General features: G+C 47.5%; 5 protein-coding genes across 13 annotated transcripts in view; 4 read left to right on the forward strand and 1 right to left on the reverse strand.

Annotated features, from left to right (window-relative positions):
* The first annotated feature begins 5,315 nt into the window (after positions 1-5,315).
* On the forward strand, positions 5,316-8,705 carry LOC310682937 (UPF0688 protein C1orf174 homolog). 2 transcript variants are annotated; one of them, XM_083452287.1, is made up of 3 exons: positions 5,316-5,505; positions 6,321-6,824; positions 7,989-8,705. In XM_083452287.1, exons 1-3 carry the CDS (start codon positions 5,491-5,493, stop codon positions 8,097-8,099), a joined length of 630 nt encoding a protein of 209 aa, XP_083308413.1. In that variant the 5' UTR covers positions 5,316-5,490; the 3' UTR covers positions 8,100-8,705. The 2 variants fall into 2 exon arrangements, with proteins under 2 accessions (XP_083308413.1, XP_083308412.1); XM_083452286.1 differs by lacking the exon at positions 5,316-5,505 and adding an exon at positions 5,588-5,629.
* Positions 8,706-8,821: 116 nt separating this feature from the next.
* Positions 8,822-16,371, reverse strand: DFFB (DNA fragmentation factor subunit beta). The gene is made up of 7 exons (XM_083452251.1): positions 16,236-16,371; positions 15,502-15,628; positions 14,774-14,962; positions 14,152-14,231; positions 13,429-13,599; positions 11,248-11,348; positions 8,822-10,884 (listed from the first exon to the last, which is right to left on the reverse strand). The coding sequence occupies exons 1-7, from the start codon at positions 16,341-16,343 to the stop codon at positions 10,665-10,667; spliced, it is 996 nt and encodes a 331-aa protein (XP_083308377.1). The 5' UTR covers positions 16,344-16,371; the 3' UTR covers positions 8,822-10,664.
* A 71-nt stretch (positions 16,372-16,442) lies between these two features.
* On the forward strand, positions 16,443-40,984 carry CEP104 (centrosomal protein 104). 2 transcript variants are annotated; one of them, XM_083452114.1, is made up of 23 exons: positions 16,443-16,522; positions 17,879-18,165; positions 19,953-20,083; positions 20,344-20,517; positions 21,064-21,202; positions 22,779-22,841; positions 23,317-23,393; positions 23,917-24,085; positions 25,035-25,193; positions 25,508-25,741; positions 26,621-26,824; positions 28,496-28,663; positions 28,883-29,056; positions 29,446-29,622; positions 29,974-30,180; positions 30,887-31,003; positions 32,278-32,314; positions 33,166-33,247; positions 34,068-34,176; positions 35,236-35,374; positions 35,536-35,603; positions 36,442-36,538; positions 36,877-40,984. In XM_083452114.1, the coding sequence occupies exons 3-23, from the start codon at positions 19,971-19,973 to the stop codon at positions 37,011-37,013; spliced, it is 2,844 nt and encodes a 947-aa protein (XP_083308240.1). In that variant the 5' UTR covers positions 16,443-16,522; positions 17,879-18,165; positions 19,953-19,970; the 3' UTR covers positions 37,014-40,984. The 2 variants fall into 2 exon arrangements, with proteins under 2 accessions (XP_083308240.1, XP_083308241.1); XM_083452115.1 differs by lacking the exon at positions 16,443-16,522 and having other exon boundaries at positions 17,959-18,161.
* Positions 40,985-43,028: 2,044 nt separating this feature from the next.
* Positions 43,029-50,329, forward strand: LRRC47 (leucine rich repeat containing 47). The gene is made up of 7 exons (XM_083452147.1): positions 43,029-43,788; positions 44,412-44,867; positions 45,451-45,567; positions 46,587-46,702; positions 47,629-47,731; positions 48,582-48,671; positions 49,149-50,329. Exons 1-7 carry the CDS (start codon positions 43,087-43,089, stop codon positions 49,383-49,385), a joined length of 1,821 nt encoding a protein of 606 aa, XP_083308273.1. The 5' UTR covers positions 43,029-43,086; the 3' UTR covers positions 49,386-50,329.
* Positions 50,330-63,134: 12,805 nt separating this feature from the next.
* ZNF362 (zinc finger protein 362) overlaps positions 63,135-68,670 on the forward strand; it is a 30,433-nt gene continuing 24,897 nt past the window's right edge. Inside the window, exon 1 of one of the 7 annotated variants that reach the window (XM_083452166.1) lies at positions 63,135-63,736. Coding sequence is in view for 2 of the 7 variants with exons in the window: in XM_083452162.1 (XP_083308288.1) it covers positions 63,683-63,834 (152 nt within the window). In the remaining 5 variants the exon portion in view is untranslated. Of the gene's footprint in view, positions 63,835-64,137; positions 64,319-64,342; positions 65,378-67,539 lie in introns of those variants that run through there. The other 6 variants (XM_083452168.1, XM_083452162.1, XM_083452167.1 and 3 more) reach the window with 6 other exon arrangements.

Here is a 68,670-nt window from a genome sequence, read left to right on the forward strand (position 1 = left end):
CTTCTTAACCCACTCCCACCCACTGTGGAGCTGTTATTTGGCCTACAGCAGAGGTTTTCAACCTTTTTGAGTCCACAGCTCCCTTGACCAACTACATTCTTTCTGCAGCACCGCTGTGGGGCTCAGGAGCCCAGCTATGTCTCCCCTTGCCTGCAGAGCTGGCAGCCTCTCACCCTTTTTCGAACGCTCTCATTTATGGAGTGTTCCCTCAGCCTCCTCTCCTCTCCCTTCTCCTTGGGAGTCCTCCAGGCAGCTGCTGCTGCCATCTCTGGTCTCTCCTCCCTCGCCCCGAAGAGAGGTGACTGTCAGAGGCACCATTCACCTGCGGAGCTTATAGCCAGGGCTGCTGCAATAAACAGCTGTGCAAGCCTTTGGGAGGCAGACAAGAAAGGGCATCAGAGGAGGGAAGGAAGGAAAGAGGGACAGAGGCCAGTGTTGCCCATGGCACCCTGACCATCATTCAAGACACCCACTGGTCAAAAACCTTTGGCCTACAGGGATGTACTCAGGAGCAGAATAAGTTGCCTTATGATGAGTCAACTGTTGGTCCATCTAATTCACTATTGGATGAACTTGCAGCCATGGCTCTCCAGGATGACGGACTGGGTATGTTCCCAGGTCAAATGTATGACTCCCCTATGAAAGGTTGCAGTGTTTGGCAATTCTTAGAGGAGATTAAGAGGTGATGTGATAGAAGCTTATTTAGCTATGCATGGGGATAAAGAGGATAGAGGAAGTTTCTGTCCCTCTCTCATACAACCAGAATTTGGGGCCATCCAACTGAAGCTGAATGTTGAACAATTCAGGGTGAATACGAGAAAATACCGTATTTTTCATCCCATAGGATGCTCCATCCCATAGGACGCACCTACTTTTTTGGGGGGGAAATAAAGGAAAAAGTTTTTTCCTTTATTCCCCCCCCCCAAAACCAGGTCGGGGAACAGTGGGATGGCGGCGCTGCGCCTCCCCGCTGTCCCCCGAGCTTGTGGGGCTGGCCGATGTCTGCCCGGCGCGAGGGGTGCTCTGCTTCAGGGCGCCCCACGCGCCGGGCGGCAGGCTGCGGACACCTGCGCGAAGCACGGGGCGTCCTCCGGAGGGCACCCCGTGCTTCGCGCTGCAGGCACGCCCAGGGGAACTCCCCCCGGGTGCGCAAGGCTTGCAGATAGCTTCCTGGAGCCTGGAGAGCGAGATGTGTCGATGCGCACCGACGCCTCTCGCTCTCCAGGCTTCAGCGAAAGCCTGCATTCGCCCCATAGGACGCACACACATTTCCCCTTCATTTTGGAGGGGGAAAAGTGCGTCCTATAGGGCGAAAAATACGGTACTCATTCACACAAGCACATAGGTAAACTATGGAATTCGCTGTCACAGGAGGCAGTGATGGCCCCCAACTTAGATGGCTTTAGAAGAGAGTTGGACAAATCCATTAAGGAGAATACTATCTATCCACGGCTATTGGCCATGATGGCCATGCTCAGCCTCCACTGTTGGAGGCAGCACCGCTTCTCTGCATGCCAGCTGCTGGAAACCACAGGAGGAGAGAGTGCCCTTGCTGGTTTCTCTCTGGGACATCTGGCTGGCCACTGTGCGAAAAGGATGCTGGACAACATGAGCCCTCTTTTGGCCCGATCGAGCAAGCTCGTCTTAGGTTGTTAGCCCTTTTCAGAGCAGACCTATTGAAATTAACAGACATGACTAATGTAGGTCCATTCATTCCAATGGGTCCACTCTGAGTAAAGCTTTGCAGGCTACACCCATTATTATTTAAAATGTTTTTTAAATAAAACCAGAAGGGAGCGCTGATCATAGACATCTGGGTGTCACGCCTTCATTAGTCCTAATTCTGGGACCTTGGGGATCTGACAAACACCTTGTGCAATCCATCCTGCAAGCCACTCATGACTACAAAATATCCACAAGCTGACCTAGTTTGGCCAAAACTAGACACAGGCTTTTCCTGAATTGGGAGGGGTCCTGCCTAGACAGAGGCAGGTACGGAAATTTGACTCACTGCCTTTTTATCAATTGGAACTACATCATTCCCTGGCTAAGGTTGCCACCAAGTGGCTGAGAGTTTAGAAAACACTGGGGGATTTTCAGGTTAGAGATACACAAACACACACACCATGTTCTTAAATTACTGTACTCAAATTGCTGTTTCTGAAACTTCAGAGAGCCAAATTGGAGGCACATTTTCTTGTTCCATTTGAAGAAGCTTTGTTTAGAATAGAAGCTGGGAAATATCCAGCCCAGAGCTTTCTCAACCCCTTTTCCAAAGCCCTGCTCCATGGCCTGTTAAGTATAATTGGTTTAACTCACACTGAAATGAGAATGGCTAAGAGAGTATTGCTAAAATGGTGTGTGTTTTCCCCCCGACAGCAGTTTCCTGCGTGTTACAAATTCACCATGTTTGAAGGGTCGTGGCTGGTTCTTTGGTTTCTCTGAAACTTTGTGAAGGTGTAAATGAAGCTCTCCAGGAAAACAGCTCCAGGCAAAATGGATGCTAAAAAGAGAGAGACCTTTTCTTATAGGTCTGTTTGGATTATTTCATATTTAAGAACAACAACAATTTTATTATTTGTACACTGCCCATCTGACTGGATTGCCCCAGCCACTTTTGGCAGCTTCCAACATATATAAAAACATAAAAAATATTACCCATTCTATTATGCTGAGCAGCGCGGTGGCGACGCAGGTGGCGCTGTGGGTTAAACCACAGAGCCTAGAACTTGCCGATCCGAAGATCGGCGGTTCGAATCCCCGTGACGGGGTGAGCTCCCGTTGCTTGGTCCCTGCTCCTGCCAACCTAGCAGTTCGAAAGCACGTCAAAGTGCAAGTAGATAAATAGGTACCACTCCGGCGGGAAGGTAAACAGCGTTTCCGTGCGCTGCTCTGGTTCACCAGAAGCAGCTTAGTCATGCTGGCCACATGACCCGGAAGCTGTACGCTGGCTCCCTCAGCCAGTAAAGCGAGATGAGCACTGCAACCCCAGAGTCGGCCACGACTGGACCTAATGATCAGGGGTCCCTTTACCTTTACTTGATGCTTGCGGTTTTTCAATAAAGTTCTGCGTGTAAAAGTTTAAATATTTTTATGGGTCTGGACAATGTTTACTTCCAAAAGGGTGAGTTTTTATGCATCCAGTCTCTTTAACCTGCACAATACTGATATCTCCAAACTGGCCTACTTGAATGTTTTTGCCTAACTAGACTGTCTGTCTGTCCTTGTGCAGCCTTATGAGGCTTTGCCCTCGGGTGGGAAAAATATTGCGCCTGGGAAAGGGAAGTGGGAGTCAACAGACACTCAAGGAATAGTTTCGGAGAAAAAGGTTTTATTTCTACCATCCATGAACTGGTAGAAGGAGCAAGTGTGATAGTCCACAAAAGCATGCACGAGTTCACAGTCATGTGCACAAGCGTATATACCCCTTTCTAGTTCCCTCCTCCTTTCTCCTCCCTCAGGAGTCCTGCCCCATGATGTGTTCCCCTGAGCATGTACAGAAAGCTGTCTTGGGACTATTGTGGACTCTTGGCAGGAAAGGGGGTGAGGGGGTTTCAGTGTGTTCCAGTTGTTTCATTCTTGTGCTTTGGCATGGTTCCCGGACAGAAAGCAAGTTGCAATGTGGTTCTTTAGCAAGGCCAGAAGGCATGAGAAAGGCCTGAGAAACAATGGGCTGTTCTCTACCTTTGTTACAGCAGAGCGGAATGTTTCTGATGCTTAGCTGCTGAGAAAATGATTTTAAAAAGCTTTGAGCCTGCTTTGGTGGGGGGTGACTTCGGGCCTAGGTGAGGTCACCTGTCCTCACCTTCCTTCACTTGAACTCTGTCTGCCAGTCAGAGTGAACAAAACTGGGTTTGCTGAGCCGATGACCTAACTCAGGTTTTTTGTTTTGTTTTTTAAAAAAGCAGCTTTATGTGTTCATTTGTTTTTCCTTTCTTCTTAGGCTTGGTATTAACTGTGGAGGGTAAAGGTAAAGGGACCCCTGTCCATTAGGTCCAGTCGTGACCGACTCTGGGGTTGCGGTGCTCATCTCTCTTTATTGGCCAAGGGAGCTGGCGTTCAACTTCCGGGTCATGTGGCCAGCATGACTAAGCCGCTTCTGGCGAACCAGAGCAACACACGGAAACGCCATTTACCTTCTTGCCGGAGCAGCACCTATTTATCTACTTGCACTTTGACATGCTTTCGAACTGCTAGGTTGGCAGGAGCAGGGACTGAGAAACGGGAGCTCACCCCGTCATGGGGATTCGAACCGTCGACCTTCTGATTGGCACATCCTAGGCTCTGTGGTTTAACCCACAGCGCCACCCACTGTGGAGAGTAGCAAGTTGCAAATGAGGCCAGCAAAGGCTATTGTGTGTTTAAAAGCTGGAGGAAGAATTTCCACAGATGCAGCTACCTCCCTACAGCACTGTGACATGAGAAGGTTCACCTGCCAATATTCCCTCTTCCAAGCTGAAGACACAGGAGCCTTTTCTCCTTTCCATATGCTCTCCTTAGTTACACGAGATATTTAACCTATGTAACCAGGGAGCAGTTGTTCATGCAGAACAATTGGATCATTTTAATTCCAGAATATGGTCCCCTGCAAAAAAAGAGGGAGAGGAAGTATGCCAACTGGGTGGACAGCAAATAGCAGAATAGCAACAAATATCCATTGCTGAGAAAACATGGAAACGGAAATGCTAAACAAGTACAGGGAAGAACCAGGCATTTGTGACTTCTTATACTGAGTCAGATCATTGCCCTGTCTAGCTCAGTATTGCCTACACTGGACGGCAGCAGTTCTCCAGGGTTTCAGGAAGGGTTCTCTCCTAGCCCTAAATGAAGATGCCTTTGGGGATAACCTAGGACCTTCTGCATGCCAGCAGATGCTCTGCGATTATTTTTTGTTCTGGAAGGAGAGGGCACCTGCTGCTTCATCCCACCTGTTATCAGGAAAAAAACTGCTCCTTTTCCCTTATTGGGTATCCAAGAGCCCGTATAGAGTCCTTAGGTAGGTTCCCTATCGGAAGGAGAAAACGTGAGATTCAGATCGTATCTCTCTATAATTTTTGTGGCTCTGTGTTTCGTGTATCGTCACCAAACATCCCGGTTGCCCTCGAGAAAGATGTCCGTTCTTTCCTCAGTGTGACCTCCTAAGTCCTGATCTCGTCGTTAAAACTCCTAGAAGAAAGACGGACGGCGAGAGTAAGACGTCAGCTCTATAAGTTCTGACTGGGGTGAAACACAGGAGAGACTGGAGACGCTTGATTTTTGTCTCTGAGCAACGCTGCCCTAAACAAAGATGGCGATGATCTCGCTATCCGGGGGCGGGGTGACGTAGCGCACAGAATAAAATGGCGGCCGTGACTTCTGAAGGAGCCCGAATATTGATCTTGGTTGGCTGTTTTCCCTGCGGGGAGGCTGCGGAAGTAGCTCTGCGTGCCGCCGGAAGTTGGTGATGGTGCCTGGCGGACCTGACCTGGTTGCGGACAGACCTTCTTCTCCATGCGGGCCGGGAGTGTGAGTCGAAGGTGGAGGTTCTGCTCCACCCTGATTTGCATATGCTAATATATATTGATACATTTAAATATTTGCAGGTTGGCGGTGGCCGTTAGGGATGCTTCACCATAGAGGGTTGCCCGTTGTGCGTATGCTAATTTATGCAAATAATTGTCTCGTGTTTGTGTGAATTAGTAATAAACAGGTTTTGTTTCATGTGTTCTTATTGCATCGTTTCCCTAAATATCTCAAGGTGATCACATGGCTGACCCCTCCCCCAATGAAGGGTTCTCACAACACCCGTGTGAGGTAGGCTTGACGAAGAGAAAATGGCTCAAGATCAGCCAGACTAGTGTCAGTGGCTGAAGGGGGTTTTGAACCCAGGCCTTATGGCGTCCAAGTCCAATTATTGTGTCGCTGTCCCTTTCTGTCCACCACTCCATTCTAATGGGATTTCAGGATTTTCATATGGGCTTAACTTGGATACATAGATCTGTTATATTTGCTTTGCAGATTCTTAGATTTCTTTGTAAGAGCTTGGTGTAGAAATGATGGTTAGTAAGAAAAAAATTATTTTGTCATTGATATCCCATCATTCCTTCCAAATTGCTCTGAGGGGCTTATGGAATTCTCCTTTCATCCTCTCAACAACCCTACGAGGCTGAGAGGGACTGGGTCAGAATTGGGTCATTGCTGAGTTGGGTGAGATTTGAGCCTGAGAGTTCAGTAATAGTTTCCTATCTCTGTTCTGGGCTAACTGAAACTTGTTTTTCTGTTTATCATCAATTTGATGTGGAGGTTTGAGTCTCTATGGCTTTTTTTTTTTGTTCAAACAGGGTCCTTCACGCAAAGCAACTGACAGACGCCCTTCAAAGAAGCTAAAATGTGAAAAGAAAAGCCTGGCCAAACGGGAGATACAAGGAGCCAATTTCTGTGCGAGCACCAGCCACCTTCTCTTCCCAAAAGAGACAGCCGATAAAGCCGCCTCAGGCGTGAAGTTTCCACACCTCAAGATGATGCTGCAAAGCGAAGGGAAGGAGGTTCCTCAGATAGCTGAAGAGATGCTGGAGGCTGAAGAGGATGGCCTCTGTGTGAAGCCATCAGTGCCAGGTACGGATGGCAAAGCCCTCTTTCAGCCCCGTGTCCAGAATGTGGAGGAAGAGAATGAGGAAGAAGAAGAGGAAGAGGAGAGCTGTGGAGCTCGGTTGTCAGATGACTCTGCGATGGAGCCAGAGGTGCTGAGTCAAGGCTTCAAGTTGGACAACAGCATTTTCTTGAATGAGGACAGCAACCAGCCATTGCCAGTAGACCGATTCTTTGGCAGTGTGGCGTTTATGCAGGTAGGGGAAGGGGATCAGCAGAAGGAAGCTTGGGGTTATGGCTGCAACCCAAATCCCACTCATTTAGGAAGCTCTCATACTATTATTATTTATTATTATTTTATTAAACGTATATCCTGCCCATAAGAAACCAGAGAAAGAAAAACAATTTTAAAAAATAAAAACATTTAAAAACAGTTACATAGTCATCACAGCTAATAATTTCAAGGGTGCCCAAAATATATGTCTTTGTAGGACTTCTGAGACAACTAATAAATTTGGGTAGGGGAGCTTTTTGGCTCCTTATTAGGATCTAGTCTCATGAGCTAAATTTTAAGTATGGGTGAGGTTGCCCGTCTGTCATTCACTTAACTGCTCCCTTTTTTGATGGAAATGAATGTTTTATGTCTGTTTGACACTGAAGGGCTGAGGGAGACATAAAGTGGTGTTCAATGCTAGTCCTACTCAAAGTAGTTCCATTGAATGGTTATCTTAGGTTAATTAATTTCAGTGGATCTACTCATGACTATGACATAGCTGAATATAACCAAGAATAGATAATTATTTTCTTGTTTTACTATAAATGTGGTTGATTTATCAAGTTTTTGTTTTTATTTGACTGGTTCTCCTAAACCAGCAGAATGAAAGAGATGCCAAAGAGTTTCTTTGCAGTTCAGCAGCTTGTAGCTCCATTTCTAACTTTTATTTTTCTCAGGAAATTAAAAAGTAAATTCAATTTGTAATCATTGACTGAATAAATTGCATTTTTAGTACATCAAACATGATAATTTAATGGCAAACCAATTTATATATTTTAAGACATTTTAGGTTCCTAAAGTAACAAAGTGACTTTTGATCCATTAAGGGTGCTAAAAAAATGCATTTTTTTTTTTCAATTCCCTCCCCCCCCCCCAAATTTCCCAGGGAGGGGGAGAATGGAGGGGGAACAGTTCTTTTCCACAGCTTCACAATTTCCAGAAACTTTACATGTCTAATCGGTTGTCATGGATGTTCATGCATTCTAGGAATAACATGGTACCTTCCTAATGCTGTTGGACTACAGTTCCCATGATCCCATGCTGGCTGAGGCTGATGGGAGCTGGAGTCACACAGGGCCCCAAGTGGTCTGTCCGAAGCAACCTTGGCCCATGCATTAAGTCTGCTCTTGGCTTGTTCATTTCCTAGGACCTCCCAGCCCATCCTCTGTCCCGGGTGTCTGCCAGCAGGCGAGAGCTGAGAAAGGGACACTTCATAGCCAAGGACGATGATGACGATGAAAAGGAAGAAGTCGCTTGAGCACCGAGCACTGACCCGGTCACCTTCAGTAGCTGCCATTTCTTTTTCCCTGACGCAAATGTGCATCTCACCACCGTTGTTGCATCTTCTAGAGAAGTGCATCTTCTTTTTTGAAAAAGTTAACCCTCCCAGTTCAGATGTTGGAGGCAACGTCACAGACTGCGTGTGAGGCAAAGGCAGAAAGCCAGCAGAAAGTTTGACAGCACTTGTTACGAACAACTCCTGACTCCCAGGAGGGGAGAAGAGCAAACAGTTCCCAGAAGCAGCATGTGTGTGGGAAACAAGTCAGTATCTTGATTCCTGTGAGAATGCAAGCTTGGAAGGTAGGAGTTGTGGGGTCACCTGGCAACTTCCTGCAGGCACTTAGCCCTCAGGGGTTGCACCAGCAAGCTTGGGAGGAGGGTTTGCAGGCTCTCTCGGGCACAGTGAGAGATGCTAGCCCCAGTATGAATGACTATCCCCTCCAGCCTCCTTTTCCAAAGAGGTAACGATCCACTTTGCCTACAGTATTTCTTGCACTGCTGATCACCCTGGTTGCGAGGCAGCGGCCTGGAACGGCAGAAGCTTAGTAGAGAACTAATTAAAAACGATTTATAGAGCCCTTAAGTTGTGTTAGTTCATGTTGCAAAGCGGCTGATGCCAGAGAAGAGAAATCTGCTCTCTGGATTTTGTTGCTCCTAATGAACGGAAGACTGTCGGATAGTTCCCAAATGACACTGTTATTTGTGTTGGCAGGATTTTTTTTAATTTTTATTGCACACGAGGAAAACACAGCATGGAGGAGCGGTGCAGAAATTGAGGAGCCGCAGGGCTAAGCGGGGCAGCGAGGGGGGTGTTACCAAATTTTCTACCTCAAGGAAGCTTCTACCCCAGTTGATCTGCCACAGAAGCCTAGACTGTTGCAGAGGATTTTGAGAAATAGTAGAAGAGCCCTGGTGGGTAATAGATGTGTCATCTAATCCAGCCTTCCAAATGTTGTGAGCTCTATAAATTCCCAGTTACCACCCAGCAAGGGATCAGGGATGATGGGAGTTGTAGTCCAACAGTTAGAGGCCAACAGGCTGGGGAAGGCTGCTCTATTCAAACATCTTACAGCAGCAAGTTAGGTGCCTCCAAATGGGCATCTGGAAACCAGACATTCTCACAGTTTAGCTCCTCTTAGTCGCCTTAGCTAATTACAGCTGATAATCCTTTCCTCCACTAATCTGTCTAGCTCTTTATAGTAAGTTAGGCTAACCTGCATCCCTCCAGATGTTCCTGGACTCAAAGCATACTTGACAATTGGTTGTACAAACAAGCTAAATTGGGAGCTGGAGTCTCAACATTTGGAGGGCTTTAGGGTATCCTCCCGATTTAGAGAGTCAAATTGAAAGGAAACCACCTCTGTTTCCTGCACGCCCCCCCCCCCTCCAAAAGTAATTGGGAGGTATTTTATTTACTGTGCTTATAGCCCACATTCTTCTCCAAAGAGCTTGAGGTGGTGTACATGGTTCCCCCCTCCTTATTTAATCTCCACAACAGCTTTGTGAGGTAGGTTAGCCTGAGAGGCAGCGGCTGGCCCAAGGTCAGCCAGTGGGGCCAAGTGGGGATTTTGACCCCGGTCGCTCTAAGCATTATCCCACACTGCTTAGAGAACCACAGTTGTCTGTGTGACATCACAGTGCTCACTGCATTAATCCCTGTCCTCCTTTCTATTTCCATGGCTAGCAACCGATATTTTGCATGTGATACACTCCTTGGGTCCTGGTGTCATGGACTTGTTGGATGCAGAGGGAATGGTAGGAAGAACCAGCTGGGGAATCCCCAAAGGGAAGAAGGCTCAGAGACAGGGGATTGGTGGGAAAACAATGAGGGAGAAGACTGGGAGGAGAAGGTGTTGGAAGCTGAAGAGGTAACAGGGCTTGGTGAGAAGGGGGAGTTGGTATGGGGGGAGCATACAGTTGTCCTAAATGTATAGGACTTGTTTCTGACCAGACGTGCTTAGGACTCTACTAGACAGGAGAGCTAGATATGCTACAGAAATAAAATCAGGGCTTTACAGGCTCTGGGCTTGAAATGAAGGATACCAGCATATGTGATTGGTTTCTTATTTTTCATGTTCCGTTCTGCAGTACTGCAGGATAAGCCAGGCTGAAAATGGCACAGAAAACATAAGGCAGTGAAGCCATTTTCTGTTTCTACTACTTGATTTAGGGCTTCTCCATGCTTTGCATGGTGGAACTTCCGCCACACGAGTACTCATATAGGTAAACAATGAGCCTTCCATTTAAACATTGCAAAGTCCCCATAGGATGTGGAGAAGTTTGACTTGGGTGACCGCATGGGCCCTGGCCAATAGGCACACACATCAGGGAAATAAATGGAGTTGCCAGCATTCAGGAGTTCAAAAACGTGTGCCCTTCCTCCTGATGGAGACAGCCACGTGCAACTGAGGTCAAGGGCCAGAAGGCATTGGGACTCCACAAAATAAAGGCTCATTGGTCAGACCACCCACCCAAGTGCTCAGGAAAAAGGTACATCAGCCCACAACTTAGAAGTCAGTCCCTTGGCAAATGGGGAGGGGGGTCACTTCCGGATCTTGTGGACCCCTTTCCGTTTTCGGTAGATCTTGCTCTTGTCACAGCTGAGGTTGTGGTAGGCTTTCTTGTGGCAGGCAATGTGCACCAGTTTCAGATTATGGACGGTAAACAGCAGCTGGTAGAAGTATTCCCAGTTCACTTCCCTGCCGTCTCGGCCCTTGACAGCTTCTGCTAACGTCGGGAGGACCGTCCGCTTCTTCTCAATTCTGAAACAGAAAGCAAGCCCTGTGGATGTTAATGTTTAGAGCCTTTTTCAGAATTTGGAAACAAGCAAATGTTTCCTGGGGACCCAAGGCAGTGCACGTTCTGTGCAAACCCAGGGGAAATAGCAGAATTCGGAGTCCTGAATCTCAGGGCTGTTGCTTTTCAAGTTCGTTTTAAAGTAACATCCATTGCCCCACCCAGCATTGTAATGTGGCCCCCAGAAGGCTGCCTGCTTAGCAACACAGCCCCTGAGCTGGAATAGGTTGTCCAACCCCAAAATTGGAAGAAATCAGTCTGCCTTCCGGTGCCTTTTCTCCTTCCAAAACGGCAGGAAATGCCCGTTCAGATATTGCACTTGTACCTACACGTGGTCGAGGTTCCAGGTGCTAAAGAGGACTCTGCTCTCTTTGTTCCCATACGGATTGATGGAGTGTTGGCTAGGGCAGTTTTCTGCATCAAAAGGGCCCTGCGGAAAGACGACAGCATGACATAATAATACAGTAATGTTGTTATTTATACCCTGCCCATCTGGCTGGGTTTCCCTAGCCACTCTGGGCAGCTTACAGCATATCTAAAAACATAATCAAAACATCAAAGCAAATAAAAACCGAAGCTGAGAGTTCATGGGGAAAAGGGAATACATAAATTTACATAAAAATAAACAAGTTTAAATAAATCTCTGCAAGGGGACAGGGTGTCATGGAATGAGGATCACAGCTCCCTCCGGTGCCCTTGTGAAGCAGGTTAGGCTGAGAGGCATCAACTCTCAGCAAGCTTTGAGGCCGAGTGGAGGAATCTGAACCCTGGTCTCCCGAGTCCTAAACCCTAAGGCAGTGGTTTTCAATCACTGTGCTGTGGCACCCTGGGGTGCCTTGAATGATGCTCAGGGGTGCCACAGGTAACACTGGCTTCTGGCCCTCTTCCCTCCCTCCTGATTCCCTCTCACATCTTTGCCTCCCAAAGGCTTGCACAGCGGCTTGTTGCAGTCCTGGCTACAAGCTCCACAGGTGAATAGTGCCTCGGGGGCCTTGGAGCAAGCAAGCAAGCAAGCAGGTGAGGGAGCCCACCCATCCAATCCGCCAGCCCTTGCTGTTGGGAATGGACAGACAAGTCCCAGGGCAGTGTGAGGAGGTACCTCTCTTTGAGGGGACAGCTAGGAGACCAGGCACAGTGGCAGCAGCTGCCCGGAGGACTCCCAAGAAGAGGGGAGAGGAAAGGAGGCCGAGGGGACATTCCACAAGGGAGGGTGTTTGAAAAAGGGTGAGAGGCTGCCAGCTCCGCAGGCAAGGGGAGACATAACTGGGCTTCTGAGCCCCCACAGGGTTGCCGCAGAAAGAATGTCGGTGGTCAAGGGAGACGTGGACTCAAAAAGTTTTAAACCTTTGCTCTAAGGAAGGCAACTGAGAACTAAGCCAGTTGGGACACTGCAAGGGCCTATCCAGCTCTGCCCAGCCCTACAAAGGGAAGCTCGGAGGCCAGGTTTCAATCAGAGGCTGAAGAGAGAATCCTGCCAAGGATAGCGCCTGCTCTGTCTCCATCTCTGTCCTACTCACGCTGCTGCTGTCGGAGGTTCACCTCTTGCCCGCCGTGGATTCCCTTCCCACTCTTCTGAACTGTTTCAGTTGCTGCTTCTGAAACACGATCCTTGCCTGTCCCTGCCTTGGACTCCAAAGAACTAGGACCTCAATTCCCCCAGACATGGGGGTCTGTGAAAAGGGGTCCTTAAGGGGTATGGCTTGAACATGCAGGTGAATCTGCTAACCTCATCAGAAGTCTAGGCAGCTGGCCCAGAGGTCAGAACCCCTGGCTGTTGGTGGCCAGTGTTTTTTTTTTTTTTAAATTATTCATTTTACAATACAAAAATATAAAAACACATAAGTTTTTCACAAATACATTTTTTTGGACTTTCCTCAGCTCTTCTGTAAATCCTCCATTTAAATCCTTCTTCTGCATTTCTTAATTTAATATTGCCTTTTATTAAAAACCTCCTCCCTCTTATTCCCTTTTTTTACAATATTTCTAATATTTTTTTTCACAGAGCCTCTTGCAAACCTACAAACGTTCTTTGTTCATCGCATATACTTTTCGAATAGTCTACAAATTTACTCCAGTCTTCAGTGAATCTGTGGTCTCGTAGGCCTCAAATCCTTCCTGTTAATTTATCAAAGTGGCCAGTGTTTTTCTTGGTTGGTTTGGAACTCTATATTGGAGTGGAGAACATGTGGCCCTCCAAGCCTCTCCATCTGGCCCCCTGATTTCTGTCTAGGCAACACCCTTGAGTCCTGCTCTGCACCTTCCTTGGGTGTTTTTGTCTGGCTGAACTGTGTCCTTGAACTGTGATAAGGCCTCTTGCTTGCCTGGATGGAGGGGGAAGTCTGGCCTACTAGTATACGGGCCCCCGAAGGTAACTTAGGAGGGAGTGTGGCCCTCTGCCTGGAAAGTGTTCCCCATCCCTGCCCTGTATCCGTTAGAACTATTTTTTTTTTTTAAGACAACCGGGTACGGACACACAGTTTTGCAGCACCAGAAACTAGTTTGAAACTTACTTGACAAGAGAACCAGCCTTCTGGTGTGCAAAGACAGACCTTCTTGTCTTCTCTCCTGTCAAAATAACTGCCATTGTACCTTTCTGACTTTAATTTCAACAGCATCTCTTCCGCAATCTCTTTGAATTTAGCTTGGACGGCTGGGTGGAGTGCGGAAGCGTAGTTGCTGACCTTTGTTTAAAACAAAACAAACAAACAAAGCTGTGGCGTATTCATGTATTTGAGGATTCCTACCCTATGTTTTGGCTGAATGGATCTTCAAGGTGGTTCACAAATGCATTGGGTGGTATTCAACTAAGTTTTACTCAGAGGTGACCCATTGAAATGAATGGGTCCAGTTTAGTCATGTTCATTCGCTACACTGAGGCTGCTCTGAGTGCAACTAAGCTGAGTGGAATCCACTAACTAAAAGAAAAATGTAGATGAAAATGCAAGATGGGTAGCTAGCTCCTCTGCCCCCAAAATCTTCAAAAAAAATTTTTTTTGTGCCATATAAGACCCCCTCAGACTTGTGATTTTAAATATTTGTGTGTGTAATCGGACAGTCCTGTGTCCAGTAGGGTCCACTACTTTGTAACTCCCCAACTACTTCCCATTTATAATCATTATAATACTGTTTAAATATGGCCTTTAAAACTTTTACTAGCTGCTTCCATATGGCCCTCGCTGTGATAACTGATGCATCTAAAAGGTGAACTATGGGCTGCATCAAACATGCATTACCTCTTTCATGTAACCTCGGATCCTGCTCTCACAGCCGTAGCGCATGTAACTGGACTTCGTCTTAAAGCGAGAGTCAACCCCTAGGAGAGAGGGGGGGAAACCCCATTAACCTTCTACCCGCATCTATAAAACAGGCCCTTCTTCTGAAAGCAGTTCTGAAGCCTTTTTAATACCCAAGGTGTGGGGCGAAGAACCCCTATTTGATCTTACTCCTGTACAGGCAGTGTGGTGTAGTGGTTAGAGTCCCAGATTATGTATTTCAGGCCTTTGGCTCAAGATCATGTCACTATCTCTGCATGAGCTGAGATTGAGAGGTGTGCAGGAATCAATGCTTTGTGTTCGGCTTCCTCTTCCATGGGGCTTTGGACACACCCAAAATGAAACATCGACTCCCTTGCAAGGTAGTAGACTCTCCTTCCTTGAAGGTTTTTAAAGAGAGGCTGGGTGGCCATCTGTCAGGGATTCTTTAGCTGTGATTCTTGCATCGCAGGGGGTTGAGCTAGATGACCCTTGGGGTGCCTCCCAACTCTGCGATTGTATGAAAAGTGTAATGTTTAGCAAAGAATAAGAAGAAAAATACAACCCTCCTTAAGGGGCGTGTCGGCACCGAGACAGAGCTCACCTTCGAACCATCTCCCATCTTCCTCTCTGCTTTCCCCTGAAATATTTTCACTGAGAGTCTGAATGAGGTCAGCCAGCAGCTTCCGTCTCTTGGGGGCTTCCTCGTCAGAGAGCAGCCCCTGAGCTGCGCGAATAACATCATCCGTTCGGCTAGAAAAGGCATCAAGAAACCGCTGGATCTCGCTCACATCTGCAAGGTTGTTAGAGTGGGGGGAGGGTGTGTGCAAAATTATTCGGGGTTGCTTGTTCCTGCTTTAATCAAGATAATATTTTACGTTATTATTAATGGTAGTGAAAATAATCAGTAATTAGTATTAATTTTTAATCAGTATTAACAGCAATAATGAAAAGCTTAACATTTTCGAAAAGCTCTCAAGCATTCAAAGCATTTGCAATATCTGACTAATCTGAATGCATCAAACCTGGATTTATCTGAGTCAACATGGTTATATTTGTGGTGCAACCAATTACAGTAATTCATGAAAGGAAGGGAAGAAAGAGGAAATTTCTGCTTTGTACAAAAGTCAGCGTGTTTGATGTGACCCTTAAAATGTGCATGCTCACCAACAACGGAAATTTCCCAGTTAACAATATTATTTCATAATTTATTAATTTCATACAACGCTATGTGCTATTTGTTGGCTGGGTTATGTGCATACACTCAAAATGCATGAGGACGGTAGATGTTTTCAGGCGGAGGAATAGAACAAAACTCCCTGTCCTACTCACAGCCATGCCAGCTCTCTCCTGGGGGTAGCAAGATGAGTTCCGAATGATCTGGAATATGCTGAAAATACCCTTCCGTCACCTCTGTGCCGTCCTCATATAAGCACAGCTGGCAGTCAGTGTAAGGGAGCTGTTGGGAAGGTGACACAAGGCACATGGAATCAGGGCAGCCGCCACAAGACACAGGAAGATTCCCCCGCCAGCCCTCTCCCCAGACCAACTTTTATTCTTTTCTTACATTTATGTCCCACCTTTCTTCCGCCATAGAACCCAAGGTGGTGTGCATGTGGACTCCCATCCAGTCCTCAGTCCCCAACCTGCTTAGCTTCCGCAAGAAGGTGGCCTCATCCTAGCCAGAGCACTGGGGTTTTGTTCAGATCCCACCCTACATCAGTTTGCTTGCTCTAAACCAGTGTTTCCCAAACTTGGGTCCCCGGCTTTTTTGGACTACAATTCCCATCATCCCTGACCACATGTCCTACTAGCTAGGGATGATGGGAGTTGTAGTCCACAAACCGTGGAGACTCAAGTTTGGGGAACACTACCCCGCTTTCCTGGATTAAAGAAGGGAGTTCTATATGCCCCTGGGATTCCCTTCCAACTCCAGTTCTGTGATGCTATTAACAAGCAACTTGAGCACCTGCAGTTCCTCAGCGGCTCCAGCAGGGGCCGCTGCTTGCACTTGATTTCCGCGGCGGTCCTAAAGCCCGCTGTATACCCAACCACCTCAACTGCACCTGCAGGAAGGCGCAGGCCTTGGAGAGCAACTCCTTCAGGCTTCTTGCCGCCACTCCGAATTTCCGATCGCTGCCGAGGCTACGGATTTTGAACGCTTTGGGTGCCATCGCGCCGCAGGCGGGGCTCGAACCCACAGAGCCTAGCTTCCGGGTCTCGGCCCCGAAAGGAGCGGGGTTCTGATTAGTCGACAGAAGTGCTTGTCAAGCGTTAGGACCCGCCTCTGTCCTCCCTTAAAGGAATAGATTATTTTTATTGGTCAACATCGATCCGCGACCGATAAGAAAAGGTTTAAGGAAATGATTAATTGGCTACTTTGAGGACAATGCTACCTTAGCACCGAATACAGTACTTCCTTATTTAAGCTGGCAAATCTGTTTTATTCGTTTTCTTTAAGCCGCATGCGCAAAAGGGTCTTTCCCGCCTCAATAAAAACGGCCAGGCTTGATCATTCCCAATGCGCATGCTCACCCCTTTGCCGCAAGCTTTCGCCATGTTAGCTTAGGGAGTGGTGCAGTCCTTCAACGCATGCGTGGAAATGTATTTTGGGCATGAGCAAAGGCTCCGCCCCCAGCTGGTCACAGAGATAGAAAATAGTAGAGTCGTACTGCAATGCGCGGGCTGAGTTATGGATGCTTCTTATGAATTGCTTCATTCCAAAGTCAGAAAATATTTATTGTAGGTCCCTCATCATCACTACATTTTTTTTTCTCTTCACACAACAACCCCGTGAGTTAGATCAGCCTGAGAAGTAATGCTTTGAATGTCCAGTGTATGAGTATCATTCATACCTAGAGGGCAAAGCGGCGGGGGGGGGGGCTGCTATAAAGGTCAAGTGTCAACATCAGATGGGAGTTGGCCCCTGTGAAGACAAGTGCTGGACAAGAGGGGCCACTGCCTTATCCAGCAGGCTCTTTTTTTGTTGTTCCTATGTTGACAACGAACACCCATACCAAAGCATTAGAGAACATGCTTTGCACTTAAAATATCTCAAAGAATAGCATTGCTGCTGCTTGAGAAACATGTAAAAAAAATGAGCAGGTTTAAGAGCTAATAACTCAGGTCCCTATGAATTTGATATCGATAGTTGGTTTCTATTTTAATATTGTTTCAATATTTTAATGTTGTCTTTTAATTTTGTTTTTAAGTTGTAATCATTCAACTTGTTTTTACTATTGCTTGTAAGCCGCTCTGAGCCCGGCCTTGGCTGGGGAGGGCGGGGTATAAATAAAAATTATTATTATTATCATTATTATTATTATTACAGTATTATTATTATTAAAATTTGCTGCCGCTGAAAATGTTACTTTCCTTACGTAGTATTTGGGGCTTGATTTCTCCCCATTCCTTCCCCTCCAGCAAAAGGTGGGGGCGGACTTCTGTTAGATTAGTATACAGTATTTTTTAGCCTGAGTCTCCAAAACTGAAGCCTTTCCTGTATGTGTGAATGTGTGCGTGTGTTGATTGTTAGACTGTGTACACCCTTAGAAATTTGATTAAAAAATAAACAGCGGGATATAAATGGTTCTAAATAAATAAAATGAGTACATTACCATAACTGATTTGTTTTATTATTATTATTATTATTATTATTATTATTATTATTATTATTATTATTATTATTATTATTTCTATATTCCCACAGCACCTTCCTCTACCTAACAGCGCAGGGGCGGAAAGGGTGCGAAGCAGTAAAGTGGCGAAAGGGCAGAGCGCCGCCGCGCGAAAGAGAGCGAGACCGCGCTTGCTGGCGAGCCCAATGGCCGCGTGCCATTGTTTTTCACCGGAACTTCCGTTTGGCGCGTCGGCTTCCTCGGATAGCCTTGATCTCTTTTTAGTCTCCGCCCCGCCGCTCGGCTCGCGCCTGCGCAGTAGCGTCCAAGTGGTTGCTAGGAGAGCAGTGGCCCTAGTGATGGAGCCGGAATAAAGTAGGTAGGAAGAATGGAAGAGAGAGAAAGAAAGAAAGAAAGAAAGAAAGAGACAAAGCGAAGAGGGGCGGGGAGGGAAGGCCGCGCCTCCTGCTCCCCTTAGAAGCCCCTCCCTTTTGGGGAGGGGGAGGAAGGTGTCGGCCCCTCCCTCATCCTTAGGTGGGGGGGGGTGGGAGGCGACCATAATAGAGGGTTGGGGGTGAAATGTGGGTGGGCATTTATATATTTATTTCATTGCATTTATATCCCACATTTTTCCCCTCCAAGGAGCTCAAGGTTTCCCCCCTCCCTCCTCATTTGGTCCCCACATCTACCCTTCGAGGTAGGCTAGGCTGAGAGGCAGTGGCTAAGTGTCCAGGGCAACTTCCAGGGAGCTTCATGCACAGCCAATGAATGAGTGGGGATTTGAGCCCGGGCTTATGGGTCCCCTTTCCCCCCTGCTAACCCCACAGCAGCCTTGTGAGGTGGGTTAGGCTGAGAGGCAGCAACTGCCTCCTCCCTCACCAAGGTTACCCTGGGAGCTTCATGGCCAAGTGTGGAGATTTGAATCCTGGTCTCTCCCAGGTCCTAGTCCGACACTCTGGCCACTATGCCACACTGCCTCATGGTTTATGCCTTCCTGGCATGTTTCAACATTATTTGCCTCCCAGAAATGCAAAATGCAGCTCACAGGTGCGACAGCGATTAAGAACTTACGATACTCATATAATGGGTGGGCAAGTCATATAAGAGCCTGTGGCTCACCAGATGCTGTTGGACTCCCAGCAGTCAGCATGACCAAAGTGATGGAACAATATCTAGGGGAGGTCACAGATGTTTATCATCCGTGCTCCATGGCAAGTTATTTCCAATCAATCTGGAAATCCAGAAGCCACGTTTTGTACCCTTGAGGAACTTTTTCTTTTAAAACATATTCAAGCTTTACATTGTTAGCCTATGGAACTGTCTACCCACAAGAACTGGCTTTGAGGGTCAGTTGACTATGCTTTATCCTTTATTAGTTTATCTAAACATTCATAAGAATGTAAGACGAACCTTGCCGAGTCAGAGCAAAGGCTCTTCTAACTCTGCGTCCACACCCCAAATTGGCTAGCCTGATACTTCCTGATAGCCTGCAAGCTTGTCTTGTGCTGCTGGGATTCTGAGAGGCAACTGGTTGACCAAAGTGCTTGACCATGTGGACCTTTGGTCTCATCTGGCAGTGGTGCTCTTGCATTCTTAACTTGCAGAATATAATTTCAAACTTCAATTGTTAAAAATCCATAATTTTGCATGTCTTACCCTAAAAGAATGTTGAATTATTTTTAAGAAAATAAGAAGAGCCTGCTGGAAAAAGCCAATGACACATCTAGTCCAGCATCCTGATCTCACAGATGTCTGTAAGAAACCTGCAAGCAGGACCAAACACAAGAGCACTCTCCTGTGGTTTCTAGCAGCTAGGGTTCAGAGGCATGGTGCCTCTGACAGTGACAGCAAAGCATAGCCCTAATGGCTAGTAGCCATTCATAATATTTCGAAGACTTATCCTCTGTAAGTTTTATCTTATATTTTAAATCCACCCACAAGTCAGCGGCTACCTCTGCCTCCTGTGGAAGCGAGCTCCGTAGTTTGTAACTATGTGATGTGTGAATAACTTTTCTTTGATCTGACCTGAATTTTCCAGCATTCAGCTTCATTGGATGCCCCTGAGTTCTAGTGCTACGGGAGAAGGAGGGAGGGGGAATCTCTAACCACTTTCTCTATGCCATGCAAAAATACTTATAATTATAAAGCATATTTCTTTTTTTCCAGTTAGTTCAAGAGGGCAGGATGCCGCACAAGATTGGGTTTATTGTTGTAAGTTCATCAGGGCATGAGGATGGCTTCAGTGCGAAAGAACTGATGGTCCACGCCCCAACCATCAATGGCTGGAGGTCACCAAGGTACTGTAAGTGACAGAAATTTTAGGAAGCACTTTGCCAGTTTTAGCATTGTCAGGCTTGTGGGTCGCATGCAGTTTCCCTGGCACCTCTGGATGGGGCCTTGCTAGAATCCTGAGGCCCTCGCCTTTGATTTTAAGAGCGTAGTTTCTCTCCATCACAGTTGAACTGCATGGGGGGAAGGGAATGATTACTTAGGAGCTGGGAACATAAGAACTTTGGCTTGGGGTACTGAAGCACTTGGGATGTTTCTTTCATTCCAGGCTCTGCCAGTATCCCCAAGAAATCGTCCTTCAGATGGTGGAGCGATGTAGGATTCGAAAACTGCAGTTGCTGGCTCACCAGTACATGATTTCTAGCAAGATTGAATTCTACATCAGCGAGAACCTGCCTGAGTATTTTGCACCATACAAATCAGAGAGGTTCCGAAGGCTAGGGTAAGTCTCCCCTCTCTGCAAAATGAGCCAGGCCTCAGTTCCTCATTTGCTTGGGGCAAGCAAGTTGTTTCTTAAGGTAGCTTCTACTGGGCAGAAGCAGCAGGGACACTGCGTGGATTCTTACAGGGTTTTCTAATAAGCCATATCCATTCAGGGGATCAGTGTTTCTTGCACAGCCCAAGTAAGCCCGAAGCACACACAAGCTCACACAAGTTAGTTCCATTTTCTTCACTCTTGGTTTAGGGTTCTGATCACAAGGCAGGTGTCGGGGGGACCATCTGGATTCAGGATAAGAAGCCTTTCTAGCAGCCTGTACCATACAGAGCAAGTTTGTTTTCTGCTGCTGTTAATTTCAGGCACATCTTTTTTCAGAGAATAAAGTCTTGCACTCGCCGTGTTTTGATTTTGGGGTGCACAATGCACATGTCAGTACCAGGATGTCTGTCCTTGATGCTTTAAATGTGATCGTGTTTAATATGTCTTTTTTCTTCTCTACTGTGATCGCGTATAATATTGTCTTTTTTTTTCTCCACCCACCCCTTGCAGTTATGTGTCTCTCTCAAATAATGAGAAAACTGGCTACAAGGCGCGAGAACTGAAATCCGTCTACGTAGATGCTGTTGGCCAATACCTAAAGTTGACGTTCCACAAAAACTATGTCAATAGGTACAACCTGTACAGTCAGGTAAAATGAACCAAAAGGCTGAGGGGGTACTTCATGTTTTACTCGTCTTTCTGAAAAATGAATCTCCACCCAAGGAAGGCACAGCTTTTGAAGTAGCTGTGAGGTTTTTGTTTCTCTGCTTGGGGGACAGTTGCTGTTTTGTTTGCAGATCCCAGCTTTTCTGCCCAGCTCTCATGGCTAATGCTTGCCCTCACACAAGGCCTCCACCCAACCTCTTTTCAGCAGGACATGCTTGACCCATTGAATGTTGTCTGACTAAAAGTGCACTGCCTTGCACACTTACCTGGAAGTAAACCCCACTGAATACAGTGGGGTTTATTTTTGAGTAAACATCCTCAGGATTGCATGGGAAACCCCACCTGCCTGTTGCCCACTCCAAAATCTGTGATGAGGTCTTCAGTGTGGAGGATCTCATGAGGTCACAACACCTGAGATTGCAACTTTTGCAGAACTAGTTTTTAAAATACTGGCAACCAGACATTCAAAGGACTCAGGACTTCTCTTCAGATTTTAGGAGTTCAGTGTCATCATTATGAAAAAGCATGATGGTGTTATTTCGCTATTCAAATCCATGGCAATACAGTGGATGCTCGGGTTGCGAATGTGATCCATGCGGGAAGCACATTCGCAACCCCGCAGCGGCGCGTCTGCACACATGTGGGGCACAATTCGGCACTTATGCGCATGCACAAGCCCCGAAACCCGGAAGTAACCCGTTCCGGTACTTCTGGGTTCAGCACTGTGCGCAACCCGAAATGTCTGTAACCCGAGGTATGACTGTAAATAAAACACACACTAGCACTCAGCCTCCCTTTTGTCTAGATTATCTCTTACCAGTGGGGCGTATGCTTTTATTGTGTACAGTTCTATTGTTGACGGCCTTGGATGTAAGCTTTGCAAAAAGATGAGAAAGGAACTGTAATAACATCAAGTCAATACACTGGAGAATGCATTGGGGGAGAAAGAAATGACTTTTAGCTGACAGGGAACAAAAACTGAAAACGCTTTAGGAATTCTGATAGTATGAGGAAGAATGAAAGAAGGCATTTCTACATCTCCAGCACCCTTGCTTCACCGAATCAAGGGTGCTGGAAATGCAGTGTGCTCGATCCACAGATTCTGAGGTTGCGGCCAGTGATTATTATCCTGCAACATCTGTCAGGCCACAGATTCCCCAGCCCTGTCCTAAAGGAATCTTAGGACCCAGGGGTTGGATGAATAAGTTTTCAAGAGGTTGGGGGTGGAGATGGCACTGTAGCTCAGCGGTGGAACATCCATGCAGAAGGTCCTAGTTTCAATTCACCAATATTTCCAGGTAGGGCTAGCAAAGACCCCCTACTGCCAGCCTGTGTAGGTAGAGCTGAGCCATTTAAACCAGATTGCTATCTTCTGGGGGTGGGGCTCTTTGCCCTATTGCAAAACCAGACAAAAATGTCCAAAATAAGTAAAAATAGCAGGAATAGGCCCACTTTGCATTGATTATTTATGTCACAGCACTGAGCTTTCCCTGCTGCAGAATTTCACTTCTTTTAAAAGGCATAGAAGGAAGCCTGCCCATTTTTCCTTTTCCTTTTAGGTTGCTCTTGTAGCAATAAATATCATTGGAGAGCCTGCAGATGCCAGCAATGACACTAATCATGTAAGTATTTGAAGTAATGAGCTGAGGGAAACCCTGGACCACCTTTACCTTCGGTTAGGGGGGTGGTTCAGTCATAATGCCAAGCCGGTCCTGGTTTCCGGTCCTGGTTTTTAGAGGGTGGGTGCAAGCTGCAGTCTGCCGGTTCAGACAAAGAGCAAAACCGTGGTACACCTCAGATCAGGATTGGTTGCTGGGAATCGCAACCTGATAGGTTCCTCCTCTCGTTATTCATGTAACGAAAGCAAAGGAGAGAGAGCCTATGCACAGGGATTCAAGGCAGCTTACAGCTGAAGTAGAAACAGCTAAAAACATAGGGAAAAAGCAATAATCAAAAAAACAAGTAAAGAATAATAAAATAAATGTACATAGGATCTAATTATATCATTCATATCGTTAGAAGGGTACTACTTGCCATTCCTGGATGTAGGCTCGATTGTGATTTGTGGGATGCCCCCTGACTTTTATCTTTCTGAAGTCTTCTAGAGAGAAGCTGATCGACCATTACCTTGGGAACAACCCAGATGACTCGGCCTTGGATGGAACGTACACCGGGTAAGGATGAGGAAGGGCCACAGCTCAGTAGTACAGCAGAAGGTCCCAAGTTCAAGTTGAAAGCTTTTCTAGTCCGCCAGGCCTCTTCAGGCAGAAAAGAGTTCATCCGTCCACAATGGTTTATTGATGCTTGTTTTTTAAAAACTTCTTTTTGCTTTTAAGTTGTTCTTAGCCTTTTAAAACGCTTTTATTGTTTGGTTCTAATCTTTTTAATGTTTTAAACCACTTTGATTTTTTTAATGATTTAACGGTACATAAGTACATTTTAAAATATATAAATAATAACCCATCAACTCCAGGTGGGGCTGGAAGAAACTTATTGCCTGAATCCTGGGAGAGCCCCTGTCAGTCAGTGAAGGACCAGGGGTCTGACTCGGAAACATAGGAAGCTGCCTTACATTGTGTCCTAGCTGTCAGCCAGAGTTTCATTTCCCCCATCCCCTTGCAAATAATAAAATAAAACAAAATCCTGTGTCTTTCTTAAACAGCTCCCCTAAGTCCCTGTTATCCCTCTCCTTCCCAGGAAGCCAGATTTGATTTCACCACTGGATGACCTGGCTTTTGACATGTACCAAGATCCAGAGGTGGCACAGATAATACGCAAGCTGGATGAGAAAAAGCACGAAGCAGTGCGCCAGGAGCATTACGACCATGCCAAGAAACTCAAGCAAGCTATTGCAGACCTGCAGAAGGTAGGGCTAGAGCACGGTAGGGAAGGGCCACACACAGCCAACTGATTTTATTATTTGCAGCAGAGGTTTTTGCGGAGTGTCAGCGGTTACTCGTAATCACACACATTTCCCTGCTCGCTGAGGATTGCACCCCCTGCACCTGATGAAGAGCACCAGTGGCCCTGCAGGTGTTGTTGCACAACTCCCGTCCTCACCCTAACCATTGGCCATGCTGACCAGGGCTGATAGCAGTTGGAGCCCAACAACCTCTGGTTCCTTACCTCTGCCAAAAATAAATCAGTTGCCCTCCTTGTTTTGGCGCAGCACCCATAAACTAATAAATGCAACAGCCAAACAAGAGCCCCTTTCCCCTCAGGGCCTCCACATTCATTTCTTCCTCTTTAAAAAAGAGTTTTTTCCTTCACCTTTATGCAGGAGGGGTGAAGAGGCAACTATCCCCCAGAACCTTCCTGTGCTAAGAGTTTCAGCCTCCTCAGAAGGTGGGCCAAGAAACAGAGTTGCATTAAGTCAGAGTAGACCTGTTGGAATGAATGGACATGACCAACTTAGGTCCATTAGTTTCAAGGGGTCTTCTATGAGTAGGACTAATGTAGGATGCAACCTGGAGTTCAAGAACGTTCCTCCAGAAGGATCTTCAAGATGGGGACCTTTCCTGCTTTTCTCTCTAAAGATCTGAAATATCAAACCTAGGAAAGGAGGAGATGGTTTCTGTTTAGGGAGCTGACTCTTTTTTCAAGCCTGGAGGAACCAAGAAGATGTATCTGAAGGAAACTACAAAAGAGCCCGCCAGCTCTCTCTTAACACCAGCATGACAGTAAGAAAAGAAGGTTCTGCAACTTCCTTGTCTCTTCTCAGCTTTGGGATAAGCTGTGTCCACTGCAGAGAATTCGCAAGCCCATTGTTCCATTCCAGGCTCCAGCAGTGACCTCTGAACTCCCCCTTCTTCCAGGTTGGCGAGCGGCTGGGCCGCTACGAAGTGGAGAAGCGCTGCGCCGTCGAGCGGGAGGACTATGACCTCGCCAAGCAGAAAAAGCAGCAGATGGAGGAGTACCGTCTCAAAGTGTATCAGCAGCTGGAGCTGCACAATCTCCTCGACCCAGATCTGTTGGTGAGCAATGTCCCTGGCAGGATGAGACAGGGACGAGATTGACCTTGCCCAGCTCTTCCTGCCATGCAGTTCAGAAGTATTGAGGGAGGTTTGGGATTAGTGTATAGAGGAGCTGTCACTGAAAGCTTTACTGTATGTTGGGGAGTGGTATAACAGGGATGGCTCCAGATACTGTTGGACTCCCAGCTCCTATGACCAGTGGCCAGGAATGATGGAGTGAGTTGTCGTCCCAGGACAACTGGAAGAGTCTCCCACAATTGCTGCATGGCAAAATCTCTCTAGATGCACTTTTCTTCTCCCTCTCGTTCTCTCAGATCCGGCGGCCTCCCGACTTGCCTCTGGAACCTGTGGCTTATCCCACCGCTTCTCCCCAGCAGAAAAGGCCTCTGCTTTCGCCCCGGTGGGACAAAACCGAAGCAGAGAGTCCTGAGCCGCTGCCTCCTGAAAAGCCACCAGAAGCTCCTTCACCAGAGCCCGTTGCAGCTCAGGCCATCTCTCCTCCCGCCGCCCAGGCCCCCATCTCCACCGAGGCTTTTCCAAAGATCAACGTAAGTCTGGTTTTCCATGTGTCCTGCAGATTAACGCCCTTCTGCACACAGCTGACACTGGGTATTTCTGTGGCCTCTTTTTTGTTTTCCTTCTTTGTTCTGAGAGCGGAGAGCAATTGTGCCTGCTTTCAGTTCAGCTGGGCTCACTGATTGCAGTTTCTGTAAACCATCTAAGGCTGGGGATCCCTTTGGGCTGCTGAATGTTTCCCAATTGAGGTGCAGCCTCAATTTTTCTGACTTCAGAGTCAGAAAAATAACAAAGGAATTGTAGGAAGTACATAGCTTGGGTAGAAAAGTTTATCGTCCTAGAGAAGGGAAAGGCAGCCAAGCTTGGTCCTTTGTTCTCAGAGGATAGCGCTAAGTGACTTCTCATCTTGAGGTCTGAGAGAACAGGGTGAGGAGGAAGTTGCAAAACACGAAGCAACCTAACATGTATGAGTTCAGATAACAAAGCAATAGAGAAGTCATCATAGAGATGAAGGTACAGGGAAAGTCTGGGAAGCTGGAGGTCCCTCACTCTTTCTGTCTTAACCCCATGTGAACCCCTTATTCTGTTTCCTGAATTGGACCCAATTTTCCAACATTTCTTTGCAAGGGGGATGTTGGAGCAGATCACCATTTGTGTACTAGTTCTGTGCTCCCATGGCTAGTGAAGCAAGGGAAGGGCTACAGCTGAGTGACGGAGCATCTGCTTTGCATGCAGAAAGCCCCAGGTTCAGTCCTCAATGGCATCAAGTAAGGCTTGGAATGTCCCCTGCCTAAAAGACTGGAGATCCGCTGCCAGTCAGTGTATACAGTACGGAGCTAGTATTTTTTAAAAAAACAGAGTCTTCTCTCTCTCTCTCTCTCTCTCTTTCTCTCTCTCTTTTTCTCTGCTAGGTTGAATTCTTACCTTACGATGAGAGGCCCATCCCAACTATTCGTAAGCAGCAGGAGGAAGGCTTTCCCTACTTGGACCCTGAGATGAACGAGGAGGACCCTGGGGACACCCCGAGAAGTGGTGTCGTCGGAGAGCCAGAGCCGCTGACCGAGAAAGCTCTGAGGGAGGCCAGCTCAGCCATTGAAGTGTTTGGGGAAGGCCTGGTAAAGACCTCGTAAACGTAGCTTAGTAATGGCAGGGCAAGCGCATTGCTTTCATGTACAAAGAGTACCCTTGCATATTGCAGGATTGAGCCCTGGATAAGTGGTGCAGATTGTACAAAGAAAATTGAATTGAAAATTGTTTCTGTTTGAGCCAAAATCAGCTCCCCAGGCCTCTTGGTCTGGCTTCTGGGGCTCTTTCCAGCCCCATACAGGTAACCTGGGGGTGGCACTGAGAGTCAACCCTGCTCCTAGCTGCATAAATTCATCCTGGGTTTTGTTCCTCAGCCACGCCAGTGTGTGATATTTATTTATTTATATGCTGCCTTTCAGCCGAGAAAGGCATCCCAAGAGAGCTCACAAGCAATATAAATGCAAATGCAAACCTACCAGTCAAAATATAGTGCAATACCATAAACATCAAACTAAATCGTAACATTTCAGAAGCGTTAACATGCGTTCATTTTCCTGCCATAAAAGCATCAGAGTAATTCCAAAAAAAAACATTAGTGGAGAGCAAGAATAAGAACTCAAACAGCACCTCCTCCTTTAAAGGGTTCTTGGCAGGGGAGTGGGGCAAGGCAGGTGGAATCACTTGCCCGTGGTGGCTCCAGCCATCTCTCCCCTGCAGCAGTCCTGGCCAGGCTCTTCCTGATGATAGAATGACAGGTGTTGGCTTTTCATAGAATCATAGAATCATAGAGTTGGAAGAGACCACAAGGGCCATCGAGTCCAACCCCCTGCCAAGCAGGAAACACCATCAGAGCACTCCTGACATATGGTTGTCAAGCCTCTGCTTAAAGACCTCCAAAGAAGGAGACTCCACCACACTCCTTGGCAGCAAATTCCACTGTCGAACAGCTCTTACTGTCAGGAAGTTCTTCCTAATGTTTAGGTGGAATCTTCTTTCTTGTAGTTTGGATCCATTGCTCCGTGTCCGCTTCTCTGGAGCAGCAGAAAACAACCTTTCTCCCTCCTCTATGTGACATCCTTTTATATATTTGAACATGGCTATCATATCCCCCCTTAACCTCCTCTTCTCCAGGCTAAACATGCCCAGCTCCCTTAGCCGTTCCTCATAAGGCATCGTTTCCAGGCCTTTGACCATTTTGGTTGCCCTCCTCTGGACACGTTCCAGTTTGTCAGTGTCCTTCTTGAACTGTGGTGCCCAGAACTGGACACAGTACTCCAGGTGAGGTCTGACCAGAGCAGAATACAGTGGCACTATAACTTCCCTTGATCTAGATGCTATACTCCTATTGATGCAGCCCAGAATTTCATTGGCTTTTTTAGCTGCCGCGTCACACTGTTGGCTCATGTCAAGTTTGTTGTCAACCAAGACTCCTAGATCCTTTTCACATGTACTGCTCTCAAGCCAGGTGTCACCCATCTTGTATTTGTGCCTCTCATTTTTTTTGCCCAAGTGCAATACTTTACATTTCTCCCTGTTAAAATTCATCTTGTTTGTTTTGGCCCAGTTCTCTAATCTGTCAAGGTCGTTTTGAAGTGTGATCCTGTCCTCTGGGGTGTTAGCCACCCCTCCCAGTTTGGTGTCATCTGCAAATTTGATCAGGATGCCCTTGAGTCCATCATCCAAGTCGTTGATAAAGATGTTGAATAAGATGTTGTGCATATCTGGGCTGCTCCAGCTCCTGAACATTCCCCTTTTGCCAGGTTGCAGGGGCCTATTCCAAGACATGGTCCTACCGCGAAGACTCGTTGCTCGCCATATACAAAAAGATGACGGAAGTATCCACAAACACGCCAAAGGATGACCTGAAGAACCTCCTTCGGGGCGCCATCTTCCTCATAGTGAGAGCCATAAAAGACATAGTCTCCTCGGTGAGCAATATCAGGGGGGTCGGGTCTAACATCCCTGCGAATGCCCTCTTCTATATCTCCTAAATGAGAATGTGGGGGAACTCAGTGGCGGGGTCCAGTGACTCCCAGTTTCAGATAGTTGTAAAGGTTTCCACACACAGCAACCCCATGCAATCAACATTTCTCTCCGTCTTGACCACAGTTCCTATTTTAACCACCTTGATGGTTTCCTTCTGGTAGGTTTTTCAAGCTTCCTTAAAGCTCCTAAAGATGATCATCACGCAGTACATCCCCAAGCATAAACTTGGGAAGCAAGAGACCACTTACTGTGTGGAAAGGACCTTTCCCAACCTTCTCTCCAGGACGGGGGACTCCTCTGCCCGCCTTCGTGTAGCGGCTGCCAACTTCATCCAGGTCAGTCTAGTCAATACACAAAGACTTGCAGCCGCATGCAAGTGTTTGCCTGAACACATGACATTCAAGGTTCATGCATTGATCACTCAACTGCATTACTGCAATGCGCTCTCTGGGGGGCTTCACTTGCACATGATCTGGAAGCTGCAAGTTAGTGCAGAATGCTGTGGCACGATTGCTGACAGGTATGGAACAACTGTGTGTATCTATGTCACTACAAAATACTCCTCTTCTTTGTGTAGGTCTGAAGTAAAACCTTTAAGGCTCAAACCACTGCTGAATCTTGCAGGGCTTGGGAGGGCAGTTCTCAGTTTTGCTGAGTCGTGCCTTTGTGGGCCGCATATTAACCGCTGAACCGAGCGTGCTGTGTCTTTTCCATCCCCCTCTAGGAAATGGCCCTCTGTAACGAAGTGAAGCCTCTTCAGATTATACCTGCTCACCTGGTGCAGCCTGTGAAGCCAAATTCCCCTACACATCTTGCAATGAGCCAGGTGGAATTAGTGGAACGCTTGCTGAAAGACCTGGGGACGGATAACACCGGTTTTACTGTCGATAACGTCATGCGGGTAGGGAGCTGAGCTTCCAGTGGGTTCTGAATCTGTCTAAGATGGCTTCCTACATTCTTAATGAAGCCGCTTGCTCTAGGTGCAGCACAAACTCTGCAATTGTGCTCATACACTCATACCCCACTCTCTTTCCTTCTCAGTAAAATCACTTAAAAAAACTTCTTTGGAGGTGGGAGGTGTGTTGTTGATGTTGCAGGCATTAGCCACTAGCACCCTGCACAGCCAGCTTTTTTCTAACACACTGGAAACCTGTAGAACCTATTTTCCCCCTTGTTTTTCAGGACATCGAATGTACACTTAAACCACCTCCATAAGACTCACAAAACGATTTCATGTTTTCTTCACCCTTAGTTTGCAACAGGAGCTCTGGAGCATCGAGTATATGAGGTCCGGGAAACAGCCCTCCGGATCATCCTGGATATGTATCGGCAGCACCGAGCCGTCATCCTGGATTACCTTCCTCCTGATGATGCCAACACACGCAAGAACGTTCTGTATAAGACGCTTTTCGATGGGTTTGCTAAAATAGACGGCAAACTCACAGAAGCTGAAATAAGGGTAAGAAATGCAACTTTTTTCAGGTCTTGTGGTTTTCATAGGGGCTGTGCTGACTGAGGCAGGGAAACGATGGCCAGTTGCTGAAAACCCCAGGAAGGGAGAGTGCTCTTGTGCCACGATCCTGCTTGCCAGTTTCCTACAGGTTGGCCCCTGTGAGAACAGGATGTTGGACTAGATGGGCCATTGGCCTGATCCAGCAAGCTGTTACGTTCTTCTGTGTGTCAGGCTCAACCCATCAGGAAGGCAAAGTGACTCTTACTGGATCAGACCAAAATGCCATCTGGTTCAGCATCCACAATGACCAACCAGATGTCTCCAGGTAGCAAGCCATAGAGGAAACAGGCCTCCCGCTCCCACTGTTTGTTGGCGATGCCAGGTATCCATAGGTATTGGAACTAAACAACCTGTTCTCCATGAATTTGTCAAATCCCTCTTGGAAAACAGCCTTGAAGGCAGCAGCTTCCATCTTGTGGCCGTGTCACCATTGGCTTTTGCCTCTACTCTCTGACTGAGTAAATTCTGCAGGTTGGTAGACAGGGGCATTCAGACATTGTCCCTGTCTTTGCTCAATGTTCCTCCTTTTCTTATTTTGATGCTGTGTAAGCTGAGAACTCGCAGAATCCTAGTTCCAAAAGACAATCAGGCCACTGTTGTTGGTGACTCGGGCCCCAAACCCAGCAACCTTCAACTGTGTGTGTTTTGACAGGCGCAGAGAAAGACGGCGACCGACGAAGCTGAGAAGCAAAAGAAAGACGAGATCAAAGTGTTGCAAGGTCAGCTGGCAGCTTTGAAGGACATGCAGACGGAAGCTCAGGCTGTAAAGGTATCTGATGGCCACCAAGGGTCTTAAAATGCTCTTCCGTTGCTTTATCCTTATGGATGGAAGGAAGTTATAGAACGTTTCTTTCATTCTCTCTCCCTGCCTTTTGAAATAGTATAGCTCTTCCACCATTGGAGACTGAATCTGTATGCGTACTACTGTCCCTCCTAGTCAAGCTGCTTTTGTGGTGCCTCAGGTGCTACCAGAAGCTGGTTGGTGGCATACAGCATATATAAAAACACAACAAAACATCAGACATTTAAAAACTGAATATCCTACCACTTCAAATACAAAAATATAACGACCTCTCTCCTCCAGGATTGTTGCATCATTGAGAACTTTGGAAGCCTCAAATGAGCAACATCATGCTTCCTTAAACTGAGCCAGACAAGGCCAGCCGAAAAATTTATTATCCAGTGGTTTCCATCCTAAACTTTGGGGAAGAACTGAAGCCCAAGGGAATTGCATGCAGAAGGTCATTCCTCAATATGCCCAAGTAGTGCTGGGAAAGACCCCCGTCTGAAACCCTGGAGAGCCACTGTCAGTTGGTATAGACCTGGGGTGGGGAGTCTTTTTGACTCCACAGGCCACCATCCTTATCAGGATCAGCCTTGTGGGCAAAAAAAAAAGACACTTGGGCAGGGCCACGCACCTGCCAATCACCCAACATCCCAAGAAAGTCAAGTGCAAAGTGCTGTAGAAACAAAGGTTTTTCCTCTGTTTTAGCGAAGGATTCCATGCAAACCCATTCCTGAATCAAACTCTGCCTCACGACAGCAATAGCTCTTTGCGGTCTCAAGCAGAGGGATTTGTTATTTAATATATTTTGTGGCAGAAAAGAGCAGGGACTGAGCCTGTGGCTTTCTGCATTTAGGAACATGTCTTTTACCAGATATGCCAACTGTCAATCATTGGCTTTCTGCTGTGGCTTCAGCCACTTCCTTCTCCTTCCTTTTAATTCATTGTTATTAACCAGATTTCTTCTTCAATTCCTCGGTTGCTGAACAAAGAAAAGGATTTTGGCTGGAGAGAGGGGACTGATCTGTGATGCTCCAGATGTTTCTGGAGTCCAACTCCCATCATGCCTGGCCATGCTGGCTGAGATTGATGGGAGGCGGAGCCCCAACAGCATCAAGGTTCCCTGCTGCATAAGCACTTACCTGGCAGCAAGTCTCCCTGAACTTGAGGCTGGCTTCTGTATAAACAAGTGTAAGAATGTACTGTTTCTGATTCTGTTTACATTTTTGTTTTTAATTTATTCCACTTTTCTTCTTCAGGAGAAAGAGAATGATTTTCAGAAGTCCAAGGCTCAAGGTAGGCACATTTTTTTTAACCAAATATCCTCTCATAGTACATGCCGTTTATAAATTGTATTTGTAAAACTGCATATTCAGTTCATCTTGAGTCTTGGATTGCCGTGGGTCAGAAGAAGTCAGAAAGCTGTAAACAGATATTAGTGGGGATACACATTATTTACATGTTAAGAATATTTTAAGTGATGGAAGAGAATTCCAAGTTACTGTAGTCTGTGCGGTGCAGTCTAAGGAAATGGGTGGGGGCATCCAAACTCCTCACTCAGGTAACTCAGGAGCAGGTGAAATTCCAGCCTTCCATACAAGCAACTTTTCTTTTATTCTTACTTTATCCTTTTGCACAGATACTGCCTTGTTTGCCCTCTGTAGACGGGAGAAGGGCGTTGCTGCGACATTGGAGGCTCATTTCACTTTCTCCTTTTCCAATGTGGCATATTCTCTCATATGGCAGCAAGTGCCCTTCTGCCTTCAACAATAGTGGGCAAGGCTGATAAATGCGTTGCATTCTTCCCAGCAATAAAATACATTGCACTCTGCAGTGCTTAGAAGATGTGACACCCCCACCCCCACCAGGTGCACTGCTGTGAGGGATGCCCTAAGCTAGCCTTTTGCAACCTTGGCCTTCCACATGTCACTGGACTCCCATCGGCCTCATCCAGCATGGCCCAGTTTGTCAGGGATGATGGGAATTGTAGTTCAACAACATCTGGGAAAGGCTGTCCTAATGCATCCTCCGCTAACCCCTCCCCACAAAGTGTCCTTTTTCACCAGAAAATATAGTCCAACACTGGTTTATTTCATTTCATTTCTTTTTTTCTCCCCGCCTTACCTTTATTTATTTATCTTTTTAAGCCGAGTTCTTGAAAAAAGCCCCACAGCCTCCAAAAGCAGACACTCCAGATGATCACACCTCAGTTGCAAATTACCTCGACAAGTAAGTAAGAAAAATATCAGTGAGCAGTTAGTTCCACAACAGATAAATCGGGTTGAATAAGTCAGAACTCCCCATCTTTTGGCCGGATTTTTTTTTAAAAGTACTTTGTCGTTATTTCCTGTGCTGATCACCGTTTCAGGAGTAAACACTGTTTTTGAATGGTGCTTCAGTTCTGTTTGTTTGTTTGTTTATTATTATTATTAAAGAATTTATCCCACTCTTCAACCAGGAAGAGCTCCCAGAGCACCTGCTCTCACAGACTTAAAATCTAAAAGGGTGCAGCATGAGATGAAAATGGGTTGGGAGGGAGAACAGAATAAGCAAACTCGAGTGCAAGTTCATAGTCACAAGTCCTCCTAATGAGCAGCTGGGGTGGGAAAGCTCAAGGAGGGAGAGCTGCTGGCCTCTTAGCTGGGTGTCAGCAACATTGCCCTTCTTCCCTCCTCTGCTGCAGCCTAATGGAACAGCCACTGCCAAGTGATGAGACTGAAGGAGAAGCCTGGCTTCTCAGCAGAACCAGTGGTGGCCCCGCATCCCTCTTTATATTCTGCACCCCAAATTCAAATCCTGTGTTCATTGTACATTAGGCAAAAGTTGTTTGCATTTGTATAGGCCGACTGCCAATGCATTAGCTTGTCCAGTTTGCATTCTTTGCCATAAACCACCCTGCAGGTGCCTCCTTAACACAGCTCAGTGGTAGGAAGAGAGATTTGGACCATATATATGCCCTGAGCCCCTCATTCTAAAGCAAACCAGGGTGCAGGAGGCCCTGCAATCCCTCTGCCTTGACCTCTGCCTCGTTGCTCTTCCCCAACTCCAGCCTCTGCATCTTCTGTGGGGAGAGAGATGAATCCTTCACAGAGGAAGGCCTGGATCTCCACTACTGGAAACGTTGCCCAATGCTGACAAGGTGCGAGTTCTGCAAACAGGTGAGCCCCCGCCACGAACACGCGTTGTGCATTTTGGAGGGGACCTTGGATGTGTGCCACAGCAGAGACTGTGTTGGTGACCCCTGCAGTAGCAGCCCAGACATCTGAGAAAGGTTGGAGAGAGACATGGCTCCCCTTTGGTGCAGCATGTTGTGGTCCTGTCTATCTTTGCTGCCCTAGATGTGGCAGTCATTTTGTGTCATGCCATGCCCCTGTCCTGCAGCTGTTTTGGGACTGGGGCCTGCAGCACATTCTCAAAACTCCAAAATGTGCTTACTGGCCCAGAAAGGTGAGCAACCTCTGATCCTGTATCTGAGTTCATCCCATAGAATGTGGGTTCACTCCAGCCCATGCTCTCTCTCTCTCTCTCCTGTACAACAACAGAAGAGGTGGCATCCAGACCAGAGATGTGATTGGGTGGTGAGGTGTGAAAGGGCTGACCCCTGCCTATCCACACTTGCACCCTTAATCCCAGGTGCTGACAATTAGGGCTTTGGCATGAGAAACATTTGGCTCTTTTGGGAATTATAGGGACAGAACTACCCAAACTGTATAGAAACTTATTCATGTATGCTACTACAGCGGCAAGAATGTTACTTGCCCCAAAATGGAAAGAAGTAGAAGTCCCAGCAAAGGAAGAATGGATACAAAAACTTATGGAATATGCAGAAATGGCGAAACTTACCGGAAAAATAAGAAATCAAGATAACAAACTTTTTATTTAAAAAATGGAAATGGTTTCTTGAATATTTACAGATAAATTGTAAACAGATAAGAACATTGGCAAGATTGTTGTAATAACCTGCAATTTAATAAGAGTATATTTTTAAAGTAGATGAATAAATGAACAAATTAAGTTAATTTGGATACTGTATGCAGAAGATATTAAAAATAAATTTAGGGAACCACAGAAAGAGAGGGAAGGAAGCCAAGTTTTGAAATGTTAAAATGACTGTGAAATTATTGAAATGTATAAATCTGAAAATTATAAGTAAAATTTTAAAGAGAGAGAGAGAAACATTTGGCTCTTGCCTCAGACTGTGGACGGTCCCCTTCCAGGTGGTTGAGATTGCCAGCCTGACGGAGCACCTGCTGACAGAGTGCGACAAAAAGGACAACTTTGACAAGTGTCCGCGCTGCTGCGAAGCCCTGCCGAAGGACGAGCTGCCCCGGCATGTCAAGGGAAAGGCCTGCAACCGTAAGGAAGAGCGGGGCTCTGGGTGGGCTGGCAGGGAGCGGGCACAGCGGCCTCTGCCAACCAGGCCCCTTCCAGACATTTTGGACTCCATCAGCCAAAGCCAGCATGAGATTGGGACATGTGGTCTGCAATGACATCTCTCTGCTTTCTCCTCTTTCCAGCTGCCAAGCCTGAAAAAGTGGCCAATCACTGTCCGTTGTGCCATGAGAATTTCACGCCAGGAGAGGAGGTGAGAGCCATCGCCCTTACCTCGGCCAGTCACTGCTTAAAGAGAGGGAAAGGAAGGGTTGACCTTACAAGAAGGGTTATCCTCCAGTCTTGGTTGACCAGATGAAGTCCGGCTCACCCAACTAGAATTGCATAGCACCTTGCCTGTCTTGTTGTATTAGCGGCTTGGCACAGCAGCAAGGCAGTGTGAAACAAGCATAGTGGGCAGCTCCACAGAAGTGCTCTCGATGCAGCTATAGCATCTCTCTGGGATGAATTCATCTTCCTATATGGCTCCAGCTGCTTGATTTGTGTCTGTTTTATCCTGCCCTTTCCCCGTAGGTGGTTCTCTCCCAGCCCCCTTTTATCTTCCCAACCACCCTGCGAGGTGGGCCAGAGGTAGATGTCACGAGAGCAGCGTAGCTGCCGCAGAAAGCAGGGACCCCGACTCTTTCGCACAGTGCACAGTTAGACGGTGGTGTTGGCTGCCGGAAGATGCAGAGATGGACCCTAACTCTCCTGGCTATAAAGGCGGGGTAGACTCATAGTGGAGGCTAAGGCAGTCAATGACCCCTAGTCATTATGACTCTGCCCTTTGACCAATATTGGACACAATGCAGTCCCAAATACCTGGGTGTGGGGAGGCTATTGCACTTACTCCCTGCCTATCCATTTCCCAGAGACATTTGACTGGGTGCTAGGCTAGATGCCCCTTTGGTTTCATCCAGCAGGGCTCTTTTTTCCAGGTTCTTCACCTTACGTGCTGCATCTCTTCCCTACCCCCAGCCTGCTTGATTTCATTATCTGTGTGAAAGACCTGATCCCTTTTTGACCTTCTCCCCTCCTTCCTTTCCCCATAGGCCTGGAAGGTGCACCTCATGGGCAAAGACGGCTGCCGCATGAACCTGAGACGGGCCCAGTCCTTGAACAAGAGCATGCCAATGCAACCAGTTGCCGGTACGGCCTCCATTGTTGGCTTCACACAGATGATGCTTAGGCAGCAGGGTGGTGTCTGTTTGCCTCTCCAGAGCATGAGGGGGCTTTCTTCCAGCATCCAGACACCTACAGATGTCCCTTTTGTAAAAAAAAACCAGTGGGAATCTGAGACTTTAAGGATGTGTGTATATTTTGTGGGGGAGACGCATCTCCACACTCACCTGGGGAACCTGGGGTTGTACACTCAGCCCCGCAGGCATGAACGAGAGTGCATTGTGAACGAGGCATATCCTGCAACGGTGCCTGCTTTTGTCTCTGTCTAAACTCAAACACTCTTCTCCCCCACCCCTAATTTTCAGGCAGGCCTGTCGGAGCACCTCTCAACCGATCCGGGCCGACGGGCATGAAGCTTCGCTCCCCATCGGTTGGCAGCAAGATCCCCACCCCACGAGGAGGCATGAATAAAAGCACTGGCAGAACGTATGCAAAGCGATGACGCGGATCTCTTCTTTCCTTTTGGCTCTGCAACCGGCTGCACTTTATGTATCTCGCTCTAAGATTCTCCATGCATATAGTGGCGGTACCCACCCTCACCCTCCTCTCCTTCCCCAAGTGGCACAGTTCTAAGCCAATCGCGTCTCTGTATGATTGTTTGGCTCCGATAGGTTGGTCCTCTCTTCCCTGGAGATTGTCCACACAGGTGGAGAAGTTGCACATCCAAAACTCCATCTGGTGGGTGCTCACCCCTTGACTGTGATCTCCTGCAGCACAAAAGCAGGGAAAAGAGGAAGCCTTGTCTAAGCCTTCTTACACCCTCTAGTTTCTGGGTCACTTTCTCCTTGCACTACAGGCCCAGGCACAAGGAGGTGGGTTCTTATGTTACATGGGTTGTCTGAATTTGGTGGGATTTGCCATGCCAGTCTTTCTCCTAGCCCTACCTAGTTCTCATAAGAATTTCTCTAGGCAGAGTGACTTATAGTCTAGGCTCAGCCTGAAGCATTTGCTCATGAGGATCTGTTGCGTCTCCTGCTGCTCTTGCAGATTCCCCACTGGATTCTGTGGGGTTTCTGCAGGAGATGTTCCCCCCCCCCCTAAGTCTGATGTGTCTGTCTCCCACTCTGCTGCTCTTATTGCCCCCGCCCCAAAAAAACCTACCACCTGAGGCACCCTAGGAAGACCATGCCTGTTCCTTGTTCATAATCAGATACTAAAGAAACATACAGGTTTAAGCCCCACAAACTAGGCAGCCGGGCTGCCAACCATAGGCCTTTCTGCCCTCTTCCTGTCTGGTTGAAAGGTACATTCCTCACCCTATTTTCTAGGAAGTTTTGCTGATCCACCATCACCTCCAAATGTGCATATGAGAGAACTGCAGTGGCCAATAAATATTGGCCTAAGAACCAGTTTGTGCCATTTGGGTGGTATGGGGGGTACAGCTTTTGGCTGTTCCATTTCATCTTTCAAGTGGGGGGTAGGAGTGGGAATTGCATGCTTAAATGCTTGCATACTTTGTTAAAAAAAGAAACCTCTCCAATGTCAGAAGAAAGGGCCCTCCAACGGTTGTATCCAACTAAGTTCTACTCAGAGTAGACCCACGGAAAGCAGGGAGTTATGCCAATAAACACCAACGGGATGCACTTTGGTTACAATCCCAGAGGTTGTGGGACTCCAGCTCCCATCAGCCCCAGCCCACAGCGTTTGGAGGTCCACAGGTTCCCCATCCCTGGAATCCTTGGGAAGTTTTCATTTTCAAAGCATTTAAACCCCCTACCTGCAGTCTAAACTACCGAGGTCCAACCAGAGCTGCCCCATTTGACCTATTTGATCATGTTCTGCTTGAAAAGATGGGGCAGACCAGAATCTCTAGAGCTCAAGAGGCAGTTCTAGTAACCCAGCATGTGTGGGCACAGCACATTATGTTAAGAAGCAATAGGGAGGAGGGGAGAACCCAGAATCTTCACTATGTGTAAAGCACTCTGGAAATGAGCACTGGCAGGTGGTTGCAGTTCTTGCAGATCTAAATAATATATCAGCCTTGTGTTCCCAAATGGGGATTTTCCAACCTCTCTAGGAGGTTGCCCTCCCTCAGAGAGCATAGCATAACACTTTGGATGATAAAAGGATGCATCCATTAATGGGAAGGGAGTTCCCATGTAATGGGAAAGTTTGAAAACCACTGGATCAGGTTAATGAAAATCCTTAACAATCTCAGGAATGTTAATCAAGTCATGAAAGGGTTTAGTTGTCATGCCATCCTTCGCTTTAAAGGATCATCTGAAAGGGCAGCATTATAAAACTTGTTCTGCATCTTCTTATAAGATGTGTAATGGCTGATGTGGGATCTGCAGGATATTGAATTGTGCAAACTCTTCAGCAAGCAGAAAGAAAAGGTAGCCAGATACAGAGGGCATAACTACTACTGTGACCCCTTATGAACATTAACCTTTTATTTTTTATGGCCTCGTAACTCTGTAGACTAGAGGGATTATGGAGGTGAAAGAAGGAGTCTAGAGATCACCATCTTAGATGGCTTCTTAAAAAATAGATTAATTCATGGAGGATTGAATGAGATAGTCTGGTAAAAGCTCTGTGCAGAGCCCTCCCAGCCATTAGGCAGGATGAGGCTGCTGCCTTAGGCAGCAGAAGCCCCCAAAACAGTGTCCTACCACCTCTGCCAGCAGCAGAGAAGCACTGCCCATTTCAGGCAAGATCACATCTATTTGGGGCAATATCTCACCCCGAATCAGTGTGATCTTGCCTGAAATCAGTGCCAATGACAGCGCTGCTTCTCTGCCAGTGACAGATGCAGCAGGACACATACTGGTGGCACAGCGAGCAGCGGCAGGAGCAGGTACAGTGGCGGTGGCAGTGGGGTTGGGCAGCCTTTCCCATTTTGCCTCAAGCGGTGAAACAGGATGCACTGCCCCTGGCTCTGTGTATGTGCAGATGTAGCATACCTCTTTATTAAAAAATAATTTTAAAAGAGCTAGAGACTGGGCAGTGGGGAAAGCGACCGTCCTCCCCTTCCATCCCTGCTTATGGGATCCCAGAAAGCATCTGGTGGGTGCTAAGCTAGATAGACCCCTTGGGCTGATTCAGCAGGGCTTTTCTTAGGGGGCTTTCATTCCTTTCCTTCTGCAGAAGACTTGCTTTAGCCTTCCTTTTCTGGTCCTCGCAGGTAGGAGCAGCAAACCTAGCACAGCGGAGGAAAGGCTTTCGATTGGGGTGGGACACTGTTCCAATTTTAGATGGTTGTGCTGTGCTATGAGGCGCATAAGTGGGCATTAAGCACTTGCATGCTTTCTGGCACAAATCAAACATGCCTATGGGCACACACACACAGCCTTCCCTTTATTTACTCACAAGCACGTCAAGTAAGAGTAAGGCACAGGTTGGTGTATTTATCGCTCCCCACCCACCCTCTGAGTGAGTTGCATATAAAAGCTCTCTCCTGCCCACTTAAGTGGGTCTAGGGGCCACTGTAACAGCTGTGGAGCGTGCCCTGCACCTCCTGGCAATTCCACCTCCTTACCCGAGCCTCTCTCAACCCCGTTCCCACCCCCTCCCAAGCTACCATAAGTCAGGCCTTGTACCGGAACCTCTTTAAACCCTCAGCCCTGGCCCATCCCAGGCTGTGGGTCATGCTGCAGATGAGCTGCTGCTGAAAGGGGCAGATGGAAACACAGAAAGGAAGGTGAGATGGATGTTTCGGCAAACAAAAGCCTGGATTGTCCTTTGGCTTGTTTAGGGCAGAACAAGAAGGTACATTGGCAAACGCAAGTTCCCTACCCTTTTGTCTGCTGAAGAACAGGAATCCTGGGGCAGGAGAGAAGCAGCCGGGGGGGAGCCCACTTGCGCATGCACCTAGAACCCCCATTCACTGCTTTGACCCCAACCTGACCTGTTTGGGATATAACAGGTAAAAAAAGCCAGTGGAGGGGTGGGGGTGGGAGAACAGCCAGTGGGATACAGATTAAATACCCCTGCTTTTTTACCCCCGAGAGTCATCCCTTTTCCTGCATTAACATGCCTTCCTGTACACCTTCCTGTGTAATCACAGGATCTTGGTGACCTTGGCTAGAAATAACCGAGTTACCTCTAGGGAGGGAAACGTGTTTGCAGGAGCAAACTTCCAACGCAAGGTATCTTTAGGTGCACAAGATGTGCGCTTGCCCTTCAGGTTCCCCAACGTGGGGCCAAGGTTTATTGCAACTCCCCACCAAGCCAGTCTGCAGTCAGAGGCTCACCTAAAGGGAGCTGGCGCCAACACGTCTTCAGTTGGGGTTTTCAAGACATAAGTTGGATAGCTTGCCATGTTGCAACTTAGCCATGCTGTATGGTTTTGTAGGAAGTGAGCAAATTGCTGGATAGCAGGCCTGATTCCAGAGTTTTGCACTCCTTTTGTTACATCGACTTGCACACAGGTTTGTACTGCTCTGATAATAAAGGTCTATATTTCAACAAGGAGTGGCAGTGATTCTTTTTCTCTTTTTGAAATATATCTTTATTTCTGTGTTTATTGTGTTCTATATGTAGTCCACCGTTCCAAAAATTTGGTACTGGTTACGCTCTGCCCTGTCCTTGCCACCATAGCCCAATTCTATAATAAAAATATTAAAAATTGGACTGTTTAAATAAAAGGCACACAAGCTCAGGTTTGGGTGAATCTCCAGAGGAAAGGAATTCCACAGAGAAGAGCAGCTAAGAATTCTGCTTAGCCTCATGGGTCTGATTTGTGCATAGAAGTTAAGCTTTGGACAGTATTTTCAGCTGATGTTGAAGTCCATAGCATAGTGCAGATCAGGTAGTGCAGAGGTGGTCTGTGGACCTTTGATGATATCAGGTGGTCCACAACAAACTTGCAAACATTCGAGAACATTGGTGTTTGGCTCAGCACTTGATTTATTGTACTGGACAACAAAGATCAAGGCTGTGTTGATCGGGGCCAAAATTTCAAGCTAATAAGGACTACTGATATGGCACTGATTTTTAACAATGATGCCAACACTTAAGGAAAAAACATATTTGTTTTTAAGCCAGATGAAAAATCTGCAGCTTTTTAAATGGTATCACTTGTATATTACATAGTTTTTATTGGTCACATTCTGTCAGCTGCATTTGTGTTTTTCATTGGATGCAATCTAGCCAACTCTTCCTGTTTCATTATTATATTGGCCACAGATAGCTATGTGCTGGTAAGGGTTTCACAGGATGGAGTTAACTGAAAGGTAATATCTGCTCCCATATAGTACATTATAGAACTGAGTTTCTCGTCCATTAAAAAGGGGGTGCATCTGTTCCATTAGAAAGGCAAGGCTAGTTATTAAAATATTAGTTGGGTGTAAACTTTATAACATGTATGCATGTGCTTTGATGTGTACTACAACAGCAAAAGTTTGCTAAGTGGTCGGATGAAACACCCATCAACTTTCAAAAGACGGAACGGATGGGTAGGACAAAAGGTTTGGGAACCAGAGATCCTTTTTCTGGAGATCCCAGAGAACCTTTGCCAGTCAGAGTAAAAACTATGTGCAATGGACAAGCTGTCTGGCTTGGCATAAGGCAGCCTCCTGTGTTCCCGTGGTCTTCCAGAGATTGGACTACAACTCCGATCACTAGTATCTCTGTGATCAGGCTGGAGGGAGTTGGAATGGAGCGACATCTGGATGGCCATAGCTGCCCAATCCCTGACATAGTGGGACATGGGCCTGAAGGCTTTTTTAAAGATACATCCAGGCTTATTGAGCTGCTGTGTTTCATCACCTGCACTTTGAATTGGGCCCTGCATGCATCAGGGAGGCAGTTCAGGTAGCCACCATTCGTCAGATATTTCTTCGGAGTACGCAGACCACTCGGACCATATCTATATGGACAAACCACCATATAGAGAATCACAGAATGTGCTTTGGACACTTTGAAATGAATGATTATTTTCACACACAAAAATTATTGAACCTTAATAACAAACAGCGTTAATTTAAACTGATTGTTATGGCAATTGCAAATCAGCTCCTCGGTTAATTCCAATCAAACATAAAAGGAAACGCAGGAAGCCCGATGTGATTGCCCGCTACCCTTTTGGGCGCACCGTTTTCGTTTATTTGACAGCCATAGAGTTTTTAGTATAGGACGGTTTACATCCGGTGAGGGGCAACCTATGCAGACAACCATAAAGATATGTTGGATGTTGAGCTAGAGCGGCCTCTTCATTTTATTACCGTGCAAATGAGCAACGGAAGCGGCAACTGGATGTCGCATATCTACATGCTTTTCATGTAATATTTTTACTTCTGAATTCTACATTTGAAAATGTAACGCGCCGGGGCCTGCTGAATGGCAGGAAATAAATTTAAAATTACAATCAAATCTTTTTTAAGGATATCACCCATATGCGCCACACACACGTCCACCCGCTTTTCTGCGCCAACTTCATAAGACTATACAGTATAGGACATCTCGCCATTTCCTATTTTTTCCGTTATTGACGGCACAGGAAGCGGAAGCGCGTCTTGGACCGGAAGCGCGGCTGACGCCGGAAGCGGAAGCGGCTGTGCCCAGCCGAGAAAAAGATGGCGGCGACGGCGGTAGCAGTGGCGGGAGGGGAAGACGAGGACTGGCCGGAGGTGACAGAGTCCGGCCGGCGGGAGCTGAGCCTGGAGTCGGGCGCCGCCCTGGAGCGGCGTGTGCAGGCCGCCGGGGGCCGCTTCCCGCGGGCTCTGGGCTCCCTGGGGGCGGCGCTGCGGTCGCTGGAGGTGCGCGGGGGCGGCTGCGCGGCGCTGCGTGAGCCGGGGCCGGTCCTGGGGCTCCTGACGGGGCTGCAGACGCTGGCGCTTCCCGGCTGCGCGCTGGGCCCGTCGGGGCTTACCCAGGCCGGGCGCCTCTTGCCGGCCACGCTGCGCACCCTCGACCTCTCCGGCAACGGCCTGGAGGAGCTGCCGGCGGAGCTCGGCGGGACCGGGGAGCCCCAGGTGGTGGTAGTGGCGGCGGCCAAGAAGGGCTCCCCTGCCGCCCTGCCTGAGCTACGCCTCCTCAACCTCCGCCGCAACCGCCTTCGCGAAATGGGACCCGGCCTGGCTCGCTCCGCTCCGGCCCTCCAGGAGCTGCTCCTGGGCGGGAACCGCCTGCGCTCCCTACCCGGGGGGCTGCTTCCCACGGACGACGGAGGTGACTCCCGCCGCGCTGCCCCTTTAGCCCTACTGGGCACCCTGGAGGCGGCGGGCAACGAGCTGGAGGAGCTGAGCCCCAACATCTCCCGCCTGTCCTGCCTCAAGGTAAAAGCCCTGGGTGCTTCCCAGTTTCTGCTTTTGTAATGAGATCATTAAACTATAGGAATAATGATGGAAAGCAAAAAAAGAAAGTTTTACAAATAAAGTAAAAGCAACTCTTAAAATGCAGTAATAATGCAAGACATAATTTAGCATGCATGAAGAATGATGACCGTTCAAGACATCAATGTTTCCTGAGATGTCAGTGATGAAAATTGACCATGCTTGTTTTGCTGCTGCCATTCACACATAAAAATCTAGAGGTTGTCAGGAATGGGTATGGAGCCCTATTATGAATGCATGAATAGCGCTGAGGTTTCTGCAACATACGGAACAGCAAATGATCAGAGCAGGGAATGGGCTCATTGGCAGATCTACTTTGCACGCGAAAGGTCTCAGGTCTGAAACCAGAGAGCAGCTGCCAGTCAGTGTAGACAGTGCTGAGCTCGATGGACCAATGGTCTGATTTGGTATGGCAGCTTCTGCACTCACATTGGCTTCGGATTTTTTATTGATAGGCAAAATGTTTTTCATTGCTGTCCATCAGAATAGACAGAACTTGAGATAACTCTTCCAGTGTCTGAATTAGAAGACAACCACTTAATATACTTTACCCCCCCCCTCCCCAGATTTTGGATGTTTCCAACAACAAATTATCGGAAATCCCTGTGGAGTTGGCTGACTGCCCTAAGCTGAAGGAAGTCAATTTAAAAGGAAATGCCCTCAAAGACAAACGGCTTGAGAAGATGGTAAATGGTTGCCAAACAAAATCTATCCTGGAATATTTGCGTGTTGGAGGTCGAGGGAGTGGCAAAGGAAAAGGCAAGCAGGATGGTGCTGAGAAGGAGGAGATGAGGAAGAAAAAGAGAGATAAAAACAAGAAAAAAGGCAGTGATGCAGAGGATGAGGTGGAAGAAACCCAGAAGCTGCTGGTGAAAGTTCTCCACATCTCTGAGAATCCAGCTCCATTGATTGTGAAAGCCAGCCCTGGTGTCAAAGACGTCCGCCCCTATATTGTGTGCTGTGTAGTGAAAGGCATGAACTTCAAGCCCGGCAATGCTTTGAAGAGGTTTCTTTCGGTTCAGGTAAGGTTCGAAAGACGATACCACTTGGTTCTGGGCATGGCCCAGCTTCAGAGGGGGGATGTCCTTTGATTCAGTTAGCTGTAGATTAGGTTTCCCCAAGTAAAGATAAATCTCCCCCTTGGAATTGGAATGGGGGGCAGCCCTACTTCGAGCACGGTGAAAGGGAAAGCAAAAGGGGCATCTCCAAGCTCAGGCATGCGGGTGGTAACTTTGCCTCCCACTAGCACAGGACAGTTAAGGATGTATGGCTCTCAGGAGGAAGTAGATCCTGGGGGTCCTTGCCTGCCCTCAGTGTGGTAGAGGAGAAAGGGCCAGATTGTTACACTCTGTGGAATGCCTTCCCATCAGATGTCAAGGAGACATCTGAAGGCAGCCCTGTCCAGGGAAGCTTTTTAATGTCTAATGTTCTATTTGTTTTTATATATGTTGGAAGCCGTCTAGAGTGGCTGGGGCAACCGAGTCAGATGGGCAGAGCACAGATGATAAAATTGTTGTTGCTCTTGTTAGCACACTCCTTAAAGTTAAGCCTGTTGTTGTGACTCTTCAGCACAGCCTTGTTCTAATGACACATCTTACACTTCAGACCAAACTCCACGAGGACATCTGCGAAAAGCGAACAGCAGCCACCATCGCCACACATGACCTGCAGCTTGTGAAAGGTCCTCTTCTCTACGACGTTCGGCCGCCAGATGAATTGAAGGTAGGCTGACAACAGCAAGATTAGAAAACCGTTCAGAATGATACCCCACAAAGGGACAGCAGCAGGCAGCTGGTGCTCTGGTGCTGTTGTGCATGATGGTTATCTGAAAGATGAACCTGCCCAGCCTCTGAGATCTTCAGGGGAGATGTTCTCTCAGTGCTGCCTCCCTCATGAGCAAGCTTATTGGGGCACGGGAGAGTGCCTTCTTAGTGGCTGCTCCCAGGGTTTGGAACTCTCATCCAAGAGTAGCTAAACTATTTCCCTCCTTGGCATTCTTCCACCAGCTAATGAAGACTTTCTTATTCCAACCATTTGGGAACTGAGTGTATTTTTTAACAAAAGAAATTTTAAATAGTGCTGTGCTCTTTTTACTGTCTGTATTTTAATAGATAATAATAATAATAAATTTTATTTATATCCCGCCCTCCCCAGCTGAAGCTGGGCTCAGGGCGGCTAACAAGAATCAAAATAATCCAACATTCTAAAAACATTCATTATAAAATTAATTAAAATCAAATTGATGGCAACCACTAAGCAAAATTCTGTGCAGATTGCCAGAGGAGGGGGTCAGGCTGCGCCCTAACCAAAGGCCTGGTGGAACAGCTCTGTCTTGCAGGCCCTGCGGAAAGATGTCAGGTCCCGCAGGGCCCTAGTCTCTTGTGACAGAGCGTTCCACCAGATTGGAGCCACGGCCGAGAAAGCCCTGGCTCTAGTTGAGGCCAGCCTAACCTCTCTGTGCCCTGGGATCTTCAGGATGTTTTTTATTTGCAGACCGTAAATTTCTCTGTGGGACATACCAGGAGAGGCGGTCCCGTAGGTACGAGGGTACGAGGTAGATCTGCTTTTATACTGTTGTAATTCTTTTAGCATTTAGTGACTATGTTTTTAATCTGTGTTTTTGTATTATTACCTGTAAGGTGCATTGAGTCCCAGTCTGGGGAAAAGGTGGGATATAAATCATTAATAATAATAACAGCAACTGACTCCAAGACACTTCTGGCCTTGCATTCATGTTGCAGATCATCCCCTTGGGCCGGAAGGAAATCAAGGCCAAGGACCTCCTCCGTCAGCTGCAGTCGGAGGCCGAGGAGCAGCGGAAGCAGAAGAGGAGGCAGAATATATCCGGACTTCACAGGTGAGTCTGTACCTTAAAGCAGAGCACAACCCTTGAAATCTTGCACAGAGGGCAGGCAAGAGCCAGGAGGGGTCCATGGGGAAGGGAAGCAGAAAGCGTCCTCAGAACAATCAGGATGGTTTGGAGCGGGAGCAGGAGGTCTGTGTCTTTGGAACTCCCTCCCCCAAGAAGGCTCCCCGAAAAGTCCTTTCTTTTCATTCTTTATTTTATTTAAATCATTAATGTCCTATGCTATAGCTGAAAGGGCTCCCAAAATCTCATCTGGTCCAGCATCCTGTTCTCACAGCATCCAGCCAAATTCCTTTGAAAAGCCAATAAGCGGCACTCTCATTTTGCATTTCTTACTACAGAAAGTATTGATCTGATGTGTAGAGATCTTTCCTATTCTAATTAATTCAAGAGTGTTCTGGAAGCTTCTCTGTGTGAAAAAAACAAGCAGAAGGTTCATGATATTTGGCTTATACCTTCAGAGAAGCTGAGTACAGCTGGCTTAAACTGGTTCTGTTTTCTCTTTCTGTCTCTTTTCCTTCTGGTGTGGTGTTCTGGACATAGTATGCTGTAGTGTTACTAGGCTGCAACTGGATTTCTTATGGACAGTGCCAGTCCTGAATGTTTTGGATTTGTGACCATTATGCTCATTTGCCTTCAGTAGCAGTAAAGCTCTGCTGGATGAAATATTAATTGCCTCTGGTCTATTTTTTTAATCCTGCAATGTGTTTTTCTGCTATGGAGTAATATTGAGTAGAATTCCATGACACTCTTCAGAGGTTTCTTGTCTGTGTCTTCATAGAGTTGTGGTTTTTTTTTTTTTTTAAAGAAATATATTGAGCAGAAGCAGTTCTTATTTTTAGACCTCACATGTGTATTTGCACTTCCTCTCCCCATCCCCTAAGTAGCTTCCATTTTCTTATTGCACCCTTGATCAGGTACCTCCAGTTACTGGATGGGAAAGAGTATTACCCCTGCCTGATTGACAACGAAGGTGCTGTGATTTCTTTCCCGCCAATCACAAACAGCGAGAAGACAAAGGTACAGATGCTGCGACTTGATTGCGGGCCAAGCTGTACGTTTTCTAGGGGAAAGTCTGTTCTGTGATCTACATAAATTGGAGAGGTGGGGTGGGTTTGCTTCCCCGCTCCTCATACTTGCCAGTTGAGGTTTTGGGTGAAGGACTTGTGCCACAGAGGGAAGGGGCAGGGGCTGTTGCAAGAGGAAAAGTGGTGGTCAGGCACTCCCACCTACTGCTTCTCCACTGCCAGTCACATCCCTGGAATTTCAAATGCAGATCTGCTTCCAGACACTGTTCCACCCTAAAAAGAATTAGGTACCTATGTTACAGTGGAGTATGCTTTTATGAACCTAAGGAGACACCTACAGAATCAAGCCAGTGGTTTATCTAGTGCAGCAGCATCCTTTTCTCACATTGGCCAACCGGAAGCCTCTGGGAAGCCCACAAGCAGGACTTAAGTGCTGCAATTCCCAGCACCTGGTATTCAGAGGCATCCTGCCTCTTGACAGTGGAAGGAGAGCTTAGTCAGTGTGGCTGGTAGCCAGTGACAACCTTATCCTCCATAAAATGGCCTTTTCTGTAATTTGGGGATTAACACAGGCTTAACTCTGCAAAAGTTGTTTTCTCACAAAGTATCCCCCCCCCCAAACTGAATTTCAAGAAGGTTCTGAATCTACAGCACGCCTTTCAAAAAATCACTTTTACCTACATTTGCCAGGGAGGGGTGTTAGTAACCACCAAAAGAGAGAGAATTGGCGCCTGTAATTATTTTGACTGTGTGTCTATGAATGTTACTGACCTAAAAGGATACTCCATAATGCTGTCCTTCATAGCTCAGTTCCATCTGGCATTTCCCTTCTTCTTTTTAAGCTTGGGAAAACCACCTCTGATGTGCTTCTGGAAGTGACAAGTGCCACAAGCCTGCAGACGTGCAAGGATGTGATGGACACCCTCATTCTAGTAAGGAGTCACTACTTCTGCCCTCTCCTCCTCATTTTGCATCCACACTTCTCACTTTCAGGGTCCTGATTTATCTATTGGAGGCACTTACGGGATTCGCGGTTTAAAAGCGTGTGCAAAATAAAATCACCTCTTTGTGGTCCTCTTCAGCCACTATCCATCAGGTCTGTGGCCTTTACATGTTCAGCTCTTGCACCCAGGACCTGAACCTAGTTGTCCATCATGCAGGACACACACACACCCTTCCTTATGTTTTGAAGTCTACCTTCTCATATCCCTCCACTTTCCATTTTAGCATCTTCTCCACACCTTTACCCTAAAATGCTGCATTCTGTATTCATAGCAACGTCATGTTGTCACCTGGGCCTCCAGTCCCATAATAACTGAAGGGAAACCTTAGGTTCTCAGCTGGGGAAAACACTGCCATATCTCTTGAGTAACTCTCTATGTGTTGCAATCTTCATTCCTTCACCACAGAAAATGGCGGAGCTGAACAGATCCACTTCAGAAAATACAGGTGAAGACCTGGATTCAGATCACGAATCAAACGACACTGTCGGGCATGAGAATTCAAGGCTTGAAGGCATTTCCAAGACCCTCCCTCTCGTTTTGGAACAGGTTCGGGTCGTGGACAAGGATGGGAACTTAAAAGTCCTTTATCCATCAAAAACTGATTTCAGTATGGTCTCGTCCCTCATGACGGTGATTTATTAAGCGCCTTTGGTTTCCTTTCCCTGTTGTGGGGCACGCTAGACAGCATTTGTGAACAGCCTCCCCTTGCAGGATTTTATCGTTTCTTTAACTCGTCAGCCAGAAATCCAATGCTGTGCTTTGGAGAGGGCTTGGTTGACAGCTAAAAGCAGGGTTTTTGTGGTCTCGAGAGAGACTCGAAGACCTTCTACCCAAGCCAGGGATCCACACGGATCTCTTGAATAAAGGTGCGGGATCATATTTATTTTAATGAGACACACTAATAACCACGTGGCATGATTGGTACTCTATAATCTCTGCATAATTGGGCATTGGGGCCAGGTAGGAAGCTTTGTGGGTGAGAGACACCCCCCCCTCACCTGCCGCCACCACTGTTAATCAGGTGTGCTTTCTAGCAATACAAATGTGGCCTGCTATTGCTTCAGACTCTGAAGCCTGCTTTGTAACCTTGACCTGGGTGGTGTGGTTGCTGCTGCTGCTCTCTGAAGTCCTCTTCTCCCCATGACACTCAGGTGTCTTGCAGAGTATGTGAGAGGTTGCACTGACACCCAAACTGTTTTTCTCAGTTTATGCCACGCTGGCTTTTCTTCACATCTTGCCAGCAGAGTAGCATGAAGCCATACAAACAGGCCTGTAGACTTGTGTGTCTTGGGGAGCATCTACCCCACCCTTCCTCCCTCGTGCCACGTAGAAAACTCGGTTTTTGAAACTGACGCTTCTTTCAAAATCAATGGTTTGCCATTGGGAAGAGCCACGAGCTGCTCTCTACAGGGGCAACAAAAAGTCAGTAACGACACTGGACCATGTACACCACCCCTCTGTTCGTGCCTAAAATGCCTGTATCGTGGTCCAAGTTTCTAGCCCTCATTGATTGCATGGACGAACTGGGAAATGTAACAGCCAGTGATGCGGGGGGGGGGGAGTACAAATAAAGGAGAAAATGACAAGTGTGCGATCTTCCATTCATTATTTCAGTTTATGCTGAACTTTTCCTCCAAAGGGTCTGATCAGATTTTTTTTTTTCATGACACACCGTAGCAGTTTTCACAGTAATATTGCATACCCACTCTGCAGCGCTAGTTCTGCTTATGCTGCCCTTCCCAGCGTGTTTATCATGGATCTGTAATCAAGCTGACTGTAGTCGTGCTCCTTTTCATTGGGAGCCATCCTCTTATTCAGGATCATAATAAGAGTGGGGATAGAGGCAGCAGTGGCTGTTAATTTCTGACCCAGCCCCTTTAAACTTTCCTTCTGGGCTGGCTGTCTTAGTAGAACCTAGAATTGTAGGGTTGGAAGGGACCCCAAGGGCCATCTAATCCAACCCCCTGCAATGCAAGCATCTCAGCTAAAGAATCCATGTCAGGTGGCCATCCAACCTCTGCTTAAAAACCTCCAAGGAAGGAGAGTCCACAACCTCAGGAGAGTAACCTGAGCTCTGCCGGAAGGAGTGCCTGTCCGTGCTACTTTGGGGCCATGAGTCTTTCTCACTCTTGAGGGCCACCATCTTATTCAAGCAGCCTTCTGGGGGCCACATTGCTAGCGGTGGTCAGGGCCACGGTCAAAAGTGGGTGGGGCAACAGGCATGACTTTACACAGTAAGCTTGTTTCTGTGCCCCTCTTTATCCTCCAGGCAAGTAAGAAGCTTTGAGCCAGTGCGGCGTGGTGGTTAGTGTATCAGATTAGGGCCTGGAAGACCGGAGTTAAAATCCCCACTCCGATGTGAAGCTCGCTGGGTGATCTTGGGCCAGCCATTTGCACTCAGCCCTACCTGCTTCACAGGGTGGTTGTGAGGAGAGTATGGGGAGAACTATGTAAGCCGCCTTGAGCTCCTTGGAGAAAAAGGTGAGGTGCAAATGTAATTAATCATCATCACCAGAATTTAAGGGCATTTCAGCAAGGCAAAAACGCTCACAGAGGGTGCAAAGCAGAGCCTGTATAGGTAGGTGCGTCTCTAGGGAGAGACCCAAGAGCCAGAGAAAAAGTTTGGAGTTCCACATTGGACCCTGTGTCAAGCTTTCTTACACTGGGTTGAGACAAACTCAGCTCCAAATTAAGCTGAAGGACTGTGCTGTAATCATAATTTGGTTTAGCAATGGAGGGTGCTCCCATATTTTCAAGACTGATGGGAAACCCCTAACTACCATCAACCCCAGCAGGGTTCAGTGAAGTTCAACAAAGTTTTGTGCATGGGCAAAGGCTCCCCATCACTCTCTTAAGGCGTGTGGCTATTCTTAAGGTCGTGATTTCTGCATAGCTGGTAGTTTGAGGGAGGGCATCAGAATGGCAATTTGATCCATGTAAAAATAAAACCAGGATTTGTGTTGGGGTGGGTGGGAGAATGAGAGCTCCATTAAACTACAGCATTTAACACGTTCCCAGGGAATGTTTATGTAAGTGAGTTTTCCAGAGGACCTTCAAAAGACTTTTCACGGGCCCCTTGACGGTCGGGGGGGAGAGGAAAGAAATTAGCCTAATATTAACAGAGAGCAGTTTCCAGCCTCTCCTGAAGCCAGCCCACCCTGGTGCAAGTATATACGGGATCTTGTGTGGTCTCTCTTCCCTCCACCACTGCCCCCTGCCTCTTGGAATCCTATGGTCAATAACATTCAAGAGTCAAAGGTTCAGGATCTCTAAATAAGGGCAGGCTTAATAGGATTGTTTTGGAGTTTTTGCTTAAGAATATTAGAGATCCCTGAATCAATGGGACCCCAATGGTCATCAAGTCCTACTCCCTGCCATGCAGGAATCACAGCTAAAGAACCCCTGACAAATGGCCATCCAGCCTCAGTTAAGGAACCTCCAGTGAAGAAGAGGCCACCACCTGCCAAAGTCATCCGTTCCACCGCAGAGCACTTTTTACTGGCAGAAAGTTCTCCCTAAGGTTTTGTGGGAATCTCTTGTCATTAGAACCCGTTGGTTTGGGCCATCCCCTCTGAAGCAGCAGGAAACAAGCTACCATGGGGCAGCCCTTCTGATACTTGAAGATGGTTTTCACATCACCTCTCAGTCTTTTCTTTTCCGGGCTAAACATACCCAACTCCCTCAAGCATTCCTCATAAGGCTTGGCTTCCAGACACCTTTATGACCTTGGCCAACCCACATCTGCACACATTTAGCTTGTCAGTATCCTTAAACTGTGGTGCCCAGAACTGGACACAGGACTCCAGGTGGGGTCTGACCAGGGCAGACATCCACATCATTAAAATAAGAATCTGATTGCCCCACCTAATCCAGCAATTTCCCTTGCGCTAGCTTGGTTTGTTGTTTGTTTTTCCTACTTGATGTACGGCTGCAAATCAGGCAGCCAAATTTGGAGGGTGACCGTCCTGTACACGTTGCTGGAATACTCAAGTGTGAACTGCTGGCAACGAGGCATTTTCCTCCTCCTCCCTGGAGCGAACGGGGACTTTTGTTACCGAGAAAACCATGCAGCCGATCTCTGCATAATGAAAGACTCAGCCTTGTCAGTTACCAGTGTCGTTTTTCAGCCGTAAACCACACAAGAGCCCTGTAACTCGACGAGGTCCTGCGGAGTGTGTGCATTGCCGGGGAAAGTCCACCTCCTCAGTTCATTGGAGCTTGGGACTTCCAGGGGATACATCTTCCCACTTGGGGTGATCTGGAGAGAAAAAGAGAAGCCTTAGCTGAACGACGGGGCAAGCCTTTTTGTGGAGTTCGTTCTCTCCATTCCCAAGGCTCTGTAACGAAAGAGAAGGTGAGAGAAGAGGCGCCAGGAGGTGGATGGCAAAGCCACAAGGAGGAGGAGACCATCGCCTCTCGGCCTCCATCGCAGGGAGGTCTTTGGCCTCTGGGTCGCGCCGGGGCCTGCGTGCCCCCCTTGCCCGCGGGCTGCTGGCACCAGGGCCTTCTCGACAGCCACCGCTGCCCTTCCAGGCCTGGGCAGAGCAAAGGAAAAGCCACAGCAGCAGGCCCACCAGGCTAAGTCCAGGAGCACGGAATGGTTCTTCTGCTCCTTCCCACCACGTGAGAAGAGTCCCCGGACATGGCGCTCTCTCTCAGAGCCTCCTCTTGCCTCCGTTGCCCAGTGGGCGGCACTCTGCACCCTACGTGTGGGGAGGGCAGCTGCTCCTGCTTGGGGAAGGCCTCGGGCGCAGAGGAACCGGGCCGCCACACACGGCACGCGTCCCGCAAGAGCCTCGGAGAGATCGGGCGTCGGAGGCAGAAGAAGAGCCGGACTGTCTCTCTTCTCGGGAGAGGCCTCCTCAGCTTGACCCCGAGACAGAGCAGCGCATCTTGGACTGGCTGGAAGAAGTGAACCACTGTCTCTTCTCAACGCTGAGCTGCAGCGTCAAGCAGGAAGCAGAGGCAGACACCTCCATCAAAATCATCTACCAGGGGGACTGAAGCTGGGGAGAGGCACTGTTCTCCACCTTGATCCCCCAGACCAGACTTGGCCTCCAAGCAGCAAACTGCCTTTGGAGGCGTGCTTAAACTTTTTCTCTCACTCAGTTTGCTCCAGAAGTCCTGTTCCGTCGCCTCACACCCTCACTGCTTCAAATGCAGCTGGACGGGTTTTGGGGTTGTTGTTGTTTGGTTAGGTTTCTCTTTATTTTAGCATTGTGTAGACTGAGATGTGTATGGATAACCCCCTCGTTCGAAATTTGCCTCTGCTGGCAACACATGTCACTTCCTCTCAGCTTCAGTTTCCCACTCTACATGTACAGTATGGGAATAATAGTGACCTACCTTTCAGGGTCACTGTGAGGATTGCAGGACGTTATGGTGTGTGTGAAATGTTTGAAAGCCCTGGATGACAGAATTTACACTGTAACATACTGTAAGTCTCCTCCTTCCATTGACTGGCTGTAACTTTTTTCCCAAACAACTCTTTCTCGCCTGCTGACCATCCTCAGCTGAACAGTGATTGATTATCGATTTGATTGTTGACATCAATTTGTAGAACGAACAGAGGGAATTCTCTTGGAAATAATATCTCGGGGGGGGGGGAGAGGGAGAGTCAGAGAGAGAGAGAACTCTTAGCCCTGTATGGGTGGGACTTGCTTTTTTAAAAATCTACTATTTAAGGATTTTATAAAACAATATTATAAAATAACCCCAACATTAGGAAGAACTGTCTAACAGTAAGAGCAGTTTGACAGTAGAATGGAGTACCTGAGAAGGTGGTGGACTCTCCTTTGTTGGAGGTTTTTAAAGTTTGGATGGCTATCTGTCAGGGATTCTTTAGCTGTGATTTTTGCATTGCAGGGGGTTGGTCTGGATGACCCTTGGGGACCCCTTCCACCTAAGATTCTGTGACCAAAGGTGATACAGACAGCAACTCACATTTAAAAGTCAGGATCTGCTGCACCAAGGTGAACCTGAGAACCTATGTCTCTAAAGAGGTGGTTAAAAAACCCAGGAAACAGTGAAGTGTAGAAGGACCTATGTGGAATTTATGGCAGCTCCAGTTAAAATAGTATCAGAGACCAGAAAAGGTTTCTAGCCTAAATCTGTCAGGTTGAACACTCCAGGGCCAGATCAGGATACGGCAACTCCCTATGTTTTACATCTCTGCCTGCAGAATCCAGTGTAACTCAAAAGTTTGCATCCAGCGTTCGAAAGAAGGCCACCTCTCGCTTTCTGTGCTTTTGGTGGGGGGAGCTCTGTGCTCCCCTCTCAGAGGGCAGCGACCCACCCTGCCAGCTCCCTGCCCCGACATTCCAGTGGCGTGAAGAAGGATGCTATCTAAACATGCCGCGCAGCTGTGCTGTGGGAGCCCTGTGGCAGGCGCATTCCTGGGCTGGTTTTCAAAGCTTTGCCCAGAGGACTCCTCTCGCGCTCTGCCCGCACGACATCCGAGGCTCGGCAGCTCGGAGGGCCCCTTGCTACTCTTGGACAGCGGCCAAGCTCTCCCCTCCTGTTTATTTTGGCAGGGCTGGGGCCCTCCTATCAGAAACACACAGAATTCGCTCCTCTTTGGAAGCTGGTTGAAGGCAGGAGCGTTTACACACACACACACACACACACACACACACACACACACACACCGCCTCTTCCATTCCCAATCTCTTCAGCTGCACCTCTGGAGGAAACAGGGAAGGAGGCAGATGCAATGCTTCAGCAAGTCCTGGTTAATGTGCCACAGTTTTTACCTTTTTCTGGGGAGCAGCAGCTATTAGTACATAAAGGTAAAGGTACCCCTGCCCGTACGGGCCAGTCGTGTCCGACTCTAGGGTTGCGTGCTCATCTCGCTCTAGAGGCCATGAGCCGGCGCCGTCCGAAGACACTTCCGGGTCACATGGCCAGCGTGACGAAGCTGCAGCTGGCGAGTCAGCACCAGCGCAGCACATGGAAACGCCGTTTACCTTCCCGCTATAAAGCGGTCCCTATTTATCTACTTGCACCCGGAGGTGCTTTCGAACTGCTAGGTTGGCAGGCGCTGGGATTTGAACCGCTGACCATACGATCGGCAAGTCCTAGGCACTGAGGTTTTACCCACAGCGCCACCCGCATCCCACTATTAGTACATACCCTCCTACTTTTCCGCAATGAAAACAGGGACGTCCTATTCCATAGGTAAAGGTAAAGGTACCCCTGCCCGTACGGGCCAGTCATGACCGACTCTGGGGTTGCGTGCTCATCTCGCTTAAGAGGCCGAGAGCCAGCGCTGTCCGAAGACACTTCCGGGTCACGTGGCCAGCGTGACGAAGCTGTAGCTGGCGAGCCAGCACCAGCGCAGCGCACGGAAACACCGTTTACCTTCCCGCTATAAAGCGGTCCCTATTTATCTACTTGCACTTAGGGGTGCTTTGAACTGCTAGGTGGGCAGGAGCTGGGACCGAACCATGAGGAGCTCACCCCGCCACGGGGATTCGAACCGCCGACCATACGATCGGCAAGTCCTAGGCTCTGTGGTTTTACCCACAGTGCCACCCGCGTCCCCATACTAATACTAATTTTACTATTTGTACCCCGCCTACCAGACTGGGTTGCCCCAGCTGCTCTGGGCAGCTTCCAACATACATTAAACACTAAAAAACCCTCCCTCTACAGAGCTATCTTTGGATGTCTACTAAAGGTTGCATAGTTACTTATCTCCTTGCCTCGACTCCATACTCTCCAGCATTTCTCTGTTGAAAATAGAGACGTCCGAAGGAAAAGCAGGACATTCTGGGATCCAATTAGAAACCAGGGTGACTGGTTCGGGGGGGGGACAGGGACACTTGGAGGGTCTGTTAATACTGTGTTGTGGAGGGGATTGTGATTAGGTCCTGCTTGGTGGGGTATTTGGTCTGCCATTTTGAGAAGAGGAGGCTGAGGTAAATGGGCCATGAGTCTGATCCGCAGTCTTACGTCCTTACAAACTGAATGATAGCAGATGATTCAGAGCAGAGAAAAGAAAGTAATTTTCCACACAGTGCGCAGTTAAACCATGGAACTCCCTCCCACAAGATGCAAGGGTGGCCACCTCCTTGGATGGCTTTAAAAGAGGATTGGATAAATTCCTGGAGGAGGAAAAGGCTGTCGATGGCTACTAGCCATGATGGCTCTGCTCTGCCTCTACAATCCGAAGCAGCCATGCTTCTGAATACTAGTTTCTGCAAACCACAGGAGGGGAGAGGGCTCTTGCATTTGGGTCCTGCTTCCGGGCTTCCCATTGGGGTATCTGGGTGCCGCTGGCTGCTGGATCTGTTGGGTCATTGGTCTGATCCAGCAGACTCTTCTTGTGTTCTGCAGAGTTCCTGGAGACTGCAGCTTTCCAAGCAGGTACATTTCATTGATAGGAATAGAGGCAGCTTTTTCTATAGTAACGGAGACGCTTTTTAGCTGCAGGGCCACAGTACCTCACAGAAAGCCATGAAGATCATCTCCACTGGGCTCCTGTTGTCCTCAAACTCTTTCCATAACAGCTGGCCATACTAAGAAACCAACTTTAAGAATTGGTGCCCACACCAATTGCTTCGCTTTTCCTCTGTTCTCCTCCTTCCTTCCTTCTTTCCTTTTCTGTCGTGTCCTTTAGACTGCGAGCCTGTGGGCAGGGACCGCCTTGTTTTTAATTTATTGTATGGGAACTTTTGGGGGTGGGGCTAAAGAGCAGATTTACCACACAAAAAACCCTCTCCAAATGAATAAATAAATAAATTTACCCTGCAGCTGAGTTGTATTTTGATGAGATGGTGGGACAATTGTTGCTTGTCAAGTCTCTCTTGAAACCAAAATGGGGTTGGGGGGGACACCCTCTTGGACAGAAGTGGAGAAACTTGGGCACACAGGCTGAATGCGGCCCTCCAGACTTCTCTAGCTGGCCCTCAGGACTCAGGCATTACACCAGGCTTCCTCAACCTCGGCCCTCCAGATGTTTTGAGACTACAATTCCCATCATCCCTGACCACTGGTCCTGCTAGCTAGGGATCGTGGGAGTTGTAGGCCAAAAACATCTGGAAGGCAGGGTTTGAGGAAGCCTGTATTACACTTTGGAATTCCCTGCCTAGTGACATCAGCCAGGCCCCTCTGCGGTGTTCCTTTAGGCAGGGGGAAATGCAGAGCTCCCCCATCATCACTGCCACCCTTGCAGCGTTGGGAGGGGCTTCAAACCAGCTGAATTTTCCTCCCAAACCTTCAGAAAGATGTGCACGTAGGGAACACACACAGAGAGAGGCACACCAACCCACACAAAACAAAGATGTGATCTTACAAATCTACTTACAGACTAATATTCCCCAGATTTATTTTCTTATGCTTTGGCTCCCTCTTGTGGTTTTAAGGTATGCCGCATGTGTGTGCAGAATACAGCTGACTGCCTATTACAGTGGTACCTCGGGGTTACATACGCTTCAGGTTACAGACGCTTCAGGTTACAGACTCCGCTAACCCAGAAATAGTCCTCGGGTTAAGAACTTTGCTTCAGGATGAGAACAGTAATCGTGTGGCGGCGGCGCAGCAGCAGCAGCGAGAGGTCCCATTAGCTAAAGTGGTGCTTCAGGTTAAGAACAGTTTCAGGTTAAGAACAGACCTCCGGAACAAAATAAGTACCGTATTTTTTGCTCTATAAGACTCACTTTTTCCCTCTTGAAAAGTAAGGTGAAATGTGTGTGCGTCTTATGGAGCGAATGCAGGCTGCACAGCTATCACAGAAGCCAGAACAGCAAGAGGGGGTTGCTGCTTTCACTGTGCAGCGATCCCTCTTGCTCTTCTGGCTTCTGAGATTCAGAATATTTTTTTTCTTGTTTTCCTCCTCCAAAACCAAGGTGCGTCTTGTGGTCTGGTGCGTCTTATAGAGCGAAAAATATGGTACTTAACCCAAGGTACCACTGTATTATTCCACACCTTTCACAACCCTAACACTGTCCCTATTTTGGAGGCCCTTGTCCCTGGAGATCATGGTCCTCGTTTGGGCATTTTTGTCGATCCCTTGTTAGAATGCTCTCCGTGAGAGCTGGTCCCATACGTCAAGGTTCAGCTGCCTCCCTAAACATTTACATCTCTAAAGAGGGTACATTGTTAAACTATGGAACTCACACCCACAGGACGCATCTGGTCAGCCTCCTGTGAGAACAGGAGGCTGGACCAGATGGGCCCCTGGCCTGATCCAGCAAGCTCTTCTGATGGTCTTATGTTCACCCTGTCTCTCGTGCGCAGGTGCCTATTTTCATGTGCAGGAATGAGAAATCCCCTTGCAATGTACTGTCCACTGCTTTGTACAATGCAGGTTGCCAATGTGTCATTCTTTTTTATAAATATTAAAATAGTTTATGTTTTTGTGTTTTTCATAATCGTTGCAAAGTGAATAAATGCATGTAAGATTGCTTCCCTAAGGCCCGCCCCCCTCCCTCCATGCGTTCAGATTACATGCATATAGAGTCAATAGTAATATAGTCTACATGTTGGGGTGTTAAATGGTTGCAGAAGATTGTTTTTCTCATCTGAATAGATGGTTTGAGAGGCTACCATCAGCTGCTGGTGGTTTCATGGTTGCATTGTCCTTTCTAGTGTATTGAACAAACACAGGCCATGTTTTCTCAAAACCATCCTTGACCTTTGTGGGTTAATGAAAATAAAACTTTAAATTGCTTTGACAGTTTTCCATGAGGACTCATCCCAACCAAGCATCCAGTATTAAATTAGTAGCTCATTTCCAATGCTGAGCTAGAACCTGCCCAGCTGCCTTTGAACGGCTGCTACCAGGTTATAGGACGATCACATACAGAGAGAGTAAATCCAAAATCCAAAGAACAGCTATCCTCCTGACTTTTGACTCGGCACAAGCCAGACTATTGCAGAGGGGGAATGAGGAACAAAGCACCCAGCTAAGTAGAAAAAACCAAATAAAGGACAAAGGGAAGAGAAAACTGGCCACATCTGCATCGTTCATTTGAAACACTCTTATACCTCTTTAACAGTCAAGGGTATTTATTGAGAGTTGTTGGGAAACCCTTATTCACCTCACAGAGCTAGAATTCCCACCCGGACACAATTTTTGGGGTGTCCTGGTTCTTACTTATTGAAATATGGCAGCCCTAATTAAATTTCTCTGAGAATTGTAGCCCTCGGAGAGAAATGAGATTTCTCCCAGCAACTCTCAGTACCCTTAACAAAACTACAGCTCCTAGAATTCTTTGGGGGAAGCCACGGCTGGTTAAAATGCCATGGTGCTGCTATAAATATGTGGTGTGGATATGCCCCAAGGCTTGATGAATTGCTGCAGTATATTTTCACCTCCTGACAATAACACTCCAGGGAGCCAGCCGGCCGGCTGGCCATGCCCATTTCCCGGATACCATTCCGTCCTGCCTTCTGATTGTTTTCCTTTCCCAGCTGACAGCTAGCACTCTCTGGGTACTGAGAAAGCCCAGTGCTCATTGGGCTGTTTGTGTGTGTGGATCGTTCCCTCTTGTTTCTCAGGGAGGTCCATTTTAGCAGCAGCCCTATTGTTGCTTTATCACCTGAGGTTGCTGCTAGAGTGAGCTGAAGCTGTAATAAGATGGAGACTACGGTGAGATACAGGGACGCGGGTGGCGCTGTGGGTAAAAGCCTCAGCGCCTAGGGCTTGCCGATCGAAAGGTCGGCGGTTTGAATCCCTGCGGTGGGGTGCGCTCCTGTTGTTCGGTCCCAGCGCCTGCCAACCTAGCAGTTCGAAAGCACTCCCGGGTGCAAGTAGATAAATAGGGACCGCTTACTAGCGGGAAGGTAAACGGCGTTTCCGTGTGCGGCTCTGGCTCGCCAGAGCAGCGATGTCACGCTGGCCACGTGACCCGGAAGTGTCTCCGGACAGCGCTGGCCCCCGGCCTCTTGAGTGAGATGGGCGCACAACCCTAGAGTCTGTCAAGACTGGCCCGTATGGGCAGGGGTACCTTTACCTTTACTTTACGGTGAGATAGACATTGTTTTCAAACCTGAACATGGGTTTCTCCATTATGGAGAATGAGCTGATTGGTACGAAGCCAATGATCTATCCAGCGAGGCTGCTGTCGCCTGCAACTGGTCTGACTCTGAGCCTAGGTGAGAGACAGGCGGAGAGATACCACCCATTCCCAAACTGCTCCCTTCTCGTTCTTTTGGCAGAGGTCTCTGGGATGAGCTTGTAAAGCTTGTCTGGTCACTCTCACTCCCTGTCCTGGGTTTAATTTATGGTGCATTACTGTAGTCATATGGCAATTTATCAGCACAAATAGTGTGTGCTGATGCGTAATTACGGGCAGCACATCTGGCAGAGCAGAAGCACGTGCTAGGTGTCTCTGTCTCAACCGGAAGGGCAACAAGGCTGAGTTTGCCCCAGAGAGGCTTTTGGGATGTGCTCTATTCCACATCTGCATGTGGGGCAAATGAAGCAGCAGTCTTCCTTGGTGAGGTAGCAGCAGCAGCAGCAACAAAGAACTGAAGTCCTGGGTTTTAAACTTGGCCCAGCTCCAAACTGATTAGGGAAGCCTTAAGGTAAGAACCAGGGTTAGTCAACTCTGGGGCTGATGAGAGCTGGAGCCCAATGACATCTGCAAGGCACCGGAATGACTGCTCCTGCGCAAGACATTGATCTCTCGTTGACTACATGGGGACTGCAAGGCACCGGAATGACTACTCCTGCATAAGACATTGATCTCTCGTTGACTACATGGGGATGATAATGCTAGCCTACCTTGCAGGGTTGTTGAGAACGTAGAGCATGAATTGGGTGCCAGCTCAAGGTGGTGGCATTCTTTGAGCTCTCTTATTATTTGCTTGCTTGCTTATGTTCTGTCTTTCCTGTAAGGAGCTCAAGGAGCTCAACAACCCTGTGCAGTAGGGTTAGGCTGACAGGCAGTGATTGTCCCAGGGTCACCTGGTGAACTTCATTGCTGAGTAGGGATTCGAACCCTCGTCTCCCAGGTCCTAGTCTGACACTCTAACCATTGCACCACCACCTAATAATTAAATGGGCCAGTCCTCATCGGGTGTCCCCCCCACCCCACCCAATTCCACACCCAGAGAGGTGAGAGAATCCCACTCATAGAAGCCAGTGACCCTTGTTGCCATTTTGAAATGACCCATACAAAGCAGGAAGAGGTGAAATACAGCTGATGGAGGTTGTGTATAATCCCAATTTGGTGTCCTCCAGGTCTTGGACTAAATCTCCTATCATCTTTGTCCATTGGCCATGTTGGCTGAGGATGATGGGAGCTGGAGTTTTAACAAAAGGGCCTTGTTAGTGGTGGCTCCCTCTCCATTGAACAGTCTTCCCAACAGAGACATAGCATGGGGGGGCAAGAGGGGACGTATTATTTCCTGGCAATTTTATTCTTAAGTCTCAGCTTACGACAAGAACATCTGGCAGAAAAAAATGAATTATTTGGGAAGGCTGGGGTTGTTTTAAATTGTTCTTAAGTGTTATATGTTAATTTATATTTTGTATTTCTGTTTGGGTTTTTTGTAAGGCCAATTAAATATTCTACATTTCTTAAAAATGTGTTTGTGGGACAGGGGTTACTGTCTTGTTGCTTTTGCTTTAACCATTTACTGGTGTTTTTACTTTGTATTTTTAATCCTGTGAAGCACCCTGAGATCTTGTGAATCAAAGGAGGTATATAAATCTAGACGACAGCATTCATCCGGCGGAGGCACACTTACAGAGCAAAGTGCTCTTTAGGGGACAGCGGAGCCAGACACCCTGTGAAGCTGCAGATGACACCCATCACATGACTTAGTCCTGAGTTCAGGATTTACCTCCCATCTACCACAAATCCAGAGTAGCAGCCTGGCTAGACAAGCAGTAGCCTTTGCATATTATTATTATTATACTTCTAAGTCACTTTAGAAACAAAGGTGTGACTCCTGCATTTGCAGCGGGTTGGACTAGATGATCCCTGGGGACTCCTTTCAACTCTACAGTTCCATGCTTCTGATTTTGCAGTGGTGCTTGCTCCCAGATAAAGAGGGATTCCAGGGCCACGGGCCTTCCTGAATTAACCAGCACACCCTTTATTTTATTTTCCCCTATGAATTTATATTGGAAATTCAAAGTTGCCTAAGGCAACTTTGGGGCTGGGGGTTGTGTTGGGGGGGGGGGAGAAATGATCAGGAATCTGCTATTTAAATAAAATAAAAATCAGTGGGTGGAGGGAACAGGCGCGTAAGCCAGCCCATCTCTTGTTCTGTGCCTAGCAAGCAATGTCTGGGCACATTCTGCAGCCAGCCAAACCCACAAGACACCCCCCCCTCCGCCACCCACCAAACCCCCTCTGCACCCCACCCCAATGTTTTCTTTTCCAAAACTCCCTCCCCCATTTCCCTCGCCTCTCCTGGATCTGCCCCTTTTGGAAACTCTCTCGCAAGAAGTGAATCTTTTCGCACACAACTACCAAGGAAGAAAGGGGAAAAAAAGATTGCAGAAAAAGGAGGGGGAAAAGGAACACGCTCAAAAAGAATAGGGAGGTTTTCTGGTTTTTTTTAAAAAATGCCTTTTTAAAGAAAACTTGCTTTATTTTTGGAGGCGGAAGGAAAGAATCGGTCGCAAGAGGAAAAACCCTTCTGCTGCTCGCTCGGACCTCGTAGAAAGCAACCCTCCGGCTGGCTGGCTTGGGTTGTTGCAAAAACCAGAAGTGAACTCCTGGCCGACCCGGAAGATTTGAACTGAGCTTTATAAGCACTCGGCGGAGGGGGGGTGGGGGAGAAAAAAACACCCAAGCTATAGAGACTGAACTTCCCAAGATCGCCCTGGTAGGGAGTGTTGTTCTTTTTTTTTTTTTTTTTTTTTTTGAGGGGGAGTGTTGAAAAAAAAAAACCCACTCCTTTTTGCCCCCCCTCCTGATAAGACTTGAGTGGCTCTATTATTACCCGTCTTTATCTCTAGATATCTATACTCTCGCCTCATGTCTATTTGCATTAAAAGCGCCCCACGTTTGCCAAAACCTCTGCAATCGAAGGTGTGTATTCTTCCGATTACTGTGTTCTGTTATTATGGAGGAAAGGGCAGAGAGGCGGACGCGCTCTCACAGGCCAGCTCCAAGCAAGGATTGGCGAGGTTGGAGGCTGGTGGGGTTAAACTTGTGGAGGTTTGGAGCCGGGGGGAGAGAAGGGGCTAGATTGCAAATGTTGCAACTCAGTAGCAACGCTGCATGCTTTTTTCCTCTCCTTCCTTGGCTTTCTGCAAAATGCATGTCAGTTTCAGGCTAAGATTGCAAAGGGGGAATTAGAATTGGGTGGGGGGGAGACGGTGCGTTTGCAAATTCGATGCGCGCATTTGCAGCAGGTCTGCACCGGAGATCGTGCGGGGGGGGGCACTGTCTTCCCGGTGTGTGTGTCCCCCCCCCCGCTTTCCCCGGTCGTCTCCTCCTCCTCCTTATTCCGCCCCCCCCCCCGACGTAACTAAAGGTTGGGCGGGTGGAGATGGAGGAGGAGGAGGAGGCGAGGAAGAGGAAGCGAAACGGGGGTGCCCATTTTCTTCCTTTGCAGACGGATCTCTGGCTTGGGTTGCAATTTGCAAGCGGAGCATGTGTATTGGTATAGGAAGTGTCTTTTTTTTTTAAATAAATAAAAGCCGGGCTATTCAAAAGAGGGAAAGATTATTAAGAATAATACGTTAAAAAAATAAATAAAACAAAACACCCCTTTTGGTGCAAAAAGACCTCCGGCCAACAATGATTTAATGCAAATAAAGGCGAGGGCAAAAAGGAGCTTAATTTTTTTTTTCCTCCCGTTTTTTCCCCCCTCCGACTTTCTAGTTTTGCGGCTGCCTGAATTTTTTTTTTTCCTCCTCTCTTCTTCCCCTCTCGGAGTCCAGGCGAAGCTTCCGATTTCTCCCTTTTTTGCAGATCTGCAGAATATGGCGTCCCCGTTTCTGTTTTAAAAATAAGCGAGGCTGCCATTTTTGTTTCCCCTTTTGTCTGCAAATTTTAATAATAATAATAAAAAAACTGTCTTGAGAGTGTTGGAGAGGCAGCCCAGGGGGGAACCGGGGGCACCTGAAAAGGGGTGTTTTGCTTTGTTCTGGGGTTTTATGCTTTTTGGGGAGGGGGGTTGGCGTTGTTGTAATCTTGCTTTGCTTTTGTGTGTGTGAGTCTGGGATGTTGCACTGTTGTTTTTGCTTCTTGCACTGTGAATTGCGTGTCGATTGCACTTTTATTTAAGGGGAGAGGGGAAAAAAAGAAATGGCTGTTTGTTTATTTTTTTTTTAGATCTGAAGTTAACTTATGCGAAAGTTGGCTATGAAAATATTGCATAAAAAAGGACACCCCCTCTCTCCCAAGTGACTCGGAGTTGTACAGTTTTCTTTCCTTTCCCCCCCTTTTGGAATATTTAAGGAGTGGGGGGTGGGTTGTAACTGAATTTGTTGGTTCTTTTCTTTTTTCTACATGCCTTTTCTTTTAATGGGGTATTGTGCTCGCTTTCTTAAAACAGCTTTTGTAAATGCCACGTTTGCTGAGGAATAGTTTGGAAATTAGCTGTTTGAATTGGAATGTGGTATTTTCTCCTGGTGTGGAATCTGCAGCTTAAAAAAAAATGTTGGAGATCCTGTCTCTCTCTCCCCACCCCCCTACCCCACTTTTGCAGTTCGGTAGAGAAAGGTCTGTACAGTTTCAGAGAAACATAAGCTTTTATACGTGTGTGCGTATATTTATATTTCATGTCTCCGTGTGCATTTGTCTCCCGTATATGTGGTGTTTGGTCTTGACTTAAATTTTAAGATGTTTGGTGGCCGAATCTTGTGTGAGCTCATTTGCCATTGGACTTAAAAAAGAAGAAGCAATGTGTCCTAAGACAAGCATGGATTTATTTTTGGATGGTAGTGGGGAGGTGGCGACAGTGGTTGGGAAATATGCTGGTTTTTAAAATTTTATTTATTGCTCCTCCAGTGGAATGGTGCACTGTGCATGGATCTGTGAGACATAACTCCACGTCCTTTTGTTCAGTTATAATTTTTGCAGTTTGCCTTTTGGAGACTTTCTGCCCAAAATACCACAATTTGACCCACCCCCACCCCCAAATGCCGGTTTGGGTTAGGTTGGATTGGGTGGCTGTTCTTGAAGCGGGTCGGCAGAGGCCTTAGAAGAGGTGGAGACGTTCTCGAGAGGCGGCACACAAGTTTTTCGGCCATCCTGGGGCTGAGCTGGGCTGGACATTGCTGAGAGAGGGGTTCAGACAGCCCTGGTGTGTGCATGTAGTTGATCCATTTGGCATCTTAAGACATTGGTTGCTTTTGTCGGTGGCAGAGAATAGGAACTTAGAAGGTCAGGTAAGACTCGGTGATAGAGATGATGTGGTTTTGGCTCCTCCTCAAGCAAGGCCGACTAATGTTGGTGTATGAGTTTGCAAGCTTTCGGATCATACAGAGCTCTTCTCAATAATACCGGACTCCTTACCCCAAGAGGAATTGGCTTGGTATTTCCTGTTCTGTGTTAATTTGGCTGATCATTCATGTTACTGTTGTGTTTTGGGGAAGGGGGCTCCATCTCTGAGAACTGGGCCCTCCTTCATGTTTAGGAGCTGCGGTTTCAGACCACGTATTCATGAACAAATACAGACCTGATGCTTAAAGTTATGTGATTATGGGGAGAAGCCAAAAGAATACCCCACTAATTCCCAAAATGTCTACTGCAGGAGAACCGGTAATGTGCTGCTAAGAATGAGAATCTCCAGGGAGGAGGTTGCTCGTTGTGTCTCTGCATTATTTACAACTCAGGTCTTGCTTCCCGGGGATTGGTAACTCTACAAAGCCTCATAATTTGGTGTGATGGGATCATTCCCAGTGTAGACTGGAAACCAAAATCACCAACACTCTAAAGGAGGCTGGCTGTTGCATCTCTGCATTGGACACCACCTCAGGCTTCCAGTGAGGAGTTGCATCCCAAAGAGTGACTCATGCAGAAGCACAGAAGTAGACTCCTGGGTTTGTAATTCTTAGAAAAACTGGTTTTGGGGTGCGGGAAGAATGAGGGCCTTATGTATCAAACAATGCGTTCGTGAACAAATTGGGCCTAATCCTGGTCGTGGATATATTTGTAGGGGAATGAATGAAGGACCTGATGTTCAGTGCAACGGTTAATTTTTCCACCCTTTACCAGTATAACACTGGTAGAAAAGCCAAGAAATGTTTGGTTTGCATGCTGTGTGCTTGCTGTTATTTCTCTTGTTCCCAACTTGACCCAGATGGGCTTCCTCATGGAGACCCCCCCCCCCCGCCCATGCTCTTTTCCCTCACAAAAATGGTCCATGGGGCCAAACACACCCTCTCCCCTCCACAGAGTGACCAGCAACCAAGGCTTCGATGGAGCCTTTTGTCTTGCCTCTTGCTGGAAGATTCTGTGGGAAAGGGCACTTGGTTCCCCTCCTCCAGCAGAGAGGCCTTGGCAAAGCGACTTATTTTGAGGGAAATGCTTCTTGTGCGTTCCCCTTCCTGGTGGGAGATGCTTAGGATGGTTGATGGTGTGAACTAAAACAGCCAGTCGACGAGGGCAAATGGAGTAAACGGCAGCGCATTGCCACGCTGAATACGGCCATTAAACCGAACTTACGGGAGACAGGCGGATAGATAAATGGCTTATGGGAAAGGGCGACTGGCTTGCACATGAGAGCAAGAGGTTCTTGCTCCTAGCTGAGGAAACAGCTCCGGCATCATGCTTGTACAGGATGGTTGTTGTTGACCAAGCGCATGTGGGCCAGCCGGAGACGTTTGTTCCTTCCATTTAAACATAAGGACATGAGGAGAGCTCTAGTGGATCAGGCCAGTGTTTGAAATTAGCCAGGCGCGTTTTGCTTCAGGTGCAGGTCCAGTTGCGACCATGTGGAGATCTCGGGGGGGGGGCAGGTTGGCGACTGAGGAAAGCAGAAGGTCACTTAGAGAAGGATCTGAAATGTTTTCCTTGCAGCTTGGATTTGTTTTACTCTGCATTGTTTGATTTGAATGTGTTTTTGAGAGTTGTTCGTTAAAATATAAAGCAATATAGAAATGAAATTAATAATAATAATAATAATTAGAACAACAACCGCAAACATCAATGGAGAAAAATGGTGCCTGAACATTCTGTTGTGATGACCGTAACCTAGGTTTAAGGTGCGTTTTGGCGATTGGATAATATATCTTGAGTTTCTAAAGCTGCATGTGACAGTTGCATGGTTCCCTTGCTGCTCATACAAGGTGGATCAACAGATGATCTCCCTTTGATCATATATTTAGTGGAGCAGGAATAGTGGGAAGAACTTAACTCTGGGCTTTCTTTTTTTCCTAAGAGCGCTGGTGTCTGCTGGAGTGCCAGGGTTAACAGATGAACCCTCCTGGTTCTGGCAAATGGATGAGATGATAATGAGGCTTTCAAGTTTTACTACTGATTAGTATAGACCAGTCTGTGCCAGCCTTTGAAAAATCTGGGGCCACAGTGCCCGTCATCCCTGACCATTTGGCCATGCTGGCTGATGGTGGCAAGAATTCAACAATATATGGTGGGCAGAAAATTGGAGGAGGCTGGTGTAGAGGGGGTGGAAGAATAAGGAAAATAATGGAGGAGATAGTCAAAAGGTAGAACATCTGCTTTTTATGCAGAAGCCCCTGGGTTCAGTCCCCAAATGGCGTCCCTAGGTAGGGCTGTGATTGTCGCCTTCCTCAAATCCTGGAGAGCCACTGGAATTCGGTGTAGACTCTGAGCCAAGTGAACCAGTTGTCTGGCTCCGTATATACGCCGGTTCCCATGCTCCTAATTCATGGCTGCAGTTTAAATGGCAAGACCTTGGGAGATGGTTTGCATTTCTGTTTAGAAGTTAAAGGCCGCATGTTTAGCCTGGAGAAGAGAAGACCGACAGGTGATATGATGGTCATCTTCAAATCTCTGAAGGGCTATCACATCAAAAATGGAGCAGTATTGTT

Source organism: Podarcis tiliguerta (genome assembly GCF_965153285.1).
Source record: "Podarcis tiliguerta genome assembly, chromosome: 8".
In the NCBI taxonomy this organism is placed as follows: domain Eukaryota; kingdom Metazoa; phylum Chordata; class Lepidosauria; order Squamata; family Lacertidae; genus Podarcis; species Podarcis tiliguerta.

Coding starts and splice junctions, on each gene's coding strand:
- LOC310682937 (XM_083452286.1), top strand. CDS start 5,603: ATGCTTCACCATAGAGGGTTGCCCGTT. Junction 5,630..6,320: donor ACCATAGAGGGTTGCCCGTT/GTGCGTATGCTA, acceptor TTGTTCAAACAG/GGTCCTTCACGCAAAGCAAC. Junction 6,825..7,988: donor GCAGTGTGGCGTTTATGCAG/GTAGGGGAAGGG, acceptor TTCATTTCCTAG/GACCTCCCAGCCCATCCTCT.
- DFFB (XM_083452251.1), bottom strand. CDS start 16,343: ATGGCACCCAAAGCGTTCAAAATCCGTAGCCTCGGCAGCGATCGGAAA. Junction 15,629..16,235: donor AGGCCTGCGCCTTCCTGCAG/GTGCAGTTGAGG, acceptor CCTTCCCAACAG/CTCCCTTACACTGACTGCCA. Junction 14,232..14,773: donor AGATGGGAGATGGTTCGAAG/GTGAGCTCTGTC, acceptor CCTCTCTCCTAG/GGGTTGACTCTCGCTTTAAG.
- CEP104 (XM_083452114.1), top strand. CDS start 19,971: ATGCCGCACAAGATTGGGTTTATTGTTGTAAGTTCATCAGGGCATGAG. Junction 24,086..25,034: donor CTATTGCAGACCTGCAGAAG/GTAGGGCTAGAG, acceptor CCCTTCTTCCAG/GTTGGCGAGCGGCTGGGCCG. Junction 29,623..29,973: donor CTGTCGATAACGTCATGCGG/GTAGGGAGCTGA, acceptor CTTCACCCTTAG/TTTGCAACAGGAGCTCTGGA.
- LRRC47 (XM_083452147.1), top strand. CDS start 43,087: ATGGCGGCGACGGCGGTAGCAGTGGCGGGAGGGGAAGACGAGGACTGG. Junction 43,789..44,411: donor CCCGCCTGTCCTGCCTCAAG/GTAAAAGCCCTG, acceptor CCCCCTCCCCAG/ATTTTGGATGTTTCCAACAA. Junction 44,868..45,450: donor AGAGGTTTCTTTCGGTTCAG/GTAAGGTTCGAA, acceptor CTTACACTTCAG/ACCAAACTCCACGAGGACAT.